We start from the raw sequence: 72,089 nt of genomic DNA, 5'->3' as shown, positions 1-72,089 counted from the left end.
TCGATCACGCGGAGGAGGCAACATATGACTAACAGACAGAAAGCAAGAAAATAATCTTCTACATACCAAGTTTATCGGAATTCCCCAATCACCCCATCCAACCAGAATTAAGGACAGAATCCGCACATCGAGGAAAAGTGAATCCACAGTTCTAGATACGGGTTCATTTAATGTGACCGGTAGATTCTCATGTATATCTCCCTGCTCAACCTATCCGAGCGTCGTAATGTCAGGCTAAACGGATCTAACTAGGTCAATGTTTTTCAAGTCCTTGAATTCCTTAGGTACAACTCTTCCTAGTCAAGTCCATTTAACATCTTTCATGCCTACCAGCGCATCGAGCACAGAGCGTAAATTCAATTTAAGTACGTTACGCAGATTCAGATTGCCCGTTATCACTTGCTAATATCACTTCCCAAAACATCTCCGTCAAACTCATTTCATTAACACCATATTTTTGGATTTTCTAATTTTCTAATTTTTGTTTTGTTTTTATTTCTCCCCCTAAATTTGTGCATAGGAGAGAAACGAAAGTAAATGCGTAAATTTAAACTATCCTAAAACAAAAATTAGTCTTTAAAGCGAATCAGCATAAGAAAAACTCAGGAGTATAGAGAAGAAAACTCAAACCGTAAGTCACCGATTGAATTTGCATCCAGAAGGTCTGAGAACTGCACGCGTAATCTCAGAACAGATCTGAAAATTCTTCATGTCATTAAGCACTAAATCCATTTGTGATCTCTTCCTTTCCTCCTTTCCCGCAAAGGACACATACTCTCAAACAAAGTTCTGAGTGTTGTACAGTTGAGAGATGTCTCCTATCATGTGCCAGGAACAGCCACTACCAACAAACCGAAGTCTGATGATATGCCTCCATAGCTGCTCCGACACAGAGCGGGATCAGTTGGTCTTTGGAACCCAGTCCATTTTGAAACTGGGTCGACCTTTGTCGTCTACGCAAGATACATTCTCCCACGACATGTCCTGTTTATCACAAACAGAAGATGTAGAAATATTAGAGTCATTAGAAAATTTGGGAGAGTGAGCCTTTGGAACCCATTTGTAGTTGGGTTTAACCCATTTCTTTTTCGATCTGATGGGTGGCTCGGTACTTGATTTTGAACTTGATGCCGGCCGTTGAGATAACTTTGACCTAACCGGTCTTTGTTTCACTGGAGCATCTCTTGGATTGGGCTTCTTGGCTGACATTTCCTTCTTGCCCTTGGTATTCAGATTCTTGGCCTTGTGGGTTTGATTCTTGGCCTTCTGCGCATTCCAGTCACCATCGTCTGAACGTGACCTTGAGGGGTTTCTTTTGAAAAATCTCCCTCTTTGCGCGTTTTGCCAGCCTTGTGCATAGTGGGGAACGTATGCGCGATTAGGACAATTTCTGGCAATGTGTCCAGGTGTTCCACAGTGAAAACATGTCTTTTTCTTCACTGGGAAGCTGTCTCTTCCTGCCCCTGGTGGCATATCTTTGCCTTGTCGTTGGTTGTTTCCACATGCACAATTACAACAGGCACTCTGTTTCAATGGAATTGGTGGCCTGTATTTCTCAACGGCAGGTTTGTTAGGAGTAACAGAATTCGAAGCAATAGATTTTGAGTTCAAAGAGTCATTGGTTTGTTTAGTAGTGTTCCCATTGTTCTCATCTTCTGCTACTTTACCTGCACATAAAGTAGAAACATTAGTATTTTCAACCTGAATACCTCCTGACACAAATCCAGCTAGTTTTCCATATTGAAGATGTGCCTCCCTGTCAATTTCTTCCTGTGTCGAAGGGATGGATGTGTAGTTATTATTGAAAGGTGGAGGAACACTATCATACCCTAGACCCTTGTTTTGATTATCTTTGAATTTTAATTGGGTTTCAAATAAGGACTCGACTGTCTTACTTGACGCAGTATAATTTTTGAAACTAACATCTGTTTTTCCACACTTAATTTTCAAAGCGTCAAGTTCTTCGGTTACAGCATCAAGTTGTCTCTTAATATAGTCATAAAGTTCACATTTTTCACTGTATTCTGTCTGAATTCTCTTAAAATCCTTTATTTTTGTTTCTAACTGGGCCTTCAGGGGTTTCTGTCCTTTCTTGAGTTGATATCCTTCATATCTCAGGTCCTCAACTTCTCTTTTTAATAAATCGTTATGTTCACGAAGAAGTTTAATCGTAGCTTCACATGATTGAGAACATGAGACTTCACATGATTGAGAACATGAAACTTCATTGGCCGGAAGGTTTGCGTAACTCATTGTTTTTCGACAATTCAAAGCATCAAGCTCTTCAATTACATCAGCAATACTAAGACGATTGAGATCTTTTGTCTTCTTGATGACAGCTACGTTCATATCCCACGATTTCGGAAGTGAATTTAGTAGCTGTTTGTTTATCTCAGATTTGGTCAAGAAGATCCCAACTATATTCATCTCAGTAGTGAGTGTGGTAAATCGCTGCAACTGAGTTTCGAGGGTTTCTCCAGGGATATAATCGAAAATGTTGAAATTTTGTCTTAACATATCCTGACGACTCTCTTTCATGTTTTCAACTCCCTCGTAGACCTTAAAAGCCATTAAAAAGCACAACTAGAAGCCAAAATCAAACTTAAAAGTCAAACCCTTTGATTATAAACCTCAAAAGTCAACCTTAAAAGTCAAATTTAAAAGTTAAACTCAAAAGTCAAACTTGAAAAGTCAAACTTAAAAGTCAAACCAAAAAGCTAAATTTGAAAATTTAAAAGCTAAACGAAAAAGTCAAAGTTTAAAGTCAAAGGTCAAACTTGAAAGTCAAAGTCAAAATTTAAGGTCAAAAGTTAAAAAAAAATAAAAGTCAAAAATCAAAATATAATTTTATTTATTAGTAATTTTTTATTATAATTATTATTATTTATTTATTTATATATATATATTTTTATTTTGGATGAAAAGGAATTTAAAAAAAAATTAAAAGAAATTGAATTTTGCGTTAAAAGTGTCAAATTTTGAAAGTTGAAACCGAGAATAACGGGTTATGAATTAAATTTCGAAAGATTGTAACAAGGGATCAGGTAGCCGACTTGGATAAGGCGTTGTGTTTATGACCCTGACGTCCCGAGTTCGAACCTCGGCACCACCAAATCCACCTCCTATTTTTTTAAATGCGAAGCAAGGCTGCTGCTTGCGAGGCCGGAAACACTACTGGGCCGCAAACTCGGACCGCAAGCTCCGGGGCCGTAAACCTCGGACCGTAAACTCCAGAAACCCTAGCCGTAAACGCCGCCGCCGCCGACCGTAAGCTGTTTCCGGCTGTAAACTCCGGCTGTAAACTCCGGCCGTAAACCCTTCAAAGGCCGTAAACGTTCAACAGATTTGCGAAAAAACGACGTTTTTCACCCTTTTTTGCTCCAAAACTCGATCAAAAACTCGTTTTTATGAAAAATGCAAAGAAGAAACCCCCCTTAATTTTCAGAGATCTATCCAAAAACGCAAAAATATTTCGAAAATAAGATAAAATAAGCTCCAGATCTGACAAAATTGACTGATACAATCCTTGCTCTGATACCAATTGTAAGGTCCTGAAACGGATCTTACCAGTGATCAAACAGCAAACACAATCAGTTAACAATAAAGAACAAGTAGAAACAAGAATGATAACAAGCTTGCACACGCTTTCTATTAGAATAACGTCTGGTACAACTTGTGGTAATAACAACCGTGAACTCTGTGGCATCAACAACTAATAAATGACCTAGCATACCTCTATATATACTGGACCTGGGCCGGCCTTGGGTTTACGGCCGTAAACTCATTGTCGGGCCGTAAACAACTCATAAACTACCAAAAGCTATAAATTGACTCAAAAGAACCTATTACATAGAAAGCCTAGACCAAACCACTAATTAGACCCTTCATGTGCTTTTCTCAATGGAGAACTTGAAGAAACAGTATACGTTGAACAACCTCCAGGTTTCAATAATGAAGAATTTCCTAATCATTGTTACATCTTAGATAAAGTTGTATATGGGTTAAAACAAGCACCAAGAGCATCGTATGCAACTCTTACCTCTTTTTTAAAACAATCGAAATTTAAACAAGGATCAGTTGATCCCACACTTTTTCGAAATAAAGTTGGGGATCATCTTATGCTTGTTCAAATATATGTCGATGATATTATTTTTGGCTCGACTGACCCTACTTTGTCTAGAGATTTCGAAAATCTGATGAAAAGCCAATTTGAAATGAGCATGATGCGAAAAATAAACAACTTTCTGGGATTGAATATTCGTCAGAGCAGAAAAGGAATTTTTATCAATCAAGAAAAATACACAAAGAATCTGCTTGAAAATTTTGGCTTGACGAATAGCATGAAATTACGAGTACCAATGGCGGTTGGAACAAGGCTCTCTCCTCTGTTAGATAAACCTGCTGTTGATCTTACTTTATACAGAAGTATGATAGGTTTGTTACTTTACCTTACGACAAGTCGACCTCACATTATGTTTTCTTTTTGTAATTGTGCAAGATATCAATCGAATCCCAGAGAACCACACTTAAATGCAGTGAAGAATATTTTTCGATATCTCTAAGGCTAAATATCGTTAGGATTGTGGTATCCTTCGAAAACTGGATTCTTCATACAAGCATTTTTAGATGCTGATTTAGGGGGTTGCAATCTTGATAGAAAAAGCACGAGTGGCAGATGCCAACTACTGGATGGGAAGTTAGTAAGCTGGCAATCGAAAAAGCAAACATGTGTTTCGATTTCCACAGCGGAAGCAGAGTATGTTGCTGATGCAGCTTGCACTTCACAAATCATATGGATTCAAAGGCAATTGCATGATTATGCAATGAACATGAAGAAAATTTCGTTGTATTGTGATTCACAAAGTGCCATACGTATTTGTCACAATCCTGTGCAACATTCGAAAACCAAGCACATTGCTCTTCGCTATAACTTTATAAAAGATCATGTTAAAGATGGCAATATCGAAGTTCACTTTGTCAATACCATTGATCAACTTGCTGATATTTTCACAAATCCAATAGATGAAAAATCATTCGTGAGAATTTTGGGGGGTCTAGGAATGATCGAAGGAAATTCAGTTCCTGGATTGATTCCGAAAGAATGACAAGAGAAAAAGGTGCAAAAGTGTCGATTTAGAGGTGTTGAGTGTTCGTTCAGAGGAGATAGCTTGTGATTCAGAGGTGTAACACCCGTGTTTCTAAGCTAGGCATTAATATTGAGGTGATAGTCTAGGTTAACCTTTTTAACTCATTTTGAAGAAATGAAAAGGAATTATGTGAATATTATGTGAATTATGTGTTTTTATGCTTAATTACTAGGATTTAATTAATTAAGAATAAAAATGAGCGTCGAAAATAAATATTAGATAAAGCCGATATCTATTAAGAAAGTTGCAGTGGTCGTGACAAGGATTACGGATATATAAAGAATACCGAAATCCGAGTTATAACGAAGAAGTTATGACCTGTCGAAGTTTCACGACAAAACCGGCACGGTGCCGAATGACGTAAAAAGTGAGTTTTTGATAAACTACTTTTTAGCCTTAGTGATCTAAACGAAAGTCGCAGTGTTCGTTAAATCGAGAGTATGCATAAAAAGAACGCCCAAATCTGACATCGTATGAGGAAGTTATGATTTTTCTAAGTTTCAGCTTAGTAGTAGACAGCTAAAAACTCGAATTTTAGATCGATTGATTTTTAGCCGTCACAACCTAAACAAGAATCGAAGGTCTCGTCAATAGTAGTACAACGGTAAAAAGACAGACGAAAACGGACGTTGGATGAAGAAGTTATGAAATTTTAACGGATTTCCTGTCCCGGTCTGTTAAAATTAATCATATACAAATTAACGTCAAAATTAGCCGACCAAGTCTAAACGAAAGTTGTAGAGCGTAATTGTACCTATGCGTGCATATAAAGAACGTCAAAAACAGAGCCCATATACGAAAGTTATGGATTTTAGAAGTTTTTGCACAAAAATCGAGAAAAAAATGCCAAATCCGAGAAATTTCGCATGGTGGACTTTGGCCACGTCACCTTCGCTACATGCGCGCCACGTATCCGAAACTGCTGAGTAACCGAGGCCACATGGCGAGGTGTGTCACGTTCTTCTCGAGTCCGAGGTTCGGTCCAATCGGAAGCTGCCCCGTGTCCGATCTCCGTGTGTCATCAGAAGCGTGTCCGAGCTTCGCATGGTGTGCCACGACTCCCCCCTCGGACCTAGACCTCGGTCCAATCAGAAGGCCACACCTGGACCCTCGCACGTGCGAGCCACCTGCCCTCTCTTCGGATCTGCTGACACCTGGAAGCTTCTCAGCCCTTGGATCAGAAGCCCCGCCCCTATAAATAGAAGGGTGCGAGACCTCCCGGTGGTACTTTGACAAATTGCCACTTTTCACCCCTCTTTCAATATTTCTTTCATTCCAACTTCCCCCAAAGCCCCAATATCATACGAAACACCCGAAACACGTCCCGAAGTGCCCCAGAAGCCCGAGAAATTTATCTTTTCAGTTTTGAAGCCCAACCCTCGCAGAGCCCGGTTTCTGAATAAACTCCCGGTTTTATTAGAAACGATCGTTTTAGGAAACGAAGTGCTGCCCGATTATCATTAAATCAAGTGAGTGTGTAGTCACTTTCACCTTACACATAGATATGAAGTATTTACCTTAAAATACATGTTATTTGTAAATATATTAATTGTTTATTTGAGGCGACTGTTGCATAGATGTTTTATACAAGTTTTAAATTGTATATGTATTTTATCTACAAATATGTTGGGTAAAACATGGGTAGACGAAATAGTCGATCGGTGTTAAAATGATGAGAGGTCTCGATGTTGTTTTTGTAGTCGTCTAGCGGAGTATAGATGACGACCACGGACCTTTCTAGACAGTCCAGTGGAACACTAGCAGGTTCGCAACTTGTAGGTGTTGGTGAACTATATGTTCATTGGCGTACTCCATCCCCCTCATGGTTTCCTTTAGGACATGTATGGCTGAGGAGTCCCCTTAGCAGTAGTGTCCATCCCGATGATATTCCTTAGGCTAGGTCGCTTGTGATAGGTGTTTAGGGACGTAAAGTGAGGACAACGGGAATGGGTAATCAGGGTTATTGTTGATTGGTGAACTTAATATGTTTATTATTATTGTGGGTTGAAAACCCTATATGCTCACCAGGCTCCCAAGCCTGACCCACTCAGCTTTTTATTATTACAGGTAGTGGACCCCGAGCATAGTTGGAGGATGATGAGAGATTTTTGGATTATAGGCCAGTAGTTGTAAATAACTGTGAAGGCTTATAATGTCTTGTTTATGCTTTTGATCTGTATCGGAACATGACATCCCGAGGTTTTGATATATAAGGAAAATGTATACTTTCTTAAAGAAAGGTTTTGATAAATTTTTATCATGTTGTGTTTTGGGGACCAATTCCGCAACATCTTTTAAAAGGATTTCTCTGACTTTATTTTAAAAGCATAAATTAAATCGGTCTTTTCTGGCCGAGAAATTAGGGGTTGTCACAGTTGGTATCAAAGCATTAGTTTAAGCGAACTAAGAAATTATAGGATTTCTAGACTTAAACTTAGAATGCTAAGTGATGATTGTGAGATGAGTGTCTACCATATTTTAGACATGAGCACTAGTTTATTTTAGGAAAGATGCCTAAAATGCTTTTATGTGCTAAATGCTATATGTTTGCCATATATGCCATTATTTGTTCGGATCTATGGTCTGTTGCCGACCCGATCTAGAAACCTTATGTGTATAGGATTCTAAGCGTACGATTACGATATTAGAACTAACATGTAAACGTTTCAGAGTGATAAGGGAATTGAAATATCTATCAAGGATAAAGACTTAATTCGCCTTATTCGGTATATAGATTATAATGGCAAGAACTCGAAGTGGAGCGGGAAATGCAAACAGAAACCAACAACCGCAACCCCAAGTGGTGGAACAGGTGCCTATAGTAGGAGCTGCACCAGAACCCATCACCATGGCTGGGGTACGAACTATGATTCAGACCATGATGGCTGAACAAAGGGAGGAATTGAGGCAAATGTTGCTGAACAACAGGGATGAACCTTCAGTTCCTGTTGAACAACGTGAATTAAATGACGATCGATCTGAAGAAGGAAACAACAGTAGATATGTTGGTCATAGTGAACCGCTTGTGGTTGGGAGAAATAACCACGAGGATAGAGTGGAGAGAAATGGGTGCAAGTATAAGGACTTTATGACTTGCAAGCCATCGATCTTCACTGGAAAAGAAGATCCCGTCGGAGTAATGGATTGGATCTCGGAAATGGAATTGGTTTTCATGACTTGTGGTTGCCAAGGCAAGTTACAAACCACATTTGCAGTGCGTCAGTTCAGGGGTAGTTCTGCTCATTGGTGGAACACTCTAGGGAAAACCCTAAGCCCTAATGAGCCACTACAACTGACTTGGCAGAGTTCTTGGTGCACTTCAAGCGCAAGTACTACTTGGCCTAAAATGTGCTTGAGCTAGAAAACCAATTTCCAACGTTGAAGAAGGGGAGTATGATCGTTGATGAATACACAAATAGCTTCACGGATAAAATGGAGTTTGCTTTGTGTATTGTCCCAGATGAGCTGACAAAAATTGACAGATACGCAAAGGGACTTCCATGGGAGTACGCGGTGCCAGTACGTCAGGCACTTACTTTGGAGGCAGTTGTCTGGGCTGCCAAGTCTGTTGAAGATATGATTAAGGGGAGAGCCGCCAGCAAGGTTGAAATTGGCGAAAAGAGAAAGTTTGAAGCAACTTCAGGTTCCAATAAAAAGAACAAATTCTCGAAGACTGGTTCGAGAAAATTCGGAGGAGGAGCCGAAGCCAAGTGGTGTGACAAGTGTAAGAAGAAACATGCTGGGAAATGCAGCGTGGAACTCACTTGATACAAATGTGGAAAGCCAGGGCATTATGCCAATGAATGCACCTTCAATAAGAACGTTTGTTTTGGGTGCCATGAAGAAGGGCATATTTTGAGGGATTTCCCGAAGAAGAAGGACGCAGAAAAACCCAATCATCCACCAAAGCCGAAGGCGAGAGCCTTTCAGATGACACTTGAAGTTGTGAAAGAAGAAGTCGATGTCGCTTCAGGTACCTTTCTCGTAAACGAATTGCCTGCCCAAATTTTGTTTGATTCTGGAGCCAATTACTCCTTTATTTCGCATGAATTTGGTAGAAAACTAGCTTTGCTTGTTGATAGACTAGTTAATGCTTTATTAGTTGAGATTGCTAGTGGCAAGTTTGTACCTGTTAGCCATCGTATGAAAAACATCCTCCTTGGCTTGAATGGGAATAAGTTCTACGAGGAATTATTACCTATCGAGTTAAATGGTTTCGACATAGTTTTAGGAATGGATTGGCTTAGCGCCAATGATGCCGAAATATTGTGTAGGAAGAAGATAGTAAAAGTAAACCCGCCAGGGAAAGAGTCGTTTATGGTGTATGGAGACAAACGCAGAGTAAACTCTGGAATCATTTAACTAATGAAAGCCAAAAAGTGTTTGGTCAAGGGATGTACATCATATCTAGAGTTTGTGATCGATGCTAAGAAGGAAAAGAAGGAGGTGCAGAATATTCCGGTGGTGTGTGATTATCCGGAAGTCTCTCCCGAAGATCTTCCCGGATTGCCTCCTGATCGACAAGTAGAATTTCGTATCGACTTGTTACCAGGAACGACGCCGATAGCAAAAGCATCGTATCGATTGGCACCAACAGAGATGAAAGAACTTATGACACAACTTCAGGAGTTATTGGACAAAGGTTTTATTCGACCTAGTTCATCACCCTGGGGAGCCCCGGTGTTATTTGTAAAGAAGAAAGACGGGAGCATGAGAATGTGCATTGATTACAGAGATCTGAATAAAGCGACAATAAAGAACAAGTATTCGTTGCCGAGGATCGATGACCTGTTCGATCAGTTGCAAGGTTCGAGCTATTTTTCGAAGATCGATCTTAGGTCAGGATATCATCAACTAAAAGTAAGAGAGCAGGATATCGAAAAGACTGCGTTCAGAACAAGATATGGACACTATGAATTTTTGGTTATGTCGTTCGGACTAACCAATGCTCCAGCAGCTTTCATGGATTTGATGAACAGGGTTTGTAAACCATACCTTGATAAATCTGTGATAGTATTCATAGATGATATCTTGATATATTCAAAAAGCAAGCAGGAGCATAACAAGCATCTGCGTGAAGTGCTAGAAGTTTTGAAAAAGGAGAACCTGTATGCAAAGTTCTCCAAATGTGAATTTTCGATTCAAGAAGTCCAATTTTTAGGTCATGTGGTTAACTAAGAAGGAATAATGGTTGACCCAGCAAAGATTGAAGCTGTGATGAAGTGGGAACAACCAAAACGTCCAACAGAGATTCGAAGCTTTTTAGGATTAGCCGTATATTATCGAAGATTTATCCAAGGCTTTTCTTCGATCGCGACTCCATTAACAGCTTTGACCCACACATGAGCTACTTATACTTGGAATAAGAAGCATAAGGAAGCCTTTGAGAAGTTAAAGAAGAGATTGTGTGAAGCACCGATTCTTTCGTTACCTGAAGGAGTTGATGACTTCGCAGTTTATAGTGATGCCTTTGGAGTTAGGTTAGGTTGTGTTCTGACCCAAAGGGATAAAGTGATAGCGTATGCATCGAGGCAATTGAAAGAGCATGAAAAGAACTACCCCACTCATGATCTGGAGTTGGCAGCGGTAGTATTCGCCTTAAAGATATGGAGGCACTATCTTTATGGTACTAAATGCAAACTTTTCACTGATCATAAGAGTCTTCAATATCTCTTTAATCAGAAGGAATTGAACATGAGGCAACGACGCTGGCTAGAATTACTCAAGGACTACGACTGTGAGATACTTTACCACCCTGGTAAAGCAAATATTGTTGCTGATGCTCTCAGTCGGAAGGTAAATCTTGAAAAGAAAAGGGCAAGAGCGTTGAGAATTGAAGTTGTCTCGACAATTGTGGAAAGTATAAAGAAAGCTCAGGAGGAAGCTTTAGAGAAAAATGACCGAAAGGAGGAACGTTTGGGTAAAACGTTGGTGTTTGATACAAACGGTCAAGGACTGAAGGTATTCAAAGATAGGATTTTGGTACCTAAGACGAGAGTAGTAAAAGATATTTTGATGGAAGAAGCTCACAAAACCATGTACTTGATTCATCCCGGCAGTACAAAAATGTATAGGGATCTAAAACCCTATTACTGGTGGCCGACGATGAAGCTCGATGTTGCTAAGTATGTGGCTGAGTGTGTAACATGTGCTAGGGTTAAGGCACAACATCAGAAACCGTATGGGAGTTTAGAACCTTTACCTGTACCCATGGGTAATTGGGAAGACATCACCATGGATTTCGTGACTAAACTGCCCAGAACAAGGAACGGTCACGACATGATTTGGGTGGTCGTTGATCGCTTCACTAAGAGTGCGCATTTCATAGCAGCCAACGAAAAATGGTCTATGGATAAACTTGCGAATTCTTACGTGAAGGAAATTGTGAGGCTTCACGTTGTTCCGTTAACGATTGTATCAGATCGTGATAGCCGTTTTACCTCAAGGTTTTGGAGGAGTCTAGAAGAGGAATTAGGTACCAAGTTGTGTTTGAGTACAACTTACCATCCGCAAACCGATGGTCAAAGCGAACGAACAATTCAAACGTTGGAGGATATGCTGAGAGCATGTACCCTGGAATTCCAACGTAACTGGGATGAACATTTACCTCTAGTAGAATTTTCCTATAATAACAGTTTCCACTCGAGCATCAAGATGGCACCTTATCACGTTTTGTACGGAGAAAAGTGTCGAACGCCGTCATGTTGGCTGGAAGCTGGGGAAAAACAGTTTATGGGACCTGAAATAGTCCATCAGACTGATGAAAAGTTGAAATTGATTAGGGAAAGGATGTTGGCAGCTCAAGATCGACAAAAGAACTATGCTTACAAGAAGATACAACCGATATCATTCGAAGTTGGAGATTCGGTTTTACTTAAAGTCTCGCCGTGGAAGGGACTTATAAGATTTGGTAAAAGGGGAAAACTGAGTCCAAGGTTTATTGGACCATTTAAAGTTCTTAAGAGGATCGGGAATCAAGCTTACAAGCTAGAATTACCGGAAGAACTGGAGGGTATTCATAATACCTTTCATGTGTGTTATTTGAGAAAGTTCACGGGAGATGTGCCCGACATAATTCCCATTTCTGAATTAAGGTTGGATGAAAACAAGAGGTTGATTGAAGAACCTGGGGCAATCGTTGACCGTAAGACTAAGAAGTTGCGACGCAAGATGGTTGATTTAGTGCTTGTGCGTTGGAAACATACGAATGGGCCAAATCTCACTTGGGAAACCGAGAGTGACATTATGAGTCGCTACCCGCATTTGTTTGCTGATGTGTGATTCCGGGGACGGAATCATCCTAAGGGGGAGAGAATTGTAACGCCCGTATTTCTAGGCTAGGCATTAATATTGAGGTGATAGTCTAGGTTAACCTTTGTAACTCATTTTGAAGAAATGAAAAGGAATTATGTGAATATTATGTGAATTATGTGTTTTATGCTTAATTACTAGGATTTAATTAATTAAGAATAAAAATGATCGTCGAAAATAAATCTTAGATAAAGCCGATATCTATTAAGAAAGTTGTAGTGGTCGTGACAAGGATTACGGATATATACAGAATACCGAAATCCGAGTTATAACGAAAACGTTATGGCCTGTCGAAGTTTCACGACAAAACCGGCACGGTGCCGAATGACGTAAAAAGTGAGTTTTTGATAAACTACTTTTTAGCCTTAGTGATCTAAACGAAAGTCGTAGTGTTCGTTAAAACGAGAGTATGTATAAAAAGAACGCCCAAATCTGACTTCGTATGAGGAAGTTATGATTTTTATAAGTTTTAGCTTAGTAGTAGACAGCTAAAAACTCGAATTTTAGATCGAGTGATTTTTAGCCGACACAACCTAAACTAGAATCGAAGGTCTCGTCAATAGTCGTACAACGGTAAAAAGACAGACGAAAACGGACGTCGGATGAAGAAGTTATGAATTTTTAACGGATATCCTGTCCCGGTCTGTTAAAAATAATAATATAAAAATTAAAGCTCAAATTAGCCGACGAAGTCTAAACAAAAGTTGTAGAGCGTAACTTTACCTACGCGTGTATATAAAGAACGTCAAAAACGGAGCCCATATGCGAAAGTTATGGATTTTAGAAGTTTTTGCACAAAAATCGAGAAAAAAATGCCAAATCCGAGAAATTTCGCATGGTGGACTTCGGCTACGCCACCTTCGCTGCATGCGCGCCACGTGTCCGAAATTGCTGAGTCACTGAGGCCACCTGGCGAGGCGTGTCGCATTCTTCTCGAGTCCGAGGTTCGGTCCAATCGGAAGCTGCCCCGTGTCCGATCTCGGTGTGTTATCAGAAGCGTGTCCGAGCTTCGCATGGTGTGCCACGACTCCCCCCTCGGACCTAGACCTCGGTCCAATCAGAAGGCCACACCTGGAGCCTCGCACGTGCAAGCCACCTGCCCTCTCTTCGGATCTGCTGACACCTGGAAGCTTCTCAAGCCTTGGATCAGAAGCCTCGCCCCTATAAATAGAAGGGTGCGAGACCTCCCGGTGGTACTTTGAAAGATTGCCACTTTTCACCCCTCTTTCAATATTTCTTTCATTCCAACTTCCCCCAAAGCCCCGGTATCATACCAAACACCCAAAACACGTCCCGAAGTGCCCGAGAAGCCCGAGAAATTTATCTTTTCGGTTTTGAAGCCCAACCCTCGCAGAGCCCGGTTTCTGAATAAAACTCCCGGTTTTATTAGAAACGATCGTTTTAGGAAACGAAGTGTTGCCTGATTATCATTAAATCAAGTGAGCGTGTAGTCACTTTCACATTACACATAGATATGAAGTATTTACCTTAAAATACGTGCTATGTGTAAATATATTAATTGTTTATTTGAGGTGACTGTTGAATAGATGTTTTATACAAGTTTTAAATTGTATATGTATTTTATCTACAAATATGTTGGGTAAAACATGGGTAGACGAAATAGTCGATGGGTGTTAAAATGATGAGAGGCCTCGATGTTGTTGTTGTTGTTGTTGTTGTAGTCGTCTAGCGGAGTATAGATGACGACCACGAACCTTTCTAGACAGTCCAGTGGAACACTAGCAGGTTCGCAACTTGTAGGTGTTGGTGAACTATATGTTCATTGGCGTACTCCATCCCCCTCATGGTTGCCTTTAGGACATGTATGGCTGAGGAGTCCCCTTAGCAGTAGTGTCCATCCCGATGATATTCTTTAGGCTAGGTCCCTTGTGATAGGTGTTTAGGGACGTAAAGTGAGGACAACGGGAATGGGTAATCAGGGTTATTGTTGATTGGTGAACTTAATAAGGTTATTATTATTGTGGGTTGAAAACCCTATATGCTCACCAGGCTCCCAAGCCTGACCCACTCAGCTTTTTATTATTACAGGTAGTGGACCCCGAGCATAGTCGGATGATGATGAGAGATTTTTGGATTATAGGCCAGTAGTTGTAAATAACTGTGTAAGACTTATAATTTCTTGTTTATGCTTTTGATCTGTATCGGAACATGACATCCCGAGGTTTTGATATATAAGGAAAATATATACTTTCTTAAAGAAAGGTTTTGATAAATTTTTATCATGTTTTGTTTTGGGGACCAATTCCGCAACATCTTTTAAAAGGATTTCTCTGACTTTATTTTAAAAGCATAAATTAAATCGGTCTTTTCTGGCCGAGAAATTAGGGGATGTCACAAGAGGTTACTGTTCATGTTCAGCACTTCGACACGCTTCGATTTCGACATTGTGTACAAACCGCTTAATCACAAATTTTCGTTACTTTTGTACAATTTTTTTCATTACTTTTATGTCGAAAAATCAAAACAATAAAAATATTTGTGTTTTAACTTTTGTTACTTTCATGTCGAAAAATCCAAAAATACCAATAATATTTTATTTTGTTTATTGTTTTTCATTTTGAAAAATCCAAACATATCAAAAAGATTTTCTTATTTTTGTTATTTTCTTTTGATAAAACAATAAAATTCCAAAAATATTTTCTTGTTCCTGTATATTTTTTCTTCTCACTCACTTTGTAGATGTCGCGAAGTTTATACTCACCATAATGGAAATTCGAAAGTTTTTGGGATACTTGCTTGCTGCTTTAAGGGAAGGTATTCATTCGACAACTTTGTACTAGTTAAGATGTCCCTAGAAGCATGCTGTAGCATGTTGACCAAAGCCTCGCTAATGCTATGAGTTTCGAAGCCTTAATGGTTTTATCATTTTGAGAATTCCTTCCCAATTAGGCTATATTCTCATTCATTCAAGAGCTACCTTACTCTTCTCATATGAGTTAAGAGTTTACTGCATGGTCAAAATCAAAGCAGAGGTACATTCGTTTCTGTTACCCAATCTTTTTCATCCCAAAATTCTTACACTTTCAAACACAATGACATATGTCCAAGAGATCTCTGGTAAAAACCAATCAGGGTCTAGACATATCAAAACTCTGTGTTTACGATCTAACATCATGAGACCATGATGAAAGTGAAACCCTAAATGTCGAACCAATTTAAGGAATTGACAGGGAATTTTGTTCCAGAACTCACAAAACCTTTGTTTCAGTACCTATATTCTATACTCAAAATCATATTCTTTCTTTCATAGAAATCTTGATCAAATGTTCAAAACCCACGATGTTTGTTACCCAACAAGATTTTAGACTTATTTTGGCTTAAGAATATTTTTTCTGTATGAGTATCATTCTCAACCATCGTTACTTGATAAATTTTTCAAAGCTTACTTGCCATTAAATACACTGGTCAAACAGGTAGTTTCGTTTACAACTTGTCATACTTACGTTGAGTATTCATTGTAACGAAATATTATCCCACCTTCGAAGCCAGAATAAAAGAAGCCCTTCGATACTTCTCATCAAGTACTCGATTGTAATTCACGGGAAACCACACAAGCTGTTGATCATCTCTCTTGATGATCAGCGAAATAATTTTTCCTGGGATTCATCTGCTTATATGTCAAAATTATATTTTTGACATCACACATCCATATTTTTCTTACTTTGCTTCTTATCTTTTTCTTTGGCACACCGCACTCACGAAATCCTTGAGGTTCTGAGTACTACAAACTCAGGATGATGATTTCGAAAGTCTGGCACATGACATCGTTTTCAAACCTAAAAATGTAAGAGCCCAACCTCCATTCCGAAGGTTTTGATCCTTATCCATAAGTACTCTCGAAGAGACTTTTGATGTGACGGTTTGGTAACTGTGCGCGTTTCTCGGAAACTGTTCTCATCCATTTTTTTTGACATGGCGTGTATGACGGCTAGTGGTGCGATTTTCAAGGGACACGTGTTATGCTTATTGATGGTAACCGTTTACAATTCAAATTAGGGATACATATAAAAGGGGAAATTGGGTATTCATTCCAACTTTACGTTTTCCAAACTTACTCAAAGACAATCTGTTCCCTCTTTTTCCTTATGTTCTTCAAAGCTTTCAAACAACCCCTAGCAATGGCTGCTCCTCAATCTAACACTACTGAAGATGTATCTTATCAACCCATTATGAAGATCCAAAGCACGAATTATCAAGTTGATGGCGAGGTCACTGTTTATCCAGAAGAACTCAAGATATTGATTATTTCTCTGAAACATTCAGTTTTATCCACTGCGATGTTTAGTTTGTTTGATGTTCCGATGTCTTGGTTGTCCATGGATGGTTCCAATACTTCCTACAGCAAACGATGGACACCGTTACATTCAGTCTGATCAATGACAAGAAGTTTCGTCTGTCCAAGAAGTTGTTTGCTACGATTCTTGAAATCCCTAATTCTCCACCTTTCTTTAAGGCCACTATTGAACAGGTCATACACATGTTCAATGAGATGGGTTATCAACCCCCTCTTTCCAAGATTAGTGAGTTCAAGAAATAAGGCCTTCCTTGTATCTAAAATTTTGTATTTGGGATTTATCTTCGACGTCTCACTGGTCGAAGTATTAGTTTAGATAAAGGAAGACTGGAGGTGTATGCTATGGTGGTTGGGATTTATTATGAACTAGCAGTTGATTATGCTACTCAGGTGTGGAAAGAATTCTTGAAAAGTGTGGAGAATACAAATACTATGGATGGGGTATCGTGTGCTAGATATTGGAGTTTGATTCTTCAACTTGCATATGACAAGGAAGGTATTTTGGTTCCTGTTGATGAACCAAGGGCGGAGTTCGTGAAGTATCATTACCCAAAAGTCATTGACGATGATGTCAATGTGTTTCCTTTAGTTGCTCGAATTCCAGATGGAATGCTCAAGAAGGTTGATCCATCGAATCCAATATTGATGGCGTATTTACAAACTATTAATCCCAATGATGTCACTGGTGTTTTACTTCAATCTAATGCTGAAGGTTCTTCCAAGAAGTCACGAAAGTCAAATAAGGTTGATGAAACTAGTCCTTCGAAACCTATTCAGGAGGAAAATGTGTCTAAGTCCCCAAAGAAAAAGGTTGGAGAGGGAGCAAACGTTTCGAAGAAGTCAACAAAGCCTACGGAGACTGAACACATTGATCCTACAAAGTATATTGTTCCTACTAAATCTGGTGTGTTAAAGCGTCTTAAAAAGATGGGTCATCGGTCAAGAAAATCTCCTGAAAGGTCATCAAGCTTCTCATCCTCAATTATTCGAAAGCCTCATGTAACTCGGAAAGGAGTTGTTCTTCGTGACATTCCTGTACGAGTTTCTCCATCCTCAAAGAAGCGAAGAGTTGAGGATGTTGCAAAGCATATCTCAAAGAAGACGAAGAAGAGAAAATTGATCCTTCAGGAAGACGAAGAAGACGAAGTAGTTCCTGACTCACCAATTAGTAATGTTTTTCCTAAGAGGAAATCACCTATCAAATCGACTTTCAAGAAGATAGGAATTTCAAGCAGCTCTATGAAAACTTCAACAGTGGACACATCTACTCTTCATGGTGACACAACAAAAGTATCGACTCCTAAGCAGACTTCGGTCATATCAGCCGAGATTTCGATAACCACACCATTTACTGGGGAGGTTCGAACCTCAGGCATTCTTACACCCGTATCTATTACGGATGTAAATGTCAACATGAGTTAAGGAGTCTCGAACACAACAAATTCAGTGTCTACTCAAGGTATTTTCGATACTTCTGTCATCACTACCAATACTTCTTTACCACCGTTTGTCACCACTGTTTCTACAACCACACATTCACCAACCTTTGATCAAGTCATAAATCAACCCATCACTTCTCTTTTCCCGTCTCAATCCACTGATCCACCCAAACCTGTAAATGATGATGGCACTGATGATGGAGGATTTGGAGGATCCTTTGCTGATCTAGAATTTGATCCTGAAGAAGAAGACAATCTGGATCATATGGTTATGTCGGGGAAACAGTTCAAGATCCTAAACAGAAAACTTAACTCCTTGCCACAGTCACAAGCAGATGCAGGAAGCAAACATTCTGTATCTAGAAGTGAAGTCGATGTCATGCTCAAAGCTTAGGAACTTCGACTTCAACACAAGCTGGATGTTATGGATAAAAACAATGAACTTCATGTCAAAGCTTAATCTGATACGTTCAATAATGAAATCAAGGAGCCGAGGTTGGTTGTCAAGGAACATCATGTTATGTTCATTAAGGATGTGAAGACTGTGAGGGAAGATGCTAATCGTAAACTTGAAGAATTAAAGGTTGATGTGGCCAAGGAGATAAATGAGTTGAATACAAATTATTCTTCTCTACTTTCGAAATTAGACATTGTTGCAGGGGCTATAACGAAAGTGGCAGAATGGTATAAATCTCTTCTTCCTAAGTTTGATGACAAGGCGGCTGATGATATTAGTAGTTTTGGAAAACTTGATACCATGCTGAGTGAACTCAAAGAGCTGGTTTCGAAATCTGGCTCCTCATCTCTTGTAACTCCTGAGTTCTTCACTCAGAAGTTTCATTTGTTTGAAACTACAATCCAAAAGGAGTTAGCCCCATTGTCTCAGCTGGTAAATCTCTTACCAACAAATGCCCCACCTGTTGTCACAGGGGTGCAAGGGGAGAAAGAAGAAATGTTGGTAGAGGAGAAGGTGCTTCTGGGATAACGAATGTAGAAGCAAAAGTTGTTGGAAAAGTGTTTTCAACTCATATTCCTACAACAAAACCAATATATCGAAGGCTGATCCAGTGATATCAACTGTCACAACTACAAGGCCAATTGATAAAGTCATTATAATTGGATCAACAGGTGAAGGGAGTGTTTCGAAACCTGAATAAACTACAACAATTCAAGGGAGAGGAAAAGGGATTGCTGTAGATAAATCTAAGGAAGAAAGAAAAGCTGAGATAGATGCAGAAAGGGAGAAACAACGTTAGATTCAAAGTATTTTGAGGCTTCGACAAAATAATCCTCTTACTTTAAACAAAGGAGATCTGAGAAATCTGCATAGTTATGAAAATGTCGAAGCTAGAGTTGCTTACAATGAAATGTATGAGTTCGAGAAAAAGCCAAGGAAAAGTTATGCTATCGAGAACTCTGATATGAATCAACTTGATTTTCCAATCAATGAAATGATGTTTCTCACTGCTCAGTACAAGATTGTTGATCAATTCAAGGATAAAGATGACTTTATTCATATGAACCTGAGATTTCATGTTGTGTTGGGAAAGGATCAGGAGGAGGTATGGTCACTTGTGAAGATTGTTCGAGTGATAAGTATAACAAAGGATGTGTTGTTCGAGAATATGCTGCAAAATTTTCGATACCATGTTGTGAGGGAAAACAATGTTGCTCTTAACTTCTCAATTGCTGATTTTCCTCTGATGAACGTGAATGATCTAATTCAAGTTGCGAACATACTTAAAGATATGGATGCTTCGAAACTTCAGGGAACAAGTAAAGAAGTGCCACATCTGGGATTGGGACATATCAAGCTTTTCATAGACAATCACTATGATTGTCTAGCATTGAATGATGTTGAGTTATCATTGTCAATGGGACAAGAAATCACAGTTCCTCAATCAGTGTTGAAGAGTCAAGCTGATTTAAAGAAGTACGTTGATTGTGAGATTTGTCTGAAGCCATTTGGAGTTGTTTTCATTGGAAAGAGCAAGAAGGGAAAACAAACGAAGTTCTTATTTCAATCAAGTGATGTTGAAAGATATATAACTGCTCAATATACAAACTTAATTGTGCATATGAATAGTTGTAAGAAAAACAATGATGCTGATAAAGTTGAGCAGAAGAAAGTCATGAACTGGTATGCGGAGATTCAAAGAACATTACATATGGCTGCTCAAGTTTTGATAACTTGATTTCGACACTGCTTACAAAGGGGGAGATTGTAAGAGTCGAAGTTAGTTGTAAGGTGTCGAAAGTTTCTGAATATTCATGATGTTATGTAATATTATTTACAAAGGCATAGTTGTTTTCGAAACGGTATTGATTAGTCCTTTGTATTTTTTGTATGCTTTCTATTGCCTATAAATAGGGAATAATACTTAGTCTAGATATAACTTTTGCCATATTTTCTGTCTGAATCTCTTTGTATCTGAGAGCATAATATGAGCTGAAACAAGATTATATAAATCAAACCACTAGCGGAGGGCTTGATCTTGCCATCCTTTATGTCCTGCAAGTACTTGGGGCAGCTTCGTTTCCAATTCCCTTTTTCATGATAGTGGAAGCCCTCTGTATCCTTCGGATTGGAAGAGGGATTAGCAGAACCATCTTTGGTCCCACTGGAAGAGGATCCATTAAGAGACTTTCCCTTGCGGCTCTTGTAGGGAGCCTTCCTCTTCTTTCCCTTCCCATGTCCAATTGCCAGAACAGGGGCAGAAGTAGTAGTGGTAGGAGTAGACAAAATTGACTTGCCTTTCAAGTTGCTTTCTGAGGGTCTTAGAAGGCCTTGAAGCTTGCTAAGAGTGACCTCCTCCTTGTTCATATGATAGGTCATACGAAATTGATCATAACAAGAAGGTAAAGAGTGTAGAATAATATCTATGGCTAACTCTTCATCAAAATTGACATGCAATTTAAGCAAGCGGTCCACAAATCTCTGCATCTTTTGCGAGTGGGCCGTGATGGGTTCTACATCCTTAATTTTGGTTGTGATCATGGAGGCAATGATCTCATACCTCTCCTGCCGAGCACTTTGATGGTATCTTTCCATCAAATCTTGATACATTTCAAAAGGATAGTAGTCCTCATAGGACTTCTGCAGCTCAGCAGTCATGGTAGAAATCATTACACACGACACCTTTGTCGCATCCCTCTCATGAGTAGTATGTTCAGTGATCTGTTCGGGAGTAGCAGTGGTGACATCAATCTCCTTAAGCTCTTTATCTAGGACATATTCTTTGTCCTCATAGCGAATAGCCATTCAGATGTTTCGAATCCAGTCATTAAAGTGTTGGATTAGGTGTGTAAGCCCATAACTATAATTGGTATGTACTTGACCCGAGAGTAGCATGGTCCATTTAGGTTGTATATCACCACGACAATTTGATAGGATGGACTTTTGAGAAGATGTTAATTCTGATTTATTAATATATTATAAGTTCTAATATATTAATATGAAATCATTTTATTTAATTAGTATTGATCAATAATTAATTTGGAATTAATTTAGTGATCAAAAGAGACTAATTAAATATATGGGGATTGATTTGGTAATCAATGATTCTTATTGTGTGGACCAATTGCTATTTAGGTTGGGCTAAACCAATATGGTAGTCCATGGATAGTCCATGGAGGTTTAACCCATTGATCCTAGGTAATATGAAAGGTCATGGGCATTAGGGTTTTCATGGATGTAACCCTAATCTTGCCACACTATATAAGAAGCCCCTTAGCATCCAAAAACACACTCAAGTGTTCTTGGAGATCATTGAGCCAATTTTGGTGCAAGAATATTCTCTAAAAAGTCATCCTTTGTCTAAGGTGTGTTGTGAACCATTTGAGGTGTCACACTTGGGGCACTAAGTTCTTAAAGGCCAAAACTACAAGCTACAACAAAGAGGTAATTCTATAACTCATTTCTATGATGTTTATGTCAATTGTATGCGAGTTATAGGCTTAATGCTTTGGAAACAATATTGCATGTATCATTAGAGAAAACATAGATCCAAAGCATTTAAGGTTGTATGTGCACCATAGGATGTTGTAGTATACTAAAACCCAACAGTGGTATCAGAACCAAGGGTTTTTTTCTATTATACTTGATGTTTTATTGGTTTACAAAGTGAAAAATCGAATTTTCTGCTTTCTGCCCAGTGAACTCGCCGAGTCCACTGGGTGACTCGCCAAGTCTCCTCATAAAATGGACAACTCGACGAGTCCAGTTCATGTACTCGCCAGGTTGGTGCTCCAGTGGGCAGATTTTCGACTTTTGTCCAGAAATTGGATTAGGATCATTACCCCCAAACTATTTTTTGAACCATGAAATATGTTTTTTCATATGGTAATGATCATGCTTGTCCAATTAAAGGATAATTGTCATAGTTTCTAGATTTGTATTAGTTTATATGATAAACTAATTTCTTGTAAATAGTTGATGTGAATTATCTTGACTTATGAGTTTAATCTATATCATGGAAAAATTCTTTGATGGTTTGTGTTAATTGAAATATTTGATCTAAATGTCATTTATGAATTCCATAACTTGTCCTCAAGTTATGGAAAATGAAGAGTTTTTCATAAATGTTTTTTTATGAACTCCATAACTTGTCCTCAAGTTATGGAATTTCAAGAATCTCTTTTTAAAAGTCATTTTTAAATGGTTTTAAAGTCTTCCATAGCTTGTCCTCAAGTTATGGAACTTGAAAAGTTTTTCATAAAAACCATATTAAACTCATAAGTTATGGAAACCAAAAGTTTTGACAAGTTTCAAAACTTGCCCTCAAGTTTTGGAATTTGTAAAGTTTCACTTTTGAATACTTTAGTTCCAAACCCTAGAGTTTTAAAAGTTAAATTCAACCCTTATACCATTATAATAGTATATGTTTAATATTTATATATACGTATAAGACTAGTCAGTCTTACCGTTAGTAGGCCTCATTCACGAAGCCGGTCTATAAGGGGGGGTATAAGGTCTCTGCCAATAAAATGACAGTTTAATGGGTGTCCACTCTCACCCACCGCTTCCTTGACTGGTGGAGGGTCGTTAACCGAACGGGTAGGATAGGACATTAATTTTCATTAAAAGTATAATGATAATTATGAAGTAACTAAACTTTTATTAAATTCTCAATCTTAGTTACTTTAGCAAAAATGTGAAAATGGTGCTAATCCATGAAATTACACTTTGCACCTTGTTAAGTCGTTAGTGGAGCGTGTGTGGTTAACCGGCACACTAATCTGGGACTGACAATATGTGGAAAAAGGTAACTTGATGTTAATCATAGATCAATGGAGTGTGTGTGGTTAACTGGCACATTGATTAGGTGGTTGTAACATTGGGTGTATCAAGCTAATTTGCATGGTTATTCACACCTTATTTGTGATCCTCGGCATCCCAGTCACAAACTTGAAGGGCACAATCGAGATTCATGTCATTTAAAAGTTCAATGAATCTCAAAGGATCTAGGAATTTCAATTCATTTAAAACCTAATGTTCAATTTCGTTTTTCATGGTGGAAATTGGTAAATCGTCATTTACCTACCTTCAAATATTCTACAATTGGATGACGGCATCCCTTTTCGCAATTGTAGAGTATTGTGATGGGTCCTAGCCTTAATATTTCGTTTTGGGTGTTATATTAACGACTTAAATCAACTAACTTGAATTTCTCCCTCATAGATGTCTAGTTCTGACAACTATAGTCTTCCTTATCTTTTTGAAAAAAAACTTTCTAATGAAGATGATATCCCACATGGCGATCAAGGTGAAAGATTAATCCCTTTGTCGTGCATTAATGGGACTGGAAACATACTTCATTTCCTCCACCTCCTCCAATTATTCTCCCTAACCCACAAGATCAAAGACTTGAAAAGTTTAAGGTCACTCAAGACCTATTGGCAAGCAAACACAAAGATGGAAGTATGTATGTGCCAACATCTTGGAGATGAAGTTACGTATTGACAGGCTGGGAGAGTTGGGTGTCGAAGTCTCAAGGAAGTTGGCTGTTGACTGGGTTCTTCAAATCACTTCCTGGGTCATATAGCGGGTTCATTAAGGAGTACTATATGACAGACCACGACATGATCCTTATTGATCTTGCCTATTTGCTTGTTGCTGCTAAATCAGCAATGATTTGGTACACTAGTAAAGTAAATTTGGTGGGAAGATCTACTTCCCAAACTTCCATGGACATTGACAATGGAAACTTTGGAAGTCCAGAAAAGCTTTCTCTTACCAATGGAAAGGGATCGCCCATAGTCAACCCGGTTGACCAAATGGTAAAGAGAAGGGCTAAATCTGAGATAGTCCCATGTACCATTCCATATGTTTTGTTACCAAAAGAAGGGGCATTGGTTGCGAAGCTGCCATAGTTGCCTGAAAGATTGCTAGGATGCTAAAGTCAAAAAGGGTTGACTCTGCTTCAGGTAAGTCCATTATCTAACTCTATTAAGTTCCTATTTGGAGATTCTTAATACATGATGTAATGTAATTACATTTTGATGTTTTAAAGAATCAAAGAAAAGAAAGGAAGGTTAATGGAAGAGTAGGCTGATTTTGATCGCAAAGAGATGGACTTCGATCGCATGGTTCGGTGATCAGAATTTTGAGCTGTTGCTTAAGAGTTATGATAGATTGCTTAGGAATCGATAACAACATAGTTTTCATTTGTAATTGCATTGGTGAAAATTGTTGTTTATATGTTTCCATTGATAGCAATATTGGAAAATGGATTTGATTCTTTCGTTTGTGGTAGTGTCATAATTTACCAAATAAGGAAAGATTCTCATCATGCAAGTTTCAGTTGGATAGAAACTTGGAATCATACAACTTGTATTTCATGATGAATGAGAACTTCATCTTTAGGAAATTAAAACTAATTCCTTGATCACATGTATATGTGAGTCAAGTGAAGGACTAGGGATCAGCTACACTTGGTTGTGCACTGGTCAGGTCCACCACAAAGAACGATAAGACTATTCGTTATGATTTACTAAAGTTTAGTAAATATGGTTATGTTTCCAAGTTTAAGTGTAATTCTGAAACATTGGAAAAGTTTCAATGTAAGGCAAAACGAATGAGAAGAATCAAATTAGGCAGAAAGATAAAAGTTTCTCCAATATGAAAAGATGGGAGTGTACTTTAGTATCTTGTTTTATGATCATCTTAATGATTATGAAAAATCATATCACAATTGATCCTCTAACAACTGTATGGCTAAGAAGAGGAATCATGAATTGTTGAAATGGTTAAGTCAAGAAGATGAGTCATACTTCATTTAAAGAACAAGTCTTAGAGTCATACTCCAAGATTGTGCCTTGAGTAACATAATCTTAAGAAAGGTTTATAACACTTATCAAATGTAGAGTAAAATGTTTTCTACTCTTGTACATTTGAAATTGGTAAGTTGTGATGTTTTAGATAAAACAAAGACCAACTAAGACCAATTGTGTGAAGTGTTTATCTTGATAAGAAACTGCACTAGCTCTTGAATATTTGTTTGTCATGTAATGTTCCTTAACAAAGTTATTCTTATATGTCAACAGGTCAGTAGGAGTCTTAGAGATCTTGAATAGCTTCAAGAACTAATCAAGAGTAAACCTATTTTTAATCACTAGCACACGACTTGAGGTTTGCAACCTATCGTGTTGATATATTCTTGTTTCTGTGCCCATTACAGTTAAAGTTGACTATGCATGTGAGTTCTATGAGTTCTCAAATGTTTCATAACAACCTAGGAAGCAATGTTAGGCCCTTGTGCTGCCAGGTGGCAAGAAATTTAGATTGAACAAGTTCAGTCCATATGAGTTTGGATTTGTCACAAACCTTGTCTTATGATTATGGTTTGACAAATTCACATGGATAGGAACACATACACCATAAAATCTTAGTGTCATGAGGTTTCTCTCCGATTCATGAAAATGATGGTGAGGAAATGATTTCACTAAGTAGATTTTAAGGAGATAGCAATTGTGTTATTTGCATTCTCAAATTCGATTATTATTACGGCATCCCTATTCATAGTTCGAATTGTGAGAAATGGAAAAGGTCTAAACATTTGAGACTTATTGTTTTAAGTTCTAAAACTGTTTAGACACACATATGAGCTATCTAAGGAAAGGTGAATGAGTTTGAGAAGCCTAGATAAAGTCTTATCGAAGCATCTCGTGTCAGAAATCTGAACTTTGGTAAGAAATCTAATAAGTATCGATTTCTAGAAGTCCAGCTGATTTCTGGGTACATGTCAAAGCTAGTGGGAGCATAAGTATCATGCTAGTGGGAACACAGTTATTACGTTAAGTGTTGCGAGTTAGCAATGTTAATTATAGAAAACAAAAGTTTCTATTCGCAAAGACGCAGGGCTTGAAAAGTTGTTTTGCTATAATTAAGGGAGAGGAATTTATACTTTATTTCAATTCTAAAAGCTTAGATTGAGATTTTAATCAAATTTAGGCAATGATATATATGAATTCTATGTTGGAATGATTCAACATAAGGAAATTCTATATATATGGAAATGTTTTCATAAGTGGAAGTTATTGTTTTAAATCTGTGTAAGATTAGAAAACTTAATGCAAGAAGGATGTTCAAAGGAATGTACTTTGAATGTGGGACTTCGTTTCCATGGAATTGCTCTCCATTGGAATACTTTGTAATGTTTGTTGCCAAGTCTCTGTGACTTTTGTGTATAGTCATTACAAGAGGATCATTGCATATAAGTTTAGAATCTAACAGATTTCAGTAAATTGCAAGAATTGGTATTCTTACATTTATGATAAAGATTTGGAATTGTGTAATGAGCATCATTGAAATGTTTTCAATTGATCTATTTCACAAAGAAAGGACCATAGGCAAAGATAGTGTGCATGCTTTGTGACAACCCGAAACTTTTTCCGTTATCCTTTCCCAGTTTCCGTTAATAAAATTTGGGTTTTTATTTAATTCCGTCAAATTTCTTAATTTGGGAAAGGGACCTTAAGTTTAAATAAATAATATGTATTTTATACGATTCGGAATAAACCGGGAATCACGCGAAAACCTTGAAACTTCCTCGAAAATCGCCGAGTTCACGGTCAGGACGAGTTTATGGTCGTAAACTCGTGTAGACCGTAAACCCAGTTTACGGTCGGTGCCAGGTGGACCCCACCACCGACCAAACCCCCAGCCTATCAATATTGGACCCCCACCCTCATTTGAACCTTCTTGACCGGAAGCACCCATTTTCTCTCTCTAAACCTCTTGACCGTAAACACCATAAAGCCCTCCTTTCACCCGAAAAACGCTGGAGATCGCCATTTGGAACCGTTTGCGAGCCTCTGGAACACTTTTTCGTCGAAAACAAGCACCCTTGCTCTTGAGTTTACGGTCAATCTTCATAGACCGTAAACCTGTTGCGACCGAAAACACCCTTCTTTGCCTTCAAATCGTAAGTATCATCCTCTTTCTAGTTAGAATTCTTGAGTTTTGCCATGAAATCGTCACTTTTCCATGAACAAAAGGTGTTTACGGTCTAGTGTATCTCCTTAGACCGTACACCCTTCAATGACCGTAAACTCATGGGCCATAAACCCATGAACCGTAAACCCATGGACCGTAAACCCTACGACTGTAAGGTCATTATACCGTAAACCCGTGACCGTACACTCCTGATTACGGCCGCAAACTCCCCTTTTCAATCTCATGTGACTCTAACACTTAGTTTTAAGTGTTTCCTAGTCCCTAAGGTGGTTCTTTCCATAAAAAATAGTGTTATGCCCGCACCTAATACATATATGTACTTCTTCATGCTAAATAGGATTCGTTTGTGCCCGAGGCTTTATTTGACACTCAGCAATTCCTAGCAACTTACACTCGAATCCCACGTCAAACTGTCAGTTCATACCCCTACGCTTTTTCCGAGTTTTTCATGTTTTCAGGCGGAGAATACAAGAAAAAGTACAAGGAAACTTGTGCTCAAAGTATATTATTTTGTATAAGATAATTATATTTTCAGCATGTTTTTAAACACAGAAAACAGTTTTACCAAACGATTAAGAAATCAACTCGTAGAAACAGTTTTCAAACTAAAGCAACGAATTTGTGAATCATATCGTAAAATGTGTTATTTTATAAAGGATTCATACAAATCTTAAACAGGATTTTTAGTATTATTACTTGTAAATTGTTAGTCTAAAGTTGGGGACACGTCCTTGGTAACACTCCCACCAAATTCAAGAGTGTAGGACTGGTACTTGTAACCAGAATCTCTTGTAGGGAGAGCGTGACTGTTGTGTATAGATCTATACGGGACTGACTATCCCGCACATAAACTGCTAGCTACAGTTAGGCATACATGCCTGTGGTGACAATGTCATAAAAGGATACTGGCCCCGTTACGTGCCATATCAAGTTTAAGTACGGTTATGACACCCACGACCTAGCTAACAGGAATTTACTTTTGTAATAATGAATCAAGTGAACTAACCTCAAAGTAATAACCGATTCGATTACTAGAGGGTATTAAAAACACCCTTAGGATTTAGTTCACCACTTATCTATTAGTTTTATTTGTGTAACAAGGCTAATACACCTCACGGGGAACAAACAGGGTTTTTCAAGAAAACTACGTCTAACGATACAAGTATGGTAGATACTTGTACACCTCAGACAAGAACATATAACCAACTATCAACTTTTAGGGAAAATATAGGATTTTTCCCGGGATAACTCAACCTTTCATAAACGGACTGTTTAACAAATAACTAATGGATAATCAAACATCGTTCATAAGAAAATACAGGATTTTCTTGGGAAACACTTTTCAAAGGATCATAGAAACATCTTTCACCAGAACTAAATACTTATGAACTCACCAGCTTTATGTTGATACTCTTTCAAACTGCTTGTATTCTCAGGGCAGCAATAGACAGGTACTTTTATCAACTTTTGGAGAAGACGGAGCATTTGGAGTCACGTCTTTTACTTTGGTTATATACTCTTATGTACAAACTATGTTTTCAAACAGATGTAATTAATCATATTGTAATGTAATGGTTGTGTTTACTTTGCTTACTATGATACAACTGTTGTGATACTACGCATGACGTCACCCGTCCCCGGACGTTTCGGCCGTCCGTTCTGACGGTTCGGGGGTGTGACAGATTGGTATCAGAGCTATTGTTTATAGTGAACTAAGTATACCAAACCTTACATGGTATACAACTAAAAACACTAAAAGGGGCTGAAGTGCTCTGAACTAAAAGTATACTTTTAAAATATAAGTATTTTTACGAAAAGTATACAAGTATACCTACATACTAGAAACAGTATCATGTGTAGAACAAAACAAAAGTATTTGGATGTTGAACACTGCGATTAAACCTGGGCAGTTATGTAATCATGTCTAGGGTCCATATAGCATGATCAACTATATTCATTCGAGACATGACCAACATGTGCTTGGGAGTGACTGTGGTGTTACAGCAGGCCTAAACCTTACCAAGTATCCATACAACAAGACGTCGATAGAAAAAAACATATACCTTAAAATACTATAGGAGTATTTTTCTAGAGTCAAATTCATTGCAGAAATTCACTTCCAAGTGTTGCTACTTATTCCTTTTAGCGATAGCTTATTTGCATTGGTAGCTTTTCCTTGTTTATCGCTTAGTAGAACACTCTAGCTATCATACTGAGATATATCTTGCTTCATATCTCTTGATTCGATTCCAGAGGACTTACCATCATCTCCTTCCTGATTATTTTTAGAACAAGATGCCTCCAAAGAAAAGACCCAGCAAAAAGAGTAACAATACCCCAACAGATCCGACACCGCCACCTCCTCAGTTCGATCCTGCCATGTTCCAAGCAGTTGTTACTGCTGCTGTGGCTGCCGCGATGTCACAGATAAATCCTGGCGGATCTGGCGGTCGGGAGGTGGTACTCATCCCTAAAATCATGAAGGTAGTCAGGGACACCAGAAGGAGTGCTCCTATAAAGACTTCATGAACGCAAAACCCACATCTTTCTACGGCAATTGAGGTGTTATTGCCCTGACTCGATGGTTCGAGAAGATCGAGTCCGTTTTCGAAATTTGTTCTTGTTCTGAAGCCAGCAAGGTGAAATTCGCCGCTTGCACTTTCGCCAACAGGGCACTGACCTGGTGGAATGGTCGTGTCAAATCCCTAACTCTGCCAGTAGCGAATGCTATGGGTTGGGAGAGCTTGAAGGAGCTCATGCTTGCTGAGTACTGCCCAAGGGGCGAGATGCAGAAACTGGAGCACGAGCTATGGAACTTGAAGATGAAAGATTCCGACATTGCTACCTACACTTCTAGGTTTGAAGACCTAGCACTTCTTTGCCCGGGTATGGTCACCCCGGAAAGAAAAAGATTGAAAGATACATTTAGGGACTGACACAACCAACCAAAGGAAATTTCTTGGCTGCTCGACCAGCTACATTTGATAGCGCCAAGTGTTTGGCGCAGACTCTGATTGATCATGGAGTCGATCTTCATGAGTTGACAGATGTTTCTGAACCATAGAAGGAGGGTTGTGGGAAGAAGAGATTTTGGAACAAGCGCAAGGGCCAGCCCTCTCGGGAGCCCTCCAAGAAACAACAAACTGTGGCAGTCCACGCTGCTACTACTCCTGCCACTGCTCCTGCAACTCAAGCACCTACCAGTAGATATACTGGTACCCTCCCTTAGTGCAGCAAATGCAGTTATCATCACCGCATCCCCGGGGCATGCCGTGAAATGCTCTGCAGCAATTGTGGGAAGAAGGGTCACATGGCTCGAAGCTGCAGAACACCAGTCCAACCAACCAATCAGGCCTCTGGAGCAGGTGTCGGTCAAGCCTGTTATGGCTGTGGGGAAGTCAGGCATTACAGGAGAAACTGCCCCAAGGCAGCAACGCCCGACAATACAGGGAAAGTACTATCTATGGGGCAAGAGGAGGCAGTTGCTGACCCTACCGTTGTTACGGGTATGTTTCCCCTCGATAACTCTTATGCATGTATTCTTTTCGATTCTGGTGCAGAGAGAAGTTTTGTTAGTCATGCATTCAAACATCTTCTCAAACATAAACCTCAACCCTTAACCAAAACGTTTACCATCGAGATGGCTAACGGTGAGAAAGAGAGCACTAACGATATAATCCGCGGTTGCACCCTTACCTTAAATGATCATTCTTTTCCCATCGATCTTATGCCAGTTTCCATAAAAAGCTTCGATGTCATCATCGACATGGATTGGTTGAGCCCCAATCATGTTGATATCCTTTGTTACAAAAAAGCTATTCGTCTCAATCTTCCTTCTGGTGAAACCCTAATGATTTATGGCGATAAACTCAGTTCAAACCTCCGCATCATTTCGTGCATCAAAGCCCAGAAACTTCTACGAAAGGAGTGCCATGCATTCCTAGCCCACGTCATAAATGAGAAGCAGGAAGTTAAAGACCGAGCATCCCCGAAGTCTGCAACTTTCCTGATGTCTTTCCCGAAGAGCTTCCGGGAATTCCTCCTGAACGCCAAGTCGAGTTTCACATCGACTTAATCCCCGGAGCTACCCCCATAGCTAAATCCCATACCGCTTAGCGCCAGCAGAAATGCAGGAGTTATCCAGTCAGCTCAATGAGCTGCTCAGCAAAGGATTCATCAGACCGAGTTCCTCACCCTGGGGAGCCCCGATCTTGTTCGTGAAAAAGAAGGATGGATCCTTTCGGATGTGTATTGACTATCGAGAACTGAACACGCTCACTGTCAAAAACCGTTACCCTCTTCCTCGAATCGATGATCTCTTTGATCAACTTCAAGGAGCCAGCTACTTCTCCAAAATAGACCTAAGATCAGGGTACCATCAGTTGTGAGTCCGTGAGAGTGATGTTCCTAAGACAGCATTTCGGACTCGGTATGGTCACTACGAGTTTGTAGTAATGCCCTTCGGTCTAACCAACGCACCGGCGGTATTCATGGACCTGATGAATCGGGTGTGTCATTCTTTCTTGGACAAATTTGTAATCGTATTCATTGACGATATACTTGTCTATTCCATAAGTGAGGAAGATCACCGATAGCACTTGAGATTGGTGCTGGAAACTCTAAGGACGGAGAAGCTATACGCGAAATTCTCAAAGTGCGAATTCTGGATCCCAAAAGTAACCTTCCTAGATCACGTGGTAAGCGAGGAAGGCATACACGTGGACCCCTCAAAAATCAAGGCGATAGAGAACTGGTCAGCACCGAAGATGCCCATAGAAATCCATCAATTCTTGGGTCTCGCTGGCTATTATCGCAGATTTATCCATAATTTTTACAGAATTGCCAACCCCCTAACCACTCTGACTCAGAAAGGCGTACCATTTTGTTGGAGTGAAAAGCAAGACACTACGTTCCAAACGTTGAAGCAGGCCCTATGCAGCACACCTATCTTCTCTCTGCCCGAAGGGACGGAGGACTTCGTTGTCTACTATGATGCATCCAATCAGGGCCTAGGCGGTGTGCTCATGCAGCGGGGAAAAGTCACTGCCTATGCCTCAAGCCAGCTGAAAGCACACGAAGTCAACTACACAACGCACGACCTGGAATTGGGAGCAGTGGTCTTCGCATTGAAGATATGGAGACATTATCTCTACGGAACCAAGTGCACTATCGTCCCTGACCATAAAAGCCTGCAGCATATTTTCGACCAGAAGGAGTTGAACATGAGACAACGGCGATGGGTTGAGCTACTCAGCGATTACGAGTGCGAAATACGCTACCATCCCGGCAAGGCCAATGTGGTGGCAGATGCTCTCAGCCGGAAGGAGTGCTCAGGTCGTAGAGTGAAGGCAATGAACATGACTATCCATTCCCATTTATCCGCGCAAATCAAGGTGGCTCAGCTGGAAGCCTTAAAACCAGAGAACATGTCGGGTGAAGCCCTGAGAGGAATGGAAAAGAATCTAGAGATCAAGGGAGACGGAGTCTATTATTTCATGAACCGGATCTGGACCCCAAAGTTCGGTGGTTACAGAGAGGTTGTCATGAACGAAGCTTACAAGACTAGATACTCCGTTCATCCAGGTTCGGACAAGATGTACCTCGATCTCAAGAAACTGTATTGGTGGCCAAACATGAAAGCAGAGATCGCTACCTTCGTGGGCAAGTGCCTGACTTGCGCCAAGGTGAAGGTCGAATATCAGAAGCCCTCAGGTCTACTCCACCAGCCGGATATACCTGAGTGGAAGTGGGAAAGGATTACTATGGATTTTATCACTAAATTACCCAAATCTCCGAGTGGGTACGACGCCATCTGGGTAATAGTCGATCGATTGACAAAATCCGCTCACTTCCTACCAATCAAAGAAACTTTCAAAATGGAGAGACTCACGCGAATCTACATCCAAGAGATAGTCCGATGGCACGGTGTGCCTGTGTCCATTATCTCCGATCGAGATAGCCGGTTCACCTCGAGATTTTGGCAGTCCCTGCAGAAAGCCCTTGGAACTAAGCTGGATATGAGCACAGCTTACCATCCTCAGACAGATGGGCAGAGTGAGTGAACCATCCAGACCTTGGAAGACATGTTGAGAGCATGTGTCATTGACTTCGGTAAGTCGTGGGACACCCATTTGCCCTTGGTCGAGTTTTCCTACAACAACAGTTACCATAACAGCATCAAGGCTGCGCCTTTCGAAGCCCTCTATGGCCGCAAGTGCAGATCCCCTTTGTGCTGGGCTGAGGTGGACGACACGCAACTAGCCAAGGGGCAAGTCCCTGACAGCACTCTCACTGGTCCAGAGATCATCCGTGAAACCACCGAAAAGATTGTACAAATCCGAGAACGACTAAAGGCCTCACGAGATAGACAAAAGAGATACGCCGATAAACGACGAAAACCCTTGGAATTCCAGGTTGGAGACCGTGTCCTGCTAAAGGTCTCACCCTAGAAAGGCATGATACGCTTTGGAAAGCGTGGAAAGCTAAATCCAAGATACATAGGACCCTTCGAGATCCTCGCTAGGATCGGTCCCGTAGCCTACAAACTTCGTCTACCCCGAGAACTCAACAACATTCATCATGTCTTCCACGTTTTGAATCTTAAGAAATGCTTATCCGACGAAACCCTTGTGATCCCTCTCAAGGAGATTGAATTCAATGAGAACCTAAACTTTGTGGAAGAACCGGTCGAAATCATGGATAGAGAGATCAAACGAACGAAACAAAGTCGCATCCCGATAGTGAAGGTTCGCAGGAATGCCAAGCGGGGACCTGAACTCACTTGGGAGCATGAAGATCAGATGAAACAGAAGTATTCGCATCTCATTCCTAATTCATGATTTGTATTCTATGTTCGAATTTCATGAGAAAATTCGCTCTAACGGGGGGATGATGTGACAACCTGAAACTTTTCCTGTTATCCTTACCCAGTTTCCGTTAATAAAATTTGGGTTTTTATTTAATTCCGTCCAATTTCTTAATTTGGGAAGGACCTTAAGTTTAAATAAATAATATGTATTTTATACGATTCGGAAAAAACTGGGAATCACGCGAAAAACTTGAAACTTCCTCGAAAATCGCCGAGTTCACGGTCAGGACGAGTTTACGGTCGTAAACTCGTGTAGACCGTAAACCCAGTTTACGGTCGGTGCCAAGTGGACCCCACCACCGACCAAACCCCCAGCCTATAAATACTGGACCCCCACCCTCATTTGAACCTTCTTGACTGGAAACACCCATTTTCTCTCTCTAAACCTCTTGACCGTAAACACCATAAAGCCCTCCTTTCACCCGAAAAACGCCGGAAATCGCCATTTGGAACCGTTTGGGAGCCTCTGGAACACTTTTTCGTCGAAAACAAGCACCCTTGTTCTTGATTTTACGGTCAATCTTCATAGACCGTAAACCCATTGCGACTGAAAACACCCTTCTTTGCCTTCAAATCGTAAGTATCATCCTCTTATACTTATATCTAGTTAGAATTCTTGAGTTTTGCCATGAAATCGTCACTTTTCCATGAACAAAAGGTGTTTACGGTCTAGTTTATCTCCTTAGACCGTACACCCTTCAATGACCGTAAACTCATGGGCCGTAAACCCATGAACTGTAAACCCATGGACCGTAAACCCTATGACCGTAAACTCGTGACCGTACACTCCTGATTACGGCCGCAAACTCCCCTTTTCAATCTCATGTGATTCTAACACTTAGTTTTAAGTGTTTCCTAGTCCCTAAGGTGGTTCTTTCCATAACAAATAGTGTTATGCCCGCACCTAATACATATATGTACTTCTTCATGCTAAATAGGATCCGTTTGTGCCCGAGGCTTTATTTGACACTCAGCAATTCCTAGCAACTTACACTCAAATCCCACGTCAAACTGTGAGTTCATACCCCTATGCTTTTTCCGAGTTTTTCATGTTTTCAGGGGGGGGGGGGAATACAAGAAAAAGTACAAGGAAACTTGTGCTCAAAGTATATTATTTTGTATAAGATAATTATATTTTCAGCATGTTTTTAAACACAGAAAAGAGTTTTACCAAACGATTAAGAAATCAACTCGTAGAAACAGTTTTCAAACTAAAGCAACGAGTTTGTGAATCATATCGTAAAATGTGTTATTTTATAAAGGAATCATACAAATCTTAAACAGGATTTTTAGTATTATTACTTGTAAATTGTTAGTCTAAAGTTGGGGACACGTCCTTGGTAACACTCCCACCGAATTCGAGAGTGTAGGACTAGCACTTGTAACCAGAATCTCTTGTAGGGAGAGCGTGATTGTTGTGTATAGATCTATACGGGACTGACTATCCCGCACCTAAACTGCTAGCTACAGTTAGGCATACATGCCTGTGGTGACAAAGTCATAAAAGGATACTGGCCCCGTTACGTTCCATATCAAGTTTAAGTACGGTTATGACACCCACAACCTAGATAACAGGAATTTACTTTTGTAATAATGAATCAAGTGAACTAACCTCAAAGTAATAACCGATTTGATTACTAGAGGGTATTAATAACACCCTTAGGATTTAGTTCACCACTTATCTATTAGTTTTATTTGTGTAATAAGGCTAATGCACCTCACAGGGAACAAATAGGGTTTTTCAAGAAAACTACGTCTAACGATACAAGTATAGTAGATACTTGTACACCTCAGACAAGAACAGATAACCAACTATCAACTTTTAGGGAAAATATAGGATTTTACCCGGGATAACTCAACCTTTCATACACGGACGGTTTAACAAATAACTAATGGATAATCAAACATCTTTCAAAAGAAAATACAGGATTTTCTTAGGAAACACTTTTCAAAGGATCATAGAAACATCTTTCACCAGAACTAAATACTTATGAACTCACCAGCTTTATGCTGATACTCTTTCAAACTGCTTGTATTCTCAGGGCAGTAATAGACAGGCACTTTTATCAGCTTTTGGAGAAGACGGAGCATTTGGAGTCACGTCTTTTACTTTGGTTATATACTCTTATGTACAAACTATGTTTTCAAACAGATGTAATTAATCATATTGTAATGTAATGGTTGTGTTTACTTTACTTACTATGATACAACTGTTGTGATACTACGCATGACGTCACCCGCCCCCGGACGTTTCCGCCGTCCGTTCTGACGGTTCGGGGGTGTGACATGCTTGGAGCATGTGATAACTATTGTTTTAATTCAAGTATTAAGTTGATTATTCGAAACATTATACAATGAATAACGAGTAATCAATATGGCGATTAGATAAAAGGTGTTTTATTTACACTCAAAAGTTTTAGGGCCATATAGGATTAGTATTATTCTTGTGTTTCACTTTGCATAATTTGACTTCCCGAATAACTAGGTTATTCAAACCATCCACAGTCGATCATACTTTGGAAGTAGGTATTGAGGCAAGACGGTCATGAACGGGTCTATAGGATTGTCTAAGGTGTTAGACATAGCACAAGTTTGCTGCAGTATTCATGAGTACTCCTATAATAAGATTTGAGTATTGGATTCAACCCATGCTCATCTGAATCACTTCATGGATTTTATCACGAGTGATTGTGAGACGATAATATCTTATATTCTTGAAACCAAGACATATGAGTTGTACATTACAAGTCGGTCGCACATTCACATATGTAAACGCACCAGTAACTTGGTGTTATAAAACATATTGTTGTGTGTGATTTGATGAATAAATACAAGAAAGCATTTGAGTCGAAGTTTATCCATTCCTTTTACCCAATGTGGGATAAAAGCGATATCTGTGGGCTCATCAATGATTTAGTGATGACACCATAAGTTCTTGGCCAAGCCTTGACTGATTTGATTTGTTCAATTAGTCAGTTGTCATAAATCGGAAATCGGGAAACAACAGATGTACAGAGAGAATGATTATAATCCATGTCTCAGTTCATATGATATCTAGAATATAGGAATATATGATCCCTTATCTAATGGATGCGTCATCGACTAGGTCAGAGGTCGACATCGGCTTTTAAGAGCTACGATTTCTAGTTAGGTTGTGGAGTCGTACTTGCAATAATAGTTATTAGACTTATCCAAGAGGGAGACTGTTGGATTAGGTGTCTAAGCCCATAACTATAATTGGTATGTACTTGACCCGAGAGTAGCATGGTCCATTTGGGTTGCATATCACCACGACAATTTGATAGGATGGACTTTTGAGAAGAGGTTAATTATGATTTATTAATATATTATAAGTTCTAATATATTAATATGAAATCATATTAAATAATTAGTATTGATCAAGAATTAATTTGTAATTAATTTAGTGATCAAAAGAGACTAATTAAATATATGGGAATTGATTTGGTAGATCAATGATTCTTATAGTGTGGGCCAATTGTTATTTAGGTTGGGCTAAACCAATATGGTAGTCCATGGATAGTCCATAGAGGTTTAACCCATGGATCCTAGGTAATATGAAAGGTCATGTGCATTAGGGTTTGCATGGATGTAACCCTAATCCTGCCACACTAAATAAGAAGCCTCTTAGCATCCAAAAACTCACACTAGTGTTCTTAGAGATCATTGAGCTGATTTTGGTGCAATAATATTCTCTCAAAAGTCATCCTTTGTCTAAGGTGTGTTGTGAACCATTTGAGGTGTCACACTTGGGGCACTAAGTTCTTAAAGGCCAAAACTACAAGCTACAACAAAGAGGTAATTCTATAACTCATTTCTATGATGTTTATGTCAGTTGTATGCTAGTTGTAGGCTTAATGCTTTGGAATGTATGATTAGAGAAAACATAGATCCAAAGCATTTAGGGTTGTATGTGCACCATAGGATGTTGTAGTATACTAAAACACAACATAAAGTTCGAGCCATCGAAAATGATCCTCCCACATAGGTTCATGAGGGAGAAAGAGGCTGAAGGGATCGGGTTGAAAGCATTGTTTGGGATAGACATCTGAAAAAGAAGAAGAAGAAAGTTTAGATTAGATGATAATCCTTAATATTACACCCAAATGAAATATTAAGGCTAGGATCCAACACAATATTCTACAATTGCGAAAAGGGATGCCGTAATCCAATTGTAAAATATTTGAAGATAGGTAAATGACGATTTACAAATTTCCACCATGAAAAAACGAAATAGTTTATTAAGTTTTAATTGGATTGAAATTCCTAGATCCTTTGAGATTCATTGAACTTTTCAATGACATGTTTAAATCTCGATTGTGCCCTTCAAGTTTGTGACTGGGATACCGAGGATCACAAACAAGGTGTGAATAACCATGCAAATTAGCTTGGTACACTCAGTGTTACAAATCACCTAATCAATGTGTCGGTTAACCAAACACACTCCATTGATATATGATTAACATCAAGCTACCCCTTGCCACACATTGTCAGTCCCAAATTAGTGTGTCGGTTAACCACACACGCTCCATAACGACTTAACAAGGTGCAAAGTGTAATTTCATGGATTAGCACCATTTTCACATTTTCCTAAAGTAACTAAGATTGATAATTTAATAAGAGTTTACTTACTTTATATTTATCATTATACATTTAACGAGAATTAATGTCATATCCTACCCGTTCAGCTAACAACCCTCCACCAGTCAAGGAAGCGGTGGGTGAGAGTGGACACCCATTAAACCACCATTTTATAGGTAGTAACCTTATACCCCCTTATAGACCGGCTTCATGAATGAGGCCTACTAACGGTAAGATCGGCTTGTCTTATATATATATATATATATATATATATATATATATATATATATATATATATATATATATATATATATATATATATATATTATTAAACTTATAATATTATAATGTATAAGGGTTGAATTTTAACTTTTAAAACTCTAGGGTTTGGAATTAAAGTTACATTAGTGAGACTTTACAAATTCCAAAACTTAAGGGCAACTTTTGAAACTTGTCAAAACTCTTCATTTCTATAACTTATGAGTTTAATTGCATTTTAATGGATGAGACCTTTCATTTTCCATAACTTGAGGACAAGTTATGGAGGTCATTAAAAGCATTAAGATCAACATTTTAACTAACACAAATTATCAAGTAATTTATCTATGATCTAGTAAACACATAAGTCAAGATGATTCATATAAACAATTGCAAGAAATTAGCCTAATCATATAAACTAATACAAATCTTGAAATTTTGACAATTATATTTTAATTGGATGAGCATGATCACTACAATATCAAGAAAACATATTATATGTTTCAAAAAACAGTTTGTGGTAATGATCCTAATCCAATTCTGGCCAAAAACACGAAATTCTGCACCTAGAGCCATCAACTCGGCGAGTGCATGAACATGACTCGTCAAATTGGTCATTTACTGAGTAGACTTGTCGAGTTGGTCATTTACTCAGTGGACTCGTCGAGTCAGCCTGTGGACTCAGCGAGTTCATCAGTCAGAGGCCATAAAATTGATTTTTTCAACTTTGGAAAGCAATAAGCATCAAGTATAACAGAAAACAATCCTAGGCTCTGATACCACTGTTAGGTTTTAAGCACTATAACACTCCTATGGTGCACATGAAACCCTAGATTGTTTGGATCTATGTTTTCTCTAATTATACATGCATTTTTCAGTTTTCCAAAGCATATATCCTAACTAGCATACAAATTGACAATTGAACAATACAACTAGTTAGATAACTTACCTCTTAGTAGGACTTGTAGTTCTTGGCCTTTGAAAGCTTGAGCACCTCAAGTGTGATGCCTCTAATGTGTCACAAAAACTATATCACTCTCCTAGAATGATGGTGTAACCGTTTTTGGTTCTAGGGGGTCCTTTTATAGTGTAGCAAATGCTAGGGTTACACTTTACAAACCCTAATGACGTTTCATATTACTTAGGCGCCATGGGTTAAACCTCCATGGACTATCTCATTGGTTTAGCCCATCCTAAATAACCATGGATCATTAGCCCACACAATTAGAATCATTGATTTACACAATCAATTCCCACATATTTAATTAGTCTATTTTCATAACAAAATTAATTCCAAATTAATTCTTGATCAATACTAATTAAATAATATGATTTCTCAATTAATATATTATACTTATAATATATTAATAAATCATAAATAACCTTATTCTCAAAAGTCCATCCTATCAAATTGCACTGGTGAAGGCAACCCAAAAGGACCATGCTACTATCGGGTCAAGTACATCCCAATTATAGTTATGGGCTTAGACACCTCACCCAAAAGGACCATGCTACTATACAGAAGACGACCTTCAGAACTCGTTATAGACATTACGAGTTTGTGGTGATGCCATTCGGGCTCACCAATGCTCCAACAGAGTTCATGGATCTCATGAATCGGGTGTGCAGACCGATGCTAGATCGGTCTGTGATTGTTTTTATTGATGACATCCTGGTCTACTGTAAGACCAAGGAGCAGCATGAGCAGCATTTGAGGGAGGTATTAGAGACCTTGAGGAGGGAGAGGATTTTTTCCAAGTTCTCCAAATGCGACTTTTAGTTGCGTGAGGTGCAGTTTTTGGGGCACATCATCAACCAGGGAAGTATCTTAGTGGACAAGGCCAAAATTGAGGTTGTGATTCGTTGAGAGGTTCTGAAGAACGCATCTGAGATTTGGAGTTTCTTGGGCCTCGCAGGGTATTATCGGAGGTTTATACAAGACTTCTCCAAGATTGCAATTCCTCTGACTCGTTAACCAAGAAGAATGTGACCTTTCGGTGGGGTCCAGATCAATAGTTGGCCATTGAGACAGAAATTGTGTGAGGTCCTGATTCTTGCATTACCCGAGGGATTGGATGATTTTGTGGTTTATTGTGATGCTTCTATTAAAGGTTTGCGAGATGTCCTTATGTAGAGGGGGCATGTGATTGCTTACGCCTCGAGGCAGTTGAAGCCTCATGAGGCGAATTACCCTAATCATGATTTGGAATTGGGGGCAGTGGTGTTTGCCCTCAAGATCTAGAGGCATTACTTGTATGGAGTCTGATGCACTATTTACACCAATCATAAGAGTTTGAAGTATTCGATGGATCAGCCGAACTTGAATCTGCGACAGGGGAGGTGGTTAGACGTTATAAAAGATTATGACTGCAAGATTTTGCACCACCCCGAGAAGGCCAATTTGGTGGCCGATGCTTTGAGTCGAAAGGCAGCGTATACTCCGATCTGAGATATTTGCTTGAGGATGACGGTTACCTCACCCTTGATGGATATGATTAAGGAGGCTCGGATAGAAGGATTGAAAAAGGAAAATTGGAAGGCTGAGCGGATTAGGGGGTATATTCCATTGCTTGTCATAGACAGCCGAGGGTTCTTGACTCAGTGTTGTAGGGTTTATGTTTCGATATTTGGAAAGGTGATGCAAAAGGTCTTCGATGAGGCACATAAGTCCAAGTTTTCTATTCATCTGGGGGTCACGAAGATGTACCGAGACCTGAGATTGAGCTACTGGTGGCCCTGCATGAAGAGGGAAGTGGCTTGGTTTGTTGAGCGGTGTTTAACCTGTAGGAAGCTCAAAGTCGAGCATCAAAGGCCTCACGACAAGGTATAGCCATTACCCATCCCCATGTGGAAATGGAAGGAGATCACCATGGATTTTATCACGAAATTTCCCAGATTGGCGCATGGTGTAGATTCTATTTCGGTTATTGTGGATAGGCTGACCAAGAGTGCTCACTTTATTCTGATTGCTGAGAATATATCCAGCGAGAAATTAGCCGATATCTATGTTTGAGAGGTGTTAGTCAGGCACGGAGTGTCGGTATCTATTGTCTCGGACTGTGATGTTCAGTTCACCTCCAAGTTTGGGAGAAAGATTCATGAGGAGTTAGGCAATCAGCTGCACTTCGGTACAAATTACCACCCCCATACAGATGGGCAAAGCGACTGGACAATCCAGATGCTCGAGGATGTGCTTCGGGCGTGCGTTGTTGACTTTGGAGGGAGTTGGGATACTTACCTCCATCTAGCAGAGTTCTACAACAACAACAATTATCATGCTAGTATTAATCGACCCCCATTTGAGATGGTGTACGGAAGGAGGTGTAGGGCTCCGGTTTGTTGGGGGGGGGGGGGGTTGGCCATCGAGTCATGGGAAGCACCGAAGTGGTGCTTAAGAGCACTGAGTTGATTCAGTAGGTACGTGACAAGCTGCGAGTCGCCCAGAGTCAGCAGAAAAGCTATGCTGACCGACGCTGATCAGATCTCGAGTTTCAGGTGGAAGATTTCGTGTTACTAAAGGTGTCACCTTGGAAAGGTATCTTCCGATTCCGGAGGAGAGGCAAGACGGGTCCTCGATTCATTGGTCCATTTAGGATTTCTACCAGAGTTAGCAAGGTTGCTTATACGCTGAATCTCCCTGATGAGCTCAGTAAGATCCATAACACCTTCGATGTGTCTCAGTTGCAGAAGCGTGTATCAGACGAGGCTACAGTTATTTTGTTGGATGATATTCAGGTGGATAAGAGCCTGAACTATGTTGAGAAGTCCATTGCAGTTGGGGATAGAAAGACTAAAGCTCTTCGTAACAAAGCGATGAAGCTAGTGAATGTGCAATGGAAGCATCGGAGGGGCTCCGAATGGACCTAGGAGCTGGAGGACGAGATGAGAGAGCATTACCCGTATTCATTTGTGTCGGCAGACTTCGAGGACAAAGTCTAATTCAAGTGGGGAAGAGTTATAGCATCCAAAAATCTGGGTACTTCATTTAAGCCCTTGATGTATTTAAATTTGGCAATTGAGGACCCTCCGTACGCTCGGCGTACATGTGTGTATGCTTAGCGTACACAAGTGTATGCATTGGGTGATTGAGGCTCGTATGCGGGCGTATAATCATGTATGCGGGGTGTATGAGGCCGAAGACCAAAACCCTAATTATCGGGCTTTATCCCTATTTAAGCTCATTTATGACCTTGGACCCCCATCCTTACCAGCCTCCATTACCCTCAAACGTCCCTAAAACCCTAGATACCTTTGAGAGTGAATCTTGAGCTTGAAAGTGCCTAAAGTAACCCTTTTTTGTGTGTTAGCAAGAAGAAGGAAGTGGTGAGAAAGTCTTGGTTGTGGGAAGAGATTTTGGATCCTGCATCTAGATCATCTTGGGGAGCTTGTGGAGGTAAAAAGCTCATACCTTGCTTATGTAATTGCTAGTTTGAGTTAGGGCTTGGTATGGAGTCCATTTTTGGTCCATGAATCCTCTATTATGAGCTTGGGTAACTCCAGAGGTTAGAAATGTTAGATCTAAGCTCCTTGGGGATGTGAAAAGCATAAAAATGCTAACTTGATAGTTGTTATTGTTGGATTAGTGTCTAAGTCCATAACTATAATTGGTATGTACTTGACCCGACTCGGCATGGTCCATTTGGGTTGCATGGCATCGGAACATTTGGATAGACCATTTATGAGGAAAAGACATTTTGTGACATATTAATATATTATAAGTTCTAATATATTAATATGAAATCATGTTATTTAATTAGTATTGATCAAGAATTAATTTGGACTTAATTTAGTGATCAAAAAGAGACTAATTAAATATATGGGGATTGATTGTGTAAATCATTCATTCTTATATATGTGGGCTTATGATCCAAGATTCCTTTATGTTGGGTTTAACCCATGTGGTGATCCATGGATACTCCATGGAGGTTAAAACCCATGGAGCATAAGGAATGGGTAAAGTCATGAGTTACATGGTGTAACCCTAATAGCCACACTATATAAGAACCCCTTTAGTTCAAGAAATTGGGTACTAGTGATACATATTTTGAGGGCTAGCCGATTTGAACATGTATGTCTTCTTCTCATGGTTATTCCAAGAGTTCATGATGTTGTGTGAACCATTTGAGGTGTCACACTTGGGGCACTAGGCTCTCAAGCTTCATGGAGTCAAGCAACAACAACAAGGTATGTATTCTATCTATTTTATTATCCTAGTATCAATGTTTTGGTATGCTAGTTAGGATAATACTTTGGATAATCATATTTGCATGTATAATAGAGAAAACATAGATCCAAGGTATTTAGGGTTGCATGTACACTTAGGAGTGTTAGAATGCTCAAAACCCAACAGTGGTATCAGAGCCAGGTTTGTTTTCAATTATACTTGATGCAAATTGCTGAAAAATGCTGAAAAAGTCGAATTTCGGGCATTCTGGGCACTGGACTCGCCGAGTCCACTGATGAACTCGCCGAGTCCATGAAGAAAATCATCCTACTCGACGAGTAGGTTGATACACTCGACGAGTAGGAGCCCCAGACAGCATATTTTCGAGTTTTTTGGCTAGAAATGGACTAGAAACATTACCCTAAGATGTTTTTGAACTTATAAACTTGTTTTTGATGTGGTAATGTTCATACTAATCCAATTTCAAAGATAAATGTCAATAGATTCATGTTTTGTATTAGTTTAGTGATTAGGCTAATTACATGGAAAAGTTTGAATTGAATTATCTTGTACTTATGAGTTGCTTAGATTAATAGAAAAGTTAATTGATTATGTGTTTTCAATCCATTTTAATCTAAGAGTTGATTCTAAAATGTGTTTTTGTAACTTGTCCTCAAGTTATATGAAAAGTCACATTTAAGTTTCATAAAACTCATAAAAGTTGGCAATGGTTACAAAAATGAAGAGTCTTGTCCTCAAGTTATGGAGGTTCAAGAGTCACTTCATTAAGTAATAAAATGTGTAACCTTAATTAATTCCATAAATTACAAAATAAAGAAAAGTTACATTCTTTTATTAGTTTAAAGTCTTCCATAACTTGTCCTCAAGTTATGGAACTTGAAGAGTTTTTTAATTAAAACTACTTTAAACACATAAGTTATGGAATTAATTAGTTTTGAATAGTTTCAAAACTTGCCCTCAAGTTTTGGAATTTGAAAAGTTTTCTCTTATGAATACTTTAATTCCAAGTTAGCCCTTAGAATTTTAAAATTTAAAATTCAACCCTTATACTTTATAATATTATAAATTAATAATATTTATATATATGTATAAGAGTAAAGTCAGTCTTACCGTTAGTAGGCCTCATTCACGAAGCCGGTCTATAAGGGGGGTATAAGGTTACTGCCTATAAAATGGCAGTTTAATGGGTGTCCACTCTCACCCACCTCTTCCTTGACTGGTGGAGGGTCGTTAGCCGAACGGGTAGGACAAGGACTATAATTCTCCCTTCATTAAAAGTATTAATGATAAATACTAAGTAACTAAACACTTATAAATTCCCAATCTTAGTTACCTAGGAAAATGTGAATAAGGTGCTAACCCATGAAATTACACTTTGCACTTTGCTTAAGTCGGTTAGTGGAGCGCGTGTGGTTTACCGGCACACTAGCTTGATTTAACAAGGTAGGCAAAGGGTAACTTAATGTTTATCATAGTATCGATGGAGCGTGTGTGGTTAACCGGCACATCGATTGAGGGGTAAACACTTAAGGGTACCAAGTATATTTGCATGGTTATTCACACCTTGTTTTGTGATCCTCGGCATCCCAGTCACAAAACCTGAAGGGCACACTCGAGATTGAAACATGCCATTGAACAGTTCAATGAATCTCAAAAGATCTAGGAGTTTCAAATCCAATTAAAACTTAATTATATTTCGTTTTTCATGGTGGAAATTGGTAAATCGTCATTTACCTACCTTCAACTATTTTATAACTTGGATTACGGCATCCCTCTTCCAGTTATAAATAGGTTGTTGGGTCCTAGCCTTAATATTTCATATTGGGTGTTATATTAAGGACTTTAAATCAACTCTCTTGAATATCTCCCAAAAGATGATCTTCGCAAATCTCTTGAAACAAACTTTCCTAAATGAAGATGATGTCCCATGGAAATCATACTTCTTTCACCTCCTCCAATTATTCTCCCTAACCCACAAGTTCCTGAAAAGTTTAAGGTCACTCAAGCCCTATTGGCAAGCAAAGGTCTATGTGTGATCACATCTTAGAGATGTAGTCACATATTGACAAGCCGGGAGAGTTGCGTGTCAAAGTCTAGAGGAAGCTGATGATCAATCACTTTCTAAGTCACATAGTGAGTTCCTTTGGGACTCCTATGAAACAGACTATGACAAGACCCTTAATGATCTTATCTATTTGGTAAGATCAAGTTCCTAAAACTTTATGGACATTGACAATGATGACATTGGATATCCAGTAAAGCTCTCTCTTCCCAATGGAAAGGGATCGCCCATAGTCAACTCGGTTGACCAAATGGTAAAGAGAGAGGCTAAGTCTGAGATAGTCCCATTATCAAGGGTCCATTGCCAAAGAAAGGGGCATTAGTTGCGAAGCTGCCCAATTTACCTAAGGATGTTAAAGTCAATAAGTTTGACTCTACTTCAGGTAAAGTCCACTATCTAACTCTACTAAGTTTCTATTCTGAGATTCTTGATACATGATGTGACTGGGTCACATGTTGATGTTTTAAGAATCAAAGAAAAAAGTGAAGAAACTTAAAGAAAGATTATGCTGAATCTGATCGCGTAGATGGATTTCTATCGCATAGTTTGAAGATCGGATTCTTAAGCTACATCTTAGGAGTTATGATATATTGCATAGGATTAGATAACAACAAAGTTTTCATGTGCTTTTGCATTGTAAGGATAGTTTTTCCGCAAAGTTTTTTAAAATAAAAGGAAAAATGATGATTTTATTTATTTATTTTAAAATATCCTTACAATGGCATTTGAGGAAAAAAATTGTTGCTTATAAGATTCCATTAAGAGCAAGAGTGGAAATATGAATTTGATTCTTTCATTTGTGGTAGTGTCTAAATTTACCAAATAAGGAAAGATTCTCATCACCTAAGTTTCAGTTGGATAGAAACTTGGAATCATGCAAGTTGTATAGCATGATGAATAAGAACTTTCAAGCATTGGAAAAATTAAGACTAACTACTTGTTCACATGGATGTGTGAGTCAAGTAAAGGATCGAGTACACATTCTTGTGCACTGATCAAGCCCACCACAAATAATCGTTAAGACTATTCGTCATTATTTACTAAAATTCAGTAAATATGGTTATACTTACAAGCTTAAGTGTAATTCTGAGACATTGGAAAAGGTTTCAATGTATGGCAGAGCGAATAAGAAGAATCAACTTAGGCAGAAAGATAAAAGTTTCTCAAATCTGAAAAGATGGGAGAGTACTTTAGTATCATGTTATATAATCATCTTAATGATTAAGAGACCTTATCACAATTCATCCTCTAAGTGCATTCTGGTAGCTAAGAAGAGGAGCTATGAATTGTTGAAGTGGTTAAATCAAGAAGATGATTTATACTTCGTTCCAAAAAACAATTCTTAGAGTTATACTCTAAGATTGTAACTTGAGTGACATGTCTTAAAGAAGGTTTAAAACACTTGTCAAATGTAAGAGTAAAAGTTTTCTACTCTTGTACATTTGAAATTGGTAAGTTGTGATGTTTTGGATAAAACAAAGACCAACTAAGGCCAATTGTGTGAAGTGTTTGTCTTGATTAGAATCCACACTATCTCTTGAATATCTGACAAGAAAGTCTTATATGTCAAGAGGACAGTGGGAGTCTTAAAGGTCTTGAAAGTCTCAAGAACTAATCAAGAATAAAACCTGAAGTTCTTCACTAGCACACGACTTGAGGTTTATAACCTATCGTGTCGACATGTCTGTGACTATTCAAGTTGGCTTTGCATAGGAGTTCTGAGAGTTCTCAATTGGTTGCACATCTACTTGGAAGCAATGGCAGGCCCTTAAGCTGCCAAATGGCAAGAATTTAAGATTGCACAAGTTTAATCCATATAAGTGTGGATTTGTCAGTAACCTTGTCTTGTGATTATGGTTTTGACAAAATTCATATGGATAGGAACTCATACACCATAAAATCTAAGTGTCATAAGGTTTCTCTCCGATTCATGAAAATGATGGTGAGGAAACACTTTCACTAAGTAGATTTTAGCTAGATAGCAATTGTGATATTTGCATTCTCAAAGTCGTTAGTGGAGCGTGTGTGGTTAACTAGCACACTAACATGGACTTGTGAGAAGTGGTAAAGGTCTAAAAAATCGAGACTATGATTACGACATCCCTTTTCATAGTTCTTAAAATTGTTTAGACACACCTGTGAGCTATCTAAGATAAGGTGTATGATATTGATAAAGTTTTATCAAAGCAATCTAGTATCAGAAATCTGAACTTTGGTAAGAAAGTCAATAAAGTATTGATTTCTAGAAGTCCAGCTGATTTCTGATTACATGTCAAAGCTAGTGGGAGCATAAGTGTTATGCTAATAATCATCATGTTAGTGGGAGCATGATAATTATGATAAAGGTTGCAAGTTAGCAATGTTAATTATAAAAAACAAAAGTTTCAATTCGTGAGGCTGCAGGGGTTGAAAAAGTTGTTTTGCTATAATTAAGGGAGAGAAAATTATACTTCATTTCAATTCTAAAAGCTTAGATTGAGGTTTTAAGTCGTATTTAGTCAAGGATATATATATGAATTTCATGTTGGAATGACTCAACATAAGGAAATTCTATATATGGGTCCATTATTTGCGTTCTAAAATTCGATTATGATTACGGCATCCCTTTTCATAATCTGAATTATGAGAACTTGGCAAATAGAAATGGAAATGTTATAGCAAAAGACTGGTTTAGTCTTTATGTGAGACATCATGACTCGTGTCCCATATGCTTCGGATATAGGATCGATTACATGTGCTATATTTATCCTTTCTAAAATTTTCCAAATGCCTGGGGCATTAAGAAGGGAAAAGGTCTAGAACTGGATATGACTAAAAGGATTAAGCAATTGTCGAGGACAATCTAAGGTTTACCAAAGATTGGTTGCTCAAGGACAGTTGGAAGTATAATGATAATTCTGGAAGGACCATATTGACATAATTTGTAAGGAGGCAACTCTTGTTCAGAAGTGATAGTCAAAATGGAATATGGAAATGTTTCAAAGTTGGAAATTATTCAATCTGTGTAAGATTAGGAAACTTAATGCAAGAAGGATATTTCCAAGGAGCTGATCTCCTTTGGAATGCTCTGTAATGGTTGTTGTCAAGTCTTTCTGACTCTGTGCATAATCATTACAGGAGGATCAATGCATATAAGTTTAGAATCTATCAGATTTCAGTAAATGGCATGAATTTGGAATTCTTGCATTTGCAGTAAGGATTTGGGACTGTGAAAGAGGATCATTGGAGTTATGTTCAATTGATCTAATTCACAAAGTGAAGATCATAGACAAACATAGTATGCATACTTGGTGTATGGCATGACTAGTGTTTAGAAAACATAGTGTACATGCTTGGAGCATGGGACAACTATTGTTTTAAATTCAAGAATAAAGTTGATAGCTGAAACAGTATACAATGAATAATGTGTAATCATATGGTGATAAATAAAAGGTGTTTTATTTATGTTCATAAGTTTTGATACCATATTAGATTCTATTATTATTGTGTTTCATTTTGCATGTTTTGACTTCCAAAATAACTAGGTCGTTCTTCCTGATTGACTAAGTTATTCAAACTATCCACAGTCGGTCATATGTTGGAAGTAGATATGAATCAAGACTGTCATGGGTTGGCTTGTAGAGGTCTAAGATGTTGGACAAGGGGCTACAACACTTATGAGTGCTCATAAGTTCTGAGTATTGGATTCAACCCGCGCTCATTGGAATCACTTCATAGATTTTATCACGAGTGATCATGAGACGATAATATCTTATATTCTTCAAACCTAGAGATATGAGTTGTTACTATGAGTTGGTTGTACATTGATTGCACGAAAACGCATTCGGTAACTCGGTGTTATAAAAAGTGCCTTTGTGTATGATTCAACAAGTAGTAGAACAAGCCACATGAGTCGAAGTTTATCCATTCCTTTTACCTTCGGGATAAAAGCGATATCTGTGGGCCCCTCGATGATTTGGTGATGACAAATGTAAGTGCTCGGCCGGGCCTGGACTGATTTGATTTGTTCAATTAGTCAATCGTCATAAATCGGAAATCGGGAAACAACAAATGGACAGAGAGAATGATTATAATCCATGTCTCAGTCCATATGATATCTAGAATGGAGGAATATATGATCCCTTATCTAATGGACAAGTCATTGACAAAGGTCAGAGTTCGACAACGGCTTTTGAGAGCTACGATTGCCAGTTGGTTCCTGAAGTCATACGCAATAATAGTTTTAGACTTATCCAAGTGGGAGACTGTTGGATTAGTGTCTAAGTCCATAACTATAATTGGTATGTACTTGACCCGACTCGGCATGGTCCATTTGGGTTGCATGGCATCGGAACATTTGGATAGACCATTTATGAGGAAAAGACATTTTGTGACATATTAATATATTATAAGTTCTAATATATTAATATGAAATCATGTTATTTAATTAGTATTGATCAAGAATTAATTTGGACTTAATTTAGTGATCAAAAAGAGACTAATTAAATATATGGGGATTGATTGTGTAAATCATTCATTCTTATATATGTGGGCTTATGATCCAAGATTCCTTTATGTTGGGTTTAACCCATGTGGTGATCCATGGATACTCCATGGAGGTTAAAACCCATGGAGCATAAGGAATGGGTAAAGTCATGAGTTACATGGTGTAACCCTAATAGCCACACTATATAAGAACCCCTTTAGTTCAAGAAATTGGGTACTAGTGATACATATTTTGAGGGCTAGCCGATTTGAACATGTATGTCTTCTTCTCATGGTTATTCCAAGAGTTCATGATGTTGTGTGAACCATTTGAGGTGTCACACTTGGGGCACTAGGCTCTCAAGCTTCATGGAGTCAAGCAACAACAACAAGGTATGTATTCTATCTATTTTATTATCCTAGTATCAATGTTTTGGTATGCTAGTTAGGATAATACCTTGGATAATCATATTTGCATTTATAATAGAGAAAACGTAGATCCAAGGTATTTAGGGTTGCATGTACACTTAGGAGTGTTAGAATGCTCAAAACCCAACAGTTATGACACCATGCATGAGTTTAAGGTGTTAAAAGGAGTCTTAATGGGTTAAAAGAGGTGTTGGGTTCCCACATTGCATGCAAGGGCATAAAGTTGCCAAATTTATGCCCTAGGACCTCTTAATCGACTCGGATATGGAATTGAATGTGGAGACTTCATGTATTAAGCACTTAATGGTTGTTGGTACAGAAACAACTTATACGTTGGGCACACTAGTTTGTACGTTGTGTGTACCGCTAGAGGACCTAGTATGCTAAGCGTACTGAAGATGTACGTTGGGTGTACGCTTTTAGTGGATTTTGGGCATCCGATGGGTTCTTGAGCCATTTGGGCCCTATTTAACCTTGGGCCTAGACCTATTAGAGTTTGGGCCTTTGAACTTGTTTTTGGGCTGTAGATGGAATGGTTAGGCCTTTTGGGCTTTGTGGCCCATTATTGTTTTGGACCTTGGATGTTAGTCCCATTATTGAAGGAAACACTTATGGGCCTTATTGAAGGAGTTTGGACTTAGGATTTTAGGTATAGGTCTCGAGTTCGTGATTTAATTCTAATTAAGATATCTTGTGTATATTCAGTGTGAGATTACCGGACCAGTTGCCGAGCAGTATTCTTATCAGCAGTCTGAGGTGAGTCTTCTCACCATATCAATGGGTCGAAGGCACCAATTCCGACCCAATACCTAATATGTGGATTGTTAGTTGTTATGCATTGACTGTATGAAGACCCCGAGGTAGCCCGTAGCACTTGTGTGAAGACCATGGGGGTAGCCCATGACACTTGGATATCAGACCATGGGGGTAGCCCATGGCATTCCAGGTAAAGACCATAGGGGTAGTCCATGACACTTGGATATCAGACCATGGGGGAGCCCATGGCATTCCAGGTAAAGACCATGGGGGTAGCCCATGGCATTCCAGGTAAAGACCATAGGCGTAGTCCATGACACTTGGATATCAGACCGTAGGGGTAGTCCATGGCATTCCAGGTAAAGACCATGGGGGTAGCCCATGACAACTTTTATGTATGTTACATGGTATTTTGTAGTTGTATGTTATGTGATATTTTGGGAACTTACTAAGCTCTTGCTTACGATTTATTTGGGTGTTTTTAGGTACTTCTGGTACCAAGGGGAAGGGTCCGACTTGATGGCGCGATGTTCATTCTCAAACACTTTTCGTATTTATCTATTTTGATACTCTGATATTTGATACAATATGATGTAATGGATTTTTGGGGACAAATTATGATTGTAATCTATTTTCAAAAATGAAAATTATTATCTGGTTTTTGGGCTGTTGCAAGGTCCCTGTTTATTGTATAGGTGACCGGTAGATACATCGGTTGGAGTAGTGATCTATTCAGCTACATTTCAGACCGTGAGGTGAGTTTTCCTCATTATACTCGTGGGTCGAAGGCACCAATGCCGGCCTACTAGGTTATGTATCCTAGTTAAGATGTTGTTATGCTGTAGTGATCTGTTAGATCTGCATGATTATCTGTTATTTGTTGGATATTTTTTATGTGCATATGTTGATATATTATAACGGTTTGGGTTGAGGTGGTTCTACTTTGTGTTGAAGGCCAAGATACCAGGAAAATTCTAGACATCAGCTGAGGATCCTAGAAGGGTATTCCAGACTCAAGATAAGGGCTTGGAAGCATTCTAGACATGGGCTGAGGGCCGGGAAGGGCATTCTAGACTCATGTTGTGGGCTCAGGGGCAATCCAGACTTATGCTGAGCGCCCTATAGGGGTATTCCAAACATATGTTTTGGGCCCAGTGTACATGTTTATGTTTCATGTGTGGTATTTTGGGGGAAACTCACTAAGCTTTGGCTTACAGTTTAAGTGTTAAGTTTTGGGTACTTCAGATGATTAGGGCAAAGAGAAGGCGTGATCGTAGACATCCTTCAGTGATATGTTTGGAGTTTTTATGATACTCTTATTTTGGGATAATTGTATTTGATACTTGGTTTTTATAACATGGGTTTTGGTTGAAACAGTGATTTTATTTTGATTGAAAATTGAAAACTTTATCGTGTGATTTTTGGAATGTTACAATACACTGTCTGAACGAGAAACTTTAGGAGTCCAAAACTTCTGCATACAAGTTGGATTTGTGTGTGCTTTATGTGTATGGGATTCATATCACAACTCCTACTTTTATCATCAATATTATTTGTCCTAAATAATTTTCTATCAAGATTTCCATTTCATTACTTATCGATAAATTACTAATATAGCTTTATAATACGTAGTCTGCAACGTGTACGCCTAATGATAATCCTAATCGAGGATTTATATTATTATTATATCCTAAATGTGTAGCCCAAAGTTGCGGGCATTATAGACACCCCACAGTGTCGTTTGTTTCACCAACACCCTACCTTTGATCACCTTCGCATGTTCGGTTGTTTATGCTTACCTCGCATTCACACACTCAAAAACTCCAACTGTGATCTACCCCTTCTATCTTTCTCAGTTATCCCTCCCATAACCGTAGTTTTTGGTGCTATGATATCTCCTCCTACAAAATAATCATCTCTCACAATGTCAAATTTGATGAGCCCATATTTTCCTATCGTCCGGTCACCCCCGCTGAACCCCCTCCTATGACTTTCTCTCAGACTCAGATACGTCACCTAACCTTCGACATATTCTCGACCCTACCTTCATTGCTCCTTATCATATTCCTTCAACCCCTCCTTCCATTGATACCGAGGTTGCTCCTTAGCCTTCATCCCTTGTCCCTAGTGATGTATCACCACCTCATTCTCCTACACCAGTGGATCCTACTCCTGTTCCTACCCATCACATGCACACTCGGTCCAAAAGTAGGATTGTAAAACCCATCCAAAGACTTAACCTACACACTTCCTTTATTTCCTCTGTCCCGAGTTCCCATTTTTAGGCTTTGAAAGATCCAAACTGGTTAAAGTCATGAACGAAGAGTATAATTCTCTTATTACAAATGGTACTTGGTTTCTTGTGCCACGACCACCTGGAGCCAATGTGGTCCGCTCGATGTGGCTTTTCAAGAAGAAACTTAATGTAGACAATTCTCTTTCGCGCTACAAAGTGCATTTAGTGGCAAATGGATGCAGTCACCAACATGGGATTAATTGTACCGACACTTTTAGTTTGGTTGTCAAACCGGACACTATACATATTGTACCCAGCTTGGCAGTATCTCGGCATTGGCCTATCCATCAACTTGACGTGAAGAATGTATTTCTTCACAGTCAGCTTCAGCAGACAGTTTACATGTACCAGTCCCTAGGGTTTCAAGATTCTCAACATCCGGATTATGTTTGCCACCTTCAGAGATCTCTATATGGCCTTAAATAGGTCCCACAATCTTGGTATCAACGTTTCGCTCAGCATGCTACTTACATGGGGTTTCATCACAGTCTTACTGATTCATCCTTATTTATCAATCACCATGGCACTAACACTGCATACATCCTACAGTATGTTGATGAGATTGTCCTGACTGCATCCTCCACAGATCCACATCTTTGCTTCAACCTATTATTGCACAACTGAGCAGAGAGATTGCCATGACTGAGCTTGGGTCTCACAACTACTTTCTTGGGATATCTTTTACTCACTCATCTCATTGTCTCTTTCTGTCTCAGCAAAAATATGTTTTTGAGATGTTAGTGCGTGATCACATGCTTTAGAGATCACATGCTTTAGTGAAATCCAACTCGTACACCTGCCAACACCACACATAAGTTGGATACTACTGGCCCTCTAGTTGCTGATCCATTTATCTACCGCAACCTCGTCGGTGTGTTTCAGTACCTTACATTCACCAGACAAGATATTGTTTTTACTATACAACAGATCTGGCTCTTTATGCATGACCCACGGGAGCCTCATCTACATTCTCTCAAACGCATCTTGTGTTATCTATGTGGGATCCTTGATCATGGACTGTATATTTATGTGTCACCATCATCCGATCATCATGCTTACTTTGATATAGATTGGGGTGACTATCTCATCTACCATCGTTCGACCTCTAGCTATTGAGTATTTTTAGGTGACAACCTCATTTCATGGTCTTCCAAACAGAAGGGAGTCATTTCTTGATCTACTATTGAGGCGGAGTATCATGGCGTTGGTAATGTCGTCGCCAATATATGCTGGCTTCGCAACCTCCTTCGTGAGCTTCGGTGTCTGCCAACCAAAGCTACTATTGTCTATTATGAAAATATCAGTTCTGTTTACATGACTGAGAATCCAGTTTAGCACCAACGCACGAAACATATTGAGAATGTTGTAAGAAAAGGCTGCCCAAATGTGATCATATATTACCATTGTCACCGGCTACCACGGTAATTAACTTTTATGCAATTTGTTTTATACACATTTGACCATTTAACTTGTTATATGTGATCATATATTACCATTGTCACCGGCTACCACGGTAATTAACTTTTCGTCTTGTTCACGTTTATGCAATTTTTTATACACATTTGACCATTTAACTTGTTATATGTGATCATATATTACCATTGTCACCGACTATAGCAAGTGACAACGATAATATGTGAACACATTTAACGAGTTAAATGGTCAAATGTGTACAAAAAAAGGCTGCCTAAATGTGAACAAAAAGAAAAGCTAATTACCCTGAAAAGTCATTAAGAAATAATTTTATGGAAGTTATAAAAAAAATTGTTTGAAAATGTTGTAAGAAATTATAAAAAGTCTTAAGAAATTTGTAAAAAAAATGCTTCATATTTAAACAATTTTATTTTTTCTACACATTTGACCATTTATGTTGTTAACAGTGTTCATATATTATCATTGTCACCTGCTATAGCAGGTGACAATGATAATATATAGCATGTGACAATGATAATATATGAACACATTTAATAAATTAAATGGTTAAATTTATACAAAAAAGTTGTCTAAATGTAAAAATACGAAAAAGTAGTTATCTTAACAAATCTTTCAATTATTAATCCGAAACTCGCCATAAAACCCATTAGAGTGCCTTGACAACCCCATGAAGATAGTGTTTATTGAATAGACAATTTGTTATATATTCAATAAAAATCATAAAATAATTTTCTATAAAATATATTAGAGATATGTTGATAAAATCTTTAAAATATAAGACTATTATTCAATATGTTATATATTTATAATATTTAGTGTTATTTTGTTATTAATAATTAAAAAGCTTTTTCAGTAACTAAGAAATATAAACATAGGAGGTTAAAATGAAGTTTTTTTTTGCTATTTTGTTGTTAAATTTTCATAATGACCTTTATAATTTTGTATTCGATCTTACTATCCATACAATTTGTTGAATAATTAAAGATACAAACTTTTATTCAGACAAATCGACGTCGAGGTACTTTTACCTGATCTTAATGTGGATTCGTTTATGGATTTTGTTGTGACATATCAGGTTGTGGAGAGTGGTCAACACCAACCCACCGAAAAAGTGGGGTACATCTGCGCTTCGTTACCTTCACCACCAACCCACTAGAGACAGGAAATGGTTACCACTAACAATATTCTTTTTCTTTTATTTTTATTTTTATTTTTATTTTTGTAACATTATATTAAATAAAAAAACATCATTTATAACATAAATAAATATTTTTATTTTTTTATTTTTTATAACATTATATTAAATAAAAAACATAATTTATAACGTAAATAAATATTTTTATTTTTTTATTTTTTGTTACATTAGATTAAATAAAAAACATAATTTATAACATAAATAAATTTTTTGAAAACATAAAAAATATAAAACCAAATTTCATTAATTAAAAACATAGAAATTTAAAACCTTAATTACTAAAATAAACATAAACCATAACAAATAAAACATTACACTACTTAATTAAAAAAAATAAAAACTTAAAACATAAAAATCATAGACAAATACTACTCGTCGTCGTCACCATCCTCATCTCTATCATCCGCCTCATCGTCACCGTCTGCATTCGCATCGCCCTCATCCTCTTCGTCTTCATTGTCATTTCCCCCCTTGGAGTTCTCTTCCCCATATGTGCTCGGTCGAATCGTGACGTAGATTGTGATGTGTTTCACGATTTTGTATTTCCAAAACTCCAGAGAGGGCTGCAACTTGTATTACTGCAGGTGGATTAAGTATATCGTTCCCGGTATAGGAACAAATAGCCCTGCCATTTTCTTCTATTATCATGTTATGTAAAATAACACAAGAAATCAACACCGTCGTCCCATGTCCGTGCTGGATGTTTGATTATGTGCCACTTTTGTTTTAGGACTCCAAACGATCGTTCCACATCCTTCCGTGCAGACTCCTGTGCTAACTTGAATATTTTTCTTTTTTCATCGGCTGGAAATGATCATGACTTGACAAATGTATCATACTCTGGATATATCCCATCAGCTAGGTAATACCCATACTTATATTCATTTCCATTCAAAACGTATGACATGTCTGGTGCTTTACCCTGCAAAATATTGTTAAATAAAGGAGACGCTTGAAGCACATTCAGGTCATTGTTGGACCCCGCCATACCAAAGAATGCATGTCAAAACCATAAGTCTTGTGAAACAACCGCCTCTAATATAACAGTTGGGACCCCATGATCACTTCGCGTGAATGTGTACAATCAATACTACTAAGCATCCCTGGAAAACCATGTTTAGCTTGATGCGCGGCATATGTTCGACATCACTTTTAGTCGGATGTCGCAAGTATATGTCACGGTAAAGCTCTATAACATACTCATGGAAAAGATATGTACATTTTCGACCCGTCCTCTCAGACATTTTCAAATACTCATCTGAAGCGTCTGCGGTTATGTCATATGCCAATTGTCTAAGAGCGGCCGTACATTTTTGTATTGTAGTAAAACTACGTTTACCTCTAGTATCCCATCGTAATTGGAAAAACTCATAATTACGTTCCAAATCTCTAGCTATACATAAGAATAAATTTCTACAAATACGGAAACGTTCTTCAAATTTCGATAGGTCATATAAACTATCTGGGGCAAAATAAACACGTACCAAAAGTTCATTTGCCGTCTCTCGATCGCGGTTAATCCATTTTCTATGCTTCTTCTCGGGGTGTGAACTTTCGCCTCTCTCATGAATCATATCTTGTGCTGCAGACAATAGTGTGTGCAAATCCAACTCGTCATCATAATCGCTATGCATTTTTCGTTGTTATTTACAGACAAGTACTGACGTTACAAACGTTTTAATTTCACATTTATCCTTATCAAATTAATGTATTATGTTAGTTTATTAAATTTATATAACAAAATACATATTGTCAGTGAATTCTATTGCTAAATAGATTTTATTAATGCATCTAAAATGACAATGGTTTTAAATACTACTAATTTATATTTTGTTTCTAATTCATCATAAAGAAAATATAATGTGTTTATTGTATATACTAATATTATTACATATCTTTATTATGCGATAAAGCATTTGCTATAAAATTCCTACAAATTTGTATAAACTAATTTAAAACACTAATTAAGTACAAACTAATAATACAAAACAATAAATCTTATCAAAATGTGGGCAACATTTATTCTAAATTTTATTTCCTCGTATATTTTTAATCTTTTGATTTGGTTGTCTCTAATGTATGTAAAAGTTGAATATATATTCCGCTTGAACGGATACATGTCTAAGTGTATTTAGAGCGTTTAACGTTAATATACGTATTGTTATAGATACTTTTATCTTGTCATTTAATTTTTAATTTTTTATACAATTACTTGCATTTATAATTTACTGAAGCTCTCGTAATGAGTTGGTCTCATATTACAATAAAACTTGTTTTAAAATTAAGGTGAAAATAAACCGGCGTATATGTTTGTTTATACTATATATTACATATAAAAACTATGTGAAAAAACCAAATGGATATATAAATAGAAAATAAAAAATTAAGAAATGACTAAAGGACGCCTTTAAAAGGACTTTTGATTTGTTTCCGCTGCACATTTCTCTGGCTTCTTTCCATCTCTCTCTCTCTCTCTCTCTCTCTCTCTCTCTCTTTTTCTCTTTCTTTCTTCCACCATCTCACTCTCTCGTTTTCTCAACAGTGTAAATGGCTGAATCTTTACTCACTTTCGCTGCCCAAGAGATACTGAAAAAGGCGGCGTCTATGGCTGCCTATGAACTCGCCATTGCTTGGGGTGAAAAGCCTTCATGGAACATTGGACCTGGTTCGTGCCAAGTTGCAAGAGGCGGAGAGACAAAACGGATCAGAGGCTGTGATGGTGTGGCTGAAGCAGCTAAGAGATGTTGTAGGCGAAGCTGATGACGTGTTGGACGAGGTTGATTACGAAATGTTGAGGCATCAGATAAATAAACGAGATCAGGTGGCTAAAAAGGTATCGTGTCTTCCTAGCTTGAAAAGATTTTCATTTCGAAATGAAATAGGTCATAAAATCCAAAACATCAATGAAGCGTTGCTCGAGATCAATCTAGAAGCACACCGCTTAGGACTACAAAATGAAAAGCCTGTTGACCCTGTTCCGGATGGCCTCTATCGGGAGACTATTCCACATCTAGAAGAATTCAAAATTGTTGGGAGAGATGATGATCAACTACGTATCATTGAGGTTTTAACCCAATCAACAAACGAAGAAAAACTTACAATTGTTCCTATTGTGGGAATGGGCGGTATTGGGAAGACAGCTTTGGCTAAGCTGGTTTACAATGATCAAAAAATTGAGAAACATTTTGGTGTGAGAGCATGGTTGTGTGTGTCGGTTAAGGTTGACATTAACACACTTCTCACAAAGATCTATGAATCTCTTGCTGGAAAGAAACCTGAGTCGGACTCTAAGGTCAATTTAATTAAAAGCCTTGAAGAGAAGTTGGGATCAAAAAGATATTTTCTGGTCTTGGATGATGTTTGGGTTGAAGAGAGGCCATATTGGGAAGAGTTTAGGAGATGTATGCTAGGTGTAAACTCACAAAATGGAAGTGGCATTCTTGTCACTACACGGAAACTTGAAATCGGAACTATTGGAATGAAGGCTGATTCATGTCTTTTAAAAGGTCTTTCTGATGATCATTGTTGGGACATCTTTAGAGAAAGAGCGTTTGTGACAAGCACATCACCATCTCCAGAACTGGAGGAGATAGGCCGTGAGATTAAAGTGTGGTGGTTTACCATTTCTATTAAATGTAATAGGTGGCATGTTGGCAAATTACAATGACATAGAGAAGTGGTTGTCCATAAAAAATAGCAACGTTTGGGATCTGGAAGAAGAAAGGGATAGAGTTCAAAAGAGTTTGGAGCTGAGCTTTGATAATCTCCCCAATTCTATCATCAAGCAGTGCTTTGCATATTGTTCCATCTTTGAGAAAGATACACTCATGGAAAGGGAAGAACTGGTCCGAATTTGGATGGCTTTAGGATTGGTTCGAGTGGATGAGGAAAGAAACAAGGAGATGGAGGATGTGGGGAATGATATTTTTCAAATTTTGGTCAGCAATTCATTGTTCCAAGGTGTTGAAAGGGATGAGTATGGTCACATCACTCATTGTAACATGCATGATCTTTCATTATCACTTTCAAAACATGATAGCCTAGGTCTGGTGGATGCTACTGATGATGATATTGCATGTATCCCTCTTGTTAAACATCTTGCTTTTTACCAAGAACAGAATGAGGATGATGAATTCACAGCCAAGGTTTCTATGTTCATTGAAAGGAATACAGTGGCTAGAACTTTGCATACATTTTTCATCAAAGGTGAAGTTGAGAAGAAATTTTCATTTCAACCATTAAAGTGCATGCGAATCCTAAAGCTCAAAAGATGTTGGCTAGAGAAGATAGACGACTCAATTGGAGAGTTGGTGCATCTCACGTATCTTGATTTGTCATTACCAGGATCAGTGTTCTTCCTGAATCGATTGGTAAATTATACCACTTGCAAACTCTGAAGTTGCAAGGTTGCGATGATCTCAAGAAGTTTCCAAAAACCATGAGAAATTTGATAAGCCTGCGGTATTTCATGTGTGATGAAGATATTCCCACCTATGTCCTTAGACAGTTGATTTGTCTTCGAAAACTGTCTTCGGTCAAAGTGGTTGGAAGGAAGGGACAAGGTATTGAAGAGCTACACCATTTGAATAACCTTACTGGAAAGCTCTGTATTTCCAATTTAGAAAATGTTAGGAGCAAAGAGGATGCTGTCAAGGCAGATTTATCTAGCAAGAAAAATTTACGCGAGATTGAATTCAATTGGCATAGCAATGAAGGTGTATTGGAAGATGCCAACCGAAACGACAAGGATGTATTGGAAGGCTTGCAACCCCCTGGAGATGTGAAAATATTGACGATTAACTTTTTTTCCAGTGATAATTTTCCGGAATGGGTAATGACGATGGCAATCAATATCCATGGAAAAGAGACTCCCCTTGACAAGCTCGTGAAAATCAGATTAGATGGATGTAGGAGCTGCCTCTCTCTTCCGACGCTTGAGCACCTACCACATCTTCAGGATCTTGTGTTACTAGGGATGGACAACTTGACATGTTTAAGGAGTTCCGGTGTTACTGGATCAACCAAAGCCTTTATCTCCATCGTTGAGATCGCTCGCACTTTTAGATATGAAAAGACTGGAAAAGTGGATAGATGGAGCACCCAACAGCTCAAAAATGATATCGTCTGTCCTTGAGAAGTTGCTCATTAATTATTGCCCAAAGTTTATTCTCTTAGATGAATGCCATCCCCATCCTCTTGTGTACTTAGGGATATGGGACTGCAAAGGTCTGGAGTACATTAAGAGCATAAAAGGCCTCACATCTCTTGAATTTGTATTATCCGGTGCTGCCCTAGTCTTTTAGGAATAACCAATTTTCCCAACGAGTGTCATTCTTTGAAAACTTTGTCTATTAGCCATTGCGACGAACTGAGGGCCTTGCCTTGTGAAATGTTTGACTGTTTTGCCTTCTTAAATGAGTTGACACTTGGTCCGTTCTCGAAAGAGCTCGATTCTTTCCCGAGTCTCCAAGGCATCGAGAAGTTAAGTAACCATCTTCACGAGTTATGTTTGGAAGGTTGGGATCATTGGGATTCAATTCCCGAAGAAATACAACACCTCACCTCACTGACTGAGTTAACCATTACAGGATTTGGAATGCGAGAACTGCCCATGTGGTTAACCAGAATGTCATCTATCCGAAATTTGTGGTTCGATAACTGCATGGGGCTAAATAAAGAAACAGTTAGATGGGGAGCACCAAGGGAAGCAACTAATGTCAGACTAAATTATGAAAAGTACTGTTAATTATGGTTTATTACTCATTCCTCATGTTACTCACTAATAAACTCTCTTCTCACTTTCTCCTCCCTTGTGATCCAACTGAGACATTTGGCTTGTTATAGAGACAACTACAAAAGATGTGTAAAAGTCCAAACATTAATTTTATAAATTTGATACTTACACTTTATACTAAATATCACAAAACTCCTCTCTCACTTATTCCTTACAGCTACCGACTTTTAATTGCAATTGATGGACCAATTTTGCAACGTTCAGCTGCGCTTAGTATTTTCTCATATATAATTCATCATTGGACCAATTCATTGCATGATGGCTCTCGTTCATTATAACTGATCATTTCAACTATACTACTAATATGTTGAACTGCAATATAAGATTTCAAAATCTCTCATCCTTCTTTATGTTCATCTGCATAAACCATCAGTAAATGTTCCTTAGGATTATACACTTATCACTACTGTCAATATTTTTAATTTTAATGATGTATTAAATTTAATATCCTCTAAACACAAATAATAGTCAAGATGTAATGTTTAAACAGGTGGGTTAAGAATTTATTAGATGGTATTGGACTAGACACTCCGATAAATGGATATGTTGGGATTTGACAATAAAAGAGATAGCTACAGACTGCTAGTAACCACTAATTTCTATTATTCTACAATCATTATAATTTATAAGTGATCAAAATACCAAACGTCAATATAAATTATCAAAGTAAAACCAAGTGAAATACCAAATATGAAAACAAAAATTGTCAACCAAAATGAACATGTGGAGTTGTATTATTTCAAAAGGTGAGGGGACAACATAGACTTACAAATTAACCACACAAAGGTAAAACAAAAACATACATGTACATCTTTAGTTAACAGCTTAGACTTTCTAATTCTCCAACTTTATACCAGTTAACTAACTTCAACATATGTTCTAGGTTTCACGCCACCTGCCAATAAACTTGTCACGGACATATCAATGGTTGTATGTCATTGCTTCAACAAACCAAAATTTTTATACTAAACAAAAATCCTTACAAAAAAGAGCAGGTTTGTATACAAAAATTATAGTTATTTCCATAAAAGACCCTATATTTTGATTTTTTTTCTTTTGACCTAAAACTTTTTTCTTTTCCGAAAAAAACTCAACTTTTACCTATTACTTGTTATTGTAGACCCTGGTCACCAAAAGGGAAATTAAGTATTTTTATTTCATAAAAGACCCTACATTTTGTACTTTTTTCTAGTTTAGACCTAAAATGTTTTTTATTTCAAGACTAATTGTATCAAAAACGTGATTATAACCTTTTAGTTTAAACATAGACATCGATTTAAACAATGTAATTATTATGCCTATATTTATTTATGATTGGACAATTCTTTGTCCACATATATTTATTAAAAAAATGTAGTTGTAAAAGCTATTTCTTCACTACACCAAGTTCATGAAGCTTAATTTCGTCAAGGCATAAAAAACATAATTATATCCGTTTAGTTTAAATAATAGACAACGATTTAACTTTTGCATCTTTTGGCATCGTATTGATTTACGCATGAAACATTTTTTTTAAACCATTACAAATATATACAATGAAATTGTATAGTATAGTTTTTTTTCACAAGTGTAATATAAATAATAACAAAATGTTTTGTCTACATTTGAGAAAATTTACATTTTCTAGATCCAAAACCTTTTTTTCTATTATTGGTTTAATTAGTTTTTCAATTTCAATTACATAAAACAATTACCAAAAGCTAGGAGTTGAATACATAAACATGTGAAGTCAAATTTCCTAACAACACAAAAGAGACTTTATATAATTTTAAGATCATAAATTCAATAACCAATTGAGTACCAAGCACCTTCAAGCTTTTTTAAATTAAAATGAAATCCTAAATTTTATTTTGGTAATTATTATGATTATACTTGAGAATCAATAACCGCGATATACAAACACCATGTATTGATCTAAACACCATGTCTTAAACTTGAATCTGATATATCTAAACAAAACTATTACGAATGTTTAGGATTAATGTTTTTATATTTGTATTTGATATAATTATAACATATTATTCAATAATGGTAGAGCCGGTCCTGGAGATGTAAATATCCTCAAATGTCCGGGACGAGTCAGAGAAAAAGGGCCCCTGTCGCTATTATTAGTCTTTTATTTTTAAATAAATGTGTGTATATATATATATATATATATATATATATATATATATATATAATTGGGTCATGTGCAGCTACCCACTTTGCTCCCTCTACGCCCCCCATGAATAATGTGTTAATGCTACAAAATATTCTATGACTTTCGTTTAGGAGTATGATAGTGAGTGCGTTTGTTAACTGTTTTAAAAAATTGATTAAAAAATTCGACCAAAAAAATAATATAGAAAAGTGAGAGAGAGAAATATGTCCAAAATCACGAAATAAGTATAATAGACAAACTAAAAAAATTATTTTGTATACAGTTTGTTAAATTACATGGTATTTTTTTTCTATAAATAAAAAAGTTGTTATTATGCTAAAAGATTCTTCATAGCCATGTATTATCCATGTTACCAAAAAATATCAAATTAAGATTTTTTAGTTGTTATTAATTATATCTTTTACACAAAAATAAAATTTTGCAATTCTTCTAGGTTATATTCGCTCAAAAGATAATAGATTAGATAACATTTTTTAGTTTATACATGTATACGTTCTATTTTGGTGTAGTCAAGAAGTACATTATATATTGGTCTTGAAGATTATAACCAATTTTAAAGTTGAGTTATTTTGAAAAAAAATATTTTAGGTCTAAAATGGAAAAAACTATAAAATATAAGGTCTTTTATGAAAAAAAATACATACTTTACCTGTTGGTGACCTGCTAAGGGTCTGAAATAACAAGTAACAAGTAAAAGTTGGGTATTTTTCGGAAAAGAAAAAAAGTTCTACGTCTAAAAAGAAAAAAGTCAAAATATAAGGTCTTTTATAGAAATAACCCTAAAAATTAACACTATTAAATTTCAATCTCGCTGTGAATATATACAACTAAGAGCATAAGCTAGAATATCTTGCACTTTGAAACATAATCATATCTTATAAAAATGGTCTAATACTTTTTTTATAAGGCAACAACAAGGAGCGTTTTCACAACACTTGAAACCTAAAAAAAAAGTTTAAATCTTGCATTAAGGTTTCCTTTAATACGTGGAGAAAAAGGTAAAAAACAAAACACAGCTTCTATGCAACAAACAATGGCAATATCACAAATTATGTGAACCCATGTTTCAAGTTACCACAAATCTATGCATCCAAATTGGTAAACTATAGCTCTTGCCTTAATTACAACTCCAGCCTTCTGCAAGATCACTAATCATAACAATCGCTATGAATACCATCATTCAGACTAAATATGTCAAGTGGTCTACAAACGAACAAAAACAATGAGTGCTTAAATAAAATTTACCCATTTTTAGCAATTTACGAAGCCATGTTTCAAGTTTTAAAAAATTTATGCAACCAATTTGGTAAACTATAGCATAAACTGTCATCATTACAAAAATGGCTATATAGATAGGTAAAAAAATCCATCTTTGTTGCGTACATTAGAAAAAATATGCAACTTCACTACTAAAAAAAGTGTTTTACCATCATATTAAAACCATTAAAGAAAAAAATCATAACAAATAGGCATGAATGAAAAGCCATATTCTAGCAATAGTCTGGTATTGATTCAATCTTTAAACTGCAAAATGAAAGTTAAGTTAGCTTTATCTTTGCCAACATGATCTTGATCCTGTCAAAGTCATTAAGTGAGGCTCTCTTCTTCTGGACAACAAGCATTCTTCCACAAGAACTGCTCACTCACTTGTTCTTAGCATCTGCAATTAATCAATATTGAGGTATCTAAAAAGCCACAAGAACTTAGAAATCAATAAAGACACCATCATAAAAAGAATGCTAGACACAGTTTCTTCCAAATAAAAAAAAACCTATTAGCTCAATAAATATAAAACGTAATTAACATTTTGGAAATGTGTTGAGCTACATAATTTGTTACCCCGAAAAAACATTTCTTAAGTATCCTCCTGCTAATTTGAACATAGTATAGATCAAATCACTATATTAACCTAGCTCTTTGATATTCAACATGTTGGTATTTTGCAACAACCAAAGGGCCTAAAAAATGAAACCTAGTTACAACACCTAAAGCATAAACTTTCTCACTATGAGTACTAATCTAACCCTTAGCTCAACAAGTATAAAACCTAACATATTTGTAACGCTCTAAAATTTTCAAATAATCTCAAACTGGTGTGTACAATCGAGCCTTCGCCTTCCCGAAATCTACAAGAGTACCTGAAACACATTTCACACAACACGGTAAGCACGAAGCTTAGTGAGTTCTCCAAAATACCACACACAATAATTAGCCTCTCATGGCTATATCTTGATAAGGACCCTCTGGTCATGTGTCTCAGTGAAGACCCTCCGGTCCCACAGCTCGTGTTGAATCGTCTGGTCCTATCTCAATAATGCACAGGATAATATACAACATAAATCACAAGACAGAATGCATGGTATCACATATCTCAGTATAAGCACATAAGATCAACATATACGCAGAAGACTATAACATCATAAGTCACAAAGACAGTATGCATGATAACACACATCATAGTATAAACAAATAAGACCCTCCGATCAATAGCGTACTAAGACCCTCCGGCCAATAATGTACTAAGACCCTCTGGTCAATAATGAAAATAAGACCCTCCGGTCAATAACACGAATAAGACCCTCTGGTCACACATAAATTACCATATAGGTAAGTATAGTGAGAAGGCTCACCTCGCAGAGTAAGGCAATGTATTCCACACTCAAGTTGCTGGTCCAATCTTTGCCCCTCCATGGCCTCCAAAATCCACAGTTGACCAAAACCCTAAAATCAACGGAAGTCAACACTCAAGACTGACCCATCTCTAAATATCAACGGGAGTCAACACTCAAGTCAACAGTTCATGTTGACTCAACTCGCCGAGTACAGCTCATGAACTCGTCGAGTTCCTCTGAATTCAGTAAATCGCGAAAACCCAAGTCGACTCGCCGAGTTGCTGGCCAACTCGTCGAGTCCATGTAGTATCCAGAAGACCAGGAAAAACCCTAACAACTCGTTGAGTTGTCCCATCAACTCACCGAGTTCGCTCCAAATCCAAGGACGGGTAAAACCCTCTCAACTCGTCGAGTTGTCTCACCAACTCGCCGAGTCTGTAACGCGTCCAGACCATCGGGGTAACCCTAACCGACTCGTCGAGTCAGTTCACCAACTCGCCAAGTCCCTTCAGTCAAATATCTCATTCAGATGATTTCAGGCAGAAATGATGTCTCATACTCTGGATCTATCCTTCCAAGGCCCACTTATCATGTAAAGCTGCAAGCTTTACGTCCTTGCATGGCATATAGGGCTCAAAATGCAAAAATAAGCTCCATAAAAGGGCTTCTTGCATGGAGACTTTCCCAAAACTTGATAAAACTCGGATCTTTGGGCTCATGGGACCTCAATATGTCAAGATATGGAGGTTTCAACCTCATGACATGCTCAAGTAATTCAATAACCAAAAGATGGATGGGAGAAAACCCTAAAACTCCTTAAAATGAGATCTAATAAAAGGAATGGTCAAGTTATAAGCTTTTTACCTCAAATCAGAAGCTAGTCACTGAAGAACACGGGACCCAACAGTCCCTCCTCGATCCAAACAGTGTTCCTTTACAAATCTCCTTCCAAAATGCACAAGAACACTCAAATTTCTCTCTCTCTCTCTCTCTCTCTCTCTCTCTCTCTCACACACACACACACAACGAGTTCAACTGACCTAGGGTTTCTCACAAGGCTCTCAAGTGACGAGGGAGGCAGATATGAAGGATTTAGGTGTTAGATAAGGTGTCTAAGTCCATAACTTATTTGGTATATACTTGACCCGACCCGGCATGGTCCATTTGGGTTGCACTTCATCCGAACTATTTATATGGATAATATTACGAGAATAGTATATTTGTGACTTATTAATATATTATAAGTTATAATATATTAATATATGAAATCGTATTATTTAACTAGTATTGATCTTAAATTAATTATGAATTAATTTAGTGATCAAAAGGTGACTAATTAAATATGAGCTATTATATTTATATAGTGTGGGCTAATACTCATTATAAAATGGGCTAAGCTTACATGGGAGTCCATGGATGATCCATGGAGCTTTTAACCCATGGATCCTTGGAAAAGGAAAAGACATGGGTTATTAGGGTTTGCATGGTTCATAACCCTAATCATCTACACTATATAAAGAGGCTTGTGGTGCTTGAAAAGACACTATGTGTGTGTGCATAAGAGTGGCTGATTTCTAGAGTGTTAGTATACTCTCTCATAAGTTTTCCAAGTTTGTGGTGATTTTTTATTACCATTTGAGGCATTCACATTATTGGTGCTAGGCTCTCAAACTTCTAAGGAATCAACTCACTACTAAAGGTATGTTATTCTTCTAGTATCTTTTATGATTAAAAGTACCCCTTGCATGCTAGATAGGTTATGGACCTTGGAAAATTATTTTGCATGTATTTTAGATAAACATAGATCCAAGGTTTCTAGGGTTGCATGAACACCTTAGGAGTGTTAGTTTGCTCAAAACCCAACAGTGGTATCATAGACTAGGCTTGTTTGTTTGATACTTGATGCAAAATAGCTGAAAAAGTCGAAATTTTTGTTGTCTGAACAGGGGACTCGCCGATTCCATGGGGGGACTCGAAGAGTCCATGTACAAATTCATCCTACTCGTCGAGTAGGTTACTGCACTCGACGAGTAGGAGGCTCTGAATGTAGTTTTTCGACTTTTGTTGCTGGAAATGGACTAGAAACATTACCCTACACTGTTTTGATGTTTTAAAACCTATTTTAGATGATGTAATGTTTATGCTAATCCATTTACAATGACCAATATCAAAATTACATGTTTATATGTGTTCATATGTTCTTGAAATTTTGATATGATGTTCATGTTCTTATGAATTATTGTTAGATCATAGGAATTATTTGCTAAATTGTTTATTGATTAATTCTTGATCATTTATGTGTTTTAATGGAGTCCATAATTTGTCCTCAAGTTATGGATTTCCAAAGGTCACTTTCTTTTATGCACATTTAAAACACATAGGTTACATGAAAATGAAGAGTCTTCATTTTTATGAATCTTTAATTCATAAGTTATGAAATGAAAAGTTTGGAATAGTTTCAAAACTTGTCCTGAAGTTTTGGAATTTGTAAAGTTTCACACACTTTAATACACTTTAATTCCAACCCTTAGAGTTTTAAAAGTTAAAATTCAACCCTTATACTATTTATAACATTAATGGTTAATTATCATATATATGTATAAGATTAAGTCGTTTTACCGTTAGTAGGCCTCATTCACGAAGTCGGTCTATAAGGGGGTATAAGGTTGTTGCCTATAAAATGGCAGCTTAATGGGTGTCCATTCTCACCCATCGCTTCCTTGATCGGTGGAGGGTCGTTAGCCGAACGGGTAGGACAATGACTTTAAAATCTCATTAAAAGTATAATGAATATTATAAAGTAACTAAATGCTTTTATAAATTCCCAATCTTAGTTACTTTAGGAAAATGTGAAAATGGTGCTAACCCATGAAATTCACACTTTGTACCTTACCAAGTCGTTGGTGGAGCGTGTGTTGTTAACCGGCACGCTAACTTGGACTAGTAAGGATCATGAAGGGTGACTTAATGTTTATCATAGTTCGGTGGAGCGCGTGTGGTTAACCGGCACATTGATTAGGTGATAATATTAAGGGTACCAAGTGAATTTGCATGGTTATTCACACTTTGTTTTGTGATCCTCGGCATCCCAGTCACAAAACTTGAAGGGCACAATCGATATTGAAACATGCCATTGAAAAGTTCAATGAATCTTAAAAGAATCTAGGAATTTCAAAACATATTATACCTAATAATTCATTTCGTTTTCATGGTGGAAATTGGTGAATCTTCATTCACCTACCTTCAAATATGTTATAGCTTAGATTACGGCATCCCTCTTCTAAGTTATAATATATTGTGTTGGATCCTAGCCTTAATATTACATTTGCGTGTCTTATTAAGGATTCAATATATCTAATCTAAACTTGTTTTCTTCTTTTCAGATGTCTTCCAACAACAATGCTTCGGGGTGTAACCCTACTGGCTCCTTCTCTCTCATGAACCTTTGTGGGAGGGTCATCTTTGATGGTTCCAACTTCATGGATTGGATCCGGAACATCAGGATGGTTACTCGTTCCGATAACAAGGAATATGTCCTCGATAAGGAGCTAAAAGAGCTTGTTGAGTCCACTGCTACTCCTGAGGAGATCGCTGAATACAGGACACATGAGAGAGATGCCACCAAAGTGGCATGCATCATGATGGCCACAATGACAGCCGAACTCCAAAAGTCCTATGAGGACTATTACCCTTTTGAGATGCATCAGGATCTGATGGAAAGGTACCATCAGAGTGCTCGTCAAGAGCGGTATGAAATAATCTCATCCATGATAACAACCCGTATGAAGGATAGCGAACCAATCACGGGCCACATGCAGAAAATGCAAAGGTATGTGGACCGTTTACTGAAACTGAATGTGAACTTTCCAGAGGAGTTGGCAATTGATATCATTTTGCACTCCTTACCCTCGTGTTATGATCAATTTCGCATTACATACCACATGAACAAGGAGGAAGTCACACTCAGTAAGCTTCAAGGACTTCTGAAGACCGCCGAAAGTGGTCTTAAAAGTAAGTCGGTTGCTACTCCTACTCCTACAACTACCCCTGTTTTGGCTATCGGGCAAGGCAAAGGGAAGAAGAGGAAGCACCCTTCGAAGGGTACCAAGGGAAAGTCTCAAAGGCTCCTCATCTAGAACCAAAGGTGGTTCTATCATTCCTTCTGCCATCCCTAAGCATGCTGATTGCTTCTACTGTCAGAATAAGGGGCACTGGAAGCGAAACTGCCCTAAGTACTTGCAGGACGTCAAGGATGGGAAAGTGAAACCATCCCATGCAGGTATTTGCACTATATTGTCTAATAACTC

General features: G+C 37.9%; 1 protein-coding gene and 1 pseudogene across 1 annotated transcript; both read left to right on the top strand.

Annotated features, from left to right (window-relative positions):
• The first annotated feature begins 59,734 nt into the window (after positions 1–59,734).
• On the top strand, positions 59,735–63,057 carry LOC145156425 (putative disease resistance protein RGA4; annotated as a pseudogene).
• On the top strand, positions 59,830–60,815 carry LOC145157574 (putative disease resistance protein RGA4). Its single transcript, XM_079076601.1, has 2 exons — positions 59,830–60,699; positions 60,756–60,815. The coding sequence occupies exons 1-2, from the start codon at positions 59,830–59,832 to the stop codon at positions 60,813–60,815; spliced, it is 930 nt and encodes a 309-aa protein (XP_078932727.1).
• Positions 63,058–72,089: the final 9,032 nt, after the last annotated feature.

This window comes from Lactuca virosa, chromosome 2 (assembly GCF_052849685.1).
Source record: "Lactuca virosa cultivar CGN04683 chromosome 2, Lactuca_virosa_CGN04683_v6, whole genome shotgun sequence".
Classification (NCBI taxonomy): domain Eukaryota; kingdom Viridiplantae; phylum Streptophyta; class Magnoliopsida; order Asterales; family Asteraceae; genus Lactuca; species Lactuca virosa.
This window is presented reverse-complemented; position numbering and strand designations above follow the sequence as displayed.

Bases quoted from the DNA above. Each gene is read 5' to 3' on its own strand.
- LOC145157574 (XM_079076601.1), top strand. From the start codon at position 59,830: ATGAACTCGCCATTGCTTGGGGTGAAAAGCCTTCATGGAACATTGGAC. The intron at 60,700-60,755 runs GCTGATTCATGT...GGACATCTTTAG, and splicing joins TCGGAACTATTGGAATGAAG to AGAAAGAGCGTTTGTGACAA.